The sequence below is a fragment of the Crinia signifera genome, chromosome 6 (genome assembly GCF_055691185.1).
Source record: "Crinia signifera chromosome 6, ASM5569118v1, whole genome shotgun sequence".
NCBI lineage: Eukaryota > Metazoa > Chordata > Amphibia > Anura > Myobatrachidae > Crinia > Crinia signifera.
Genome location: NC_139222.1, coordinates 80530646 through 80587267, shown reverse-complemented (window position 1 = coordinate 80587267; position 56622 = coordinate 80530646). Strand labels below are relative to the sequence as shown.

Below are 56622 nucleotides of genomic sequence, written 5' to 3'. Positions count from 1 at the left end.
TTTTTATTACATTTTCTTGTAAAATTGTTTTTTTTTAAATTGTTTTTTTGCATATTGGAATTTTTTATTGAGTTTTTGTGGAGACAATAAATATCGGAACTATCTTTTATGAAAGAGAGAGTTTGTATATCTGTGCAGAGGAGGATATTTAGGAAAAAAACATAAAACATCTGGTTCACTCTGAAATCCAGTAAAATCCAGCGCTGTGAGGTATCCAGAAAATTTTTCAACATTTTTTCACTTTTTGAAAAGCTTACAGCTGAACTTCTTTTGTCTGGATCAACAGCAGCAGGACTAAAAAGAAATTGCTGGGCGCTCAAGAATATTTTTTATCAGTCTGTGGTGTATACCTTTAAGAAACAGTCTTGATATATTATTTTCTTAGTTTCATATTTTGTAAGGAAGCTATAGTGATCAATGTTTAGAAAATGCTTTGTTTAGCATCTGTTGCAAAAGTAACATCATAATCTTCACCATATTTTTTGAGAATAACTTTTTGCTACTAATTTAGATTTACATTAAATGTGTCAATTCTACCTTTAAAGTCACATTTGGTCTTAATAACCCATTTACTGTATATCCAGTTGCTGTTTTCTTGGAGGTAACTGTAAGTTCTCATGTCTGGAGCTGTTAAAGAGATTCCATCACTTCAACAGCAGGTTTAATAAAGCTGGCAATCTGACTAGCGAAATGCATTGGTGTTACTCTGGATCTGTGCAACCCACTTTTGGACTCCTACCTGCTGATTCATCTGACCATTTGTTCCAACAAATTGGATGTCTTTGGCCTATTAAACCTGGAGGATTTGTTCGTACAACTCGTGAAGTTTGAGATTGGTCCAATACCCATCGACAGGACCGATCCCTCTAGTGAATCCCAGGACTTCCATTGCGATGTGGACTCCATCTCATTGGTACTGCTGCTATTGGTACAATGCATGTCAAAATTCTTAGCAATTGGGTCCAACAGTAGATAGCACACAATCCTGATTTTTTATATGTTTTTAAATTATTTGCATATTAAAATTATTTAGATTATTTGATTCGCTTATTACCATTCATTATTGTGAGCGCTGCATTTTATTTTTTATTTTTCTTATTCTTTCCAGAATGAGCAAGATAACTGTTTGAATGATATACTATTGTTCCACCTGGTAGATCTCCTGACGGGAGCAAAAGGTAATTTTTCCTGTTGAAATATAACTATTATCCAGAGTAACTTTATTTTCCTTTTCTGGTTTCTCTGGAGGTTGTTTATGAATATTTTCCCCAAGCTGTTCTGCTTCATGAAATTATTCACAATTCACATGCTGAGTTTTTACAGTACTTTTTTATTCTTTTCCAGTTTTTTTTTTTCTTTTAGCACACTTCACATTTTAAATTGCACCTTGTTTCTTTAGATTATTTATTCTGTCTTTTGTCTCTGTAGTCTGCTTTTAAGTGACCAAATCTAACTCTCTATATACATTTTCCATCTGCCCCACCTGAAGTGCACAGGGATGCAGTCAATTTCCCGGCGGTCGGAATCCGGGCGTTCAGAATCCCGACCGCCGAAATCCCAAAATTTTCTCCCTCCGTGGGTGTCCACGACACCTATAGAGGGAGAATAAATTAGCGTGCCGAGCGTAGTGAGGCACCGGGCCAGCTGCGTGGAGAGCGCAGCGCTCCCCCCTTGTCGGGATTTTGACAGTCGGGATTCCAGCGTCGGGATTCCATACCGATTCCAGTGCACATGGTTTTGCCCATTTTGAGACCGAATTTGTACTGCGATCAGATCTGAATAAGGGCCAAGGTTTGCAACATCATCTTTTCTAGGATCAAATATTGTTACATGTGTTTTATAGCTGTTTGGGAGACCACCGATAGCAATTTTGCTTTGTAAAAATATTTGTGTCTTCTCATGTGCAGCACAGATGTTCTATGTCAGGTCTTGGGGGTGCTGTGTTCCTGGCTGTGACCAAAGTGGGTCTGTAGACACTGAAGGATAATGGGACTGGGGAGACTTGATATATTGGTGCATATGCAGGAGATGAGTACCGGAACATGGAGGGCACAGGCAAACAGGGAATTGGTGAATACTCTGGCAGATGATACAGGCATTTATCGGACTGGTTACCGATGGTGCTGAGTGGTATCGGACTGGGTACCAATGGTACTGTAGTATCGGGCTGGTTACCGATGGTTGGTCTGGAATCCGATGATACGGGCTTGGCAACGGACTGGTTACCGATTACGGTCTGGAAACCGATGGTGCAGGTAAATATCAGTCTGGTTACCAATGGTCGGTCTAGAACCGTTGAATTGGCTGGTTCTGCGCTGCGGTATCCTGGACTGGGCACAGAGGCTTGCAGATGGAAGCTAGAAATGGTATAGCATGAGTCAATCTGGCAACAGGAGAATAACCGGGAACAAGCAGCAGTCTGGTTAACTGGTAACACTGGAAAAGCCTGGAGCCCTGGGTGCAATCTCAGGAGATCAAATTCAGACAATTGTTCAAGGCACCGGAGGACTCTGGAAGGCCTGCTTATATCCCCCTGAGTGATTGATCATTGGCTACTGACTGCAGCAGCAATTAGAGCAGAACCAGGAAGAGAGTTTACCTGGTTCTATCTGTGTCATGTGATCACACCTGAGCTCACTGGGGTTGCTGGATAGGTGAGCAGTATTCAACTAATCACAGGTGTCATGGCTACTCCCATGGTCAGGACTGTTTGGAAACAATACCGAGTGACATGTAACCACATGAGGAGCAGACACAGGGGCATCATGCCAACCACCTCTGCCGGTAAGTGACACGCATGGACAGTGCGAATACCCTTATTACCGGGATTCATGACATTCTACCATCTCCAAAAGTTTAGTCTGATACAAATTTCTTATTGATGTTCTACATTTTACAACATTTCTTCTATCTTCATTCCTGTGCCCATTACCAATTAACAGATATGGCATTGGTGCATTAGAAACTACTGTATAATAAAACAAGAACTCTTTATATATATTCCAGATAAAAAAACAAAAACATGTTGCAATCATTAGTTAATGCTTTCTTCATGTAGAAAAGGAGTCAGGATAAACACACAACCTACTGTAGCTACAATTTTTCTTTTAATCTAAAGTTATCAGCAGCTGAACATTAATCACATTTTAATGTACAATAAATACCGTTAAGAACAGTGGTGACATTTTGTCAAAACTCCAAAAAGAACGTGTACAGATGTAGCCGGCCTCATCCAGCGGGTGCTGGCGGCTGTATTTCCAACCCCCGCTAACCGCAGGAAGGGGATGCTCGCACGTTCCCCTTCCTACGGAGACCACCGTCACCCTCCGCCGCATCCACGCCACTCCCCTGTCGGTGCCCGCAGCCTCTCACACCCCCCTAACCCTGCTCATCTCCCGGGCTGGGATTCCGTCCCCCACAGCCAAAAACGCGTGTGAGACGCCAGCACGTCCCAGTCAGATGGAGCACCTATCCGCCGGCGATAGCTAGAGGGGGCATTCTGGCTATACCCAGCGCTGAATGAGAGGTGCTCCATCTGTTTGCATTAACCAACAGTTTCCACAATACAGATTTCTCCAATTATATCTTTGCCGGCAACATCATAAATGTGCATGTGCATTGTTTAAGGCTAATTGCCATATACAGTATGTGGACTTAGTATGCCACATTGCAGCACAATTTGCACTACACTATGTTATTATATAGGATAGAGGGTGAAAGTGTGCCACAAACTGCCACCTGTGGGCACTCTCTAATAGCATGACCCATCGTCAGCAAAAACATCTGTATTTCTGAACTTATTTCTTGATATCAATGTATTTATAATGCTAACATGTGGCAAAGCAGTTAAAATTATATGGGACATTCTGCTAGTCGTGTTTGTCAATATGAATGGAAATCAAATTACATTTTGTCATTAGACTATAGTACATTGCCATAAACTAAGTGCAACATATACCCCTTTCACATCAGCCAAAATTCCTGGGTTGGGCCTGGGAACAACCCGGCACTAGCGCTGGTGTGAAAGGTTCCCGGGCCAAAATCCCGGCACCATTGTGCTGGGATTTCAACTCTTCTAGCTAGCAGGTTTGCCGCCGGGTTCTTCACGGTTTACTGGCTGGTGTGAAAGCTACTCACATGGCTTCCCGGCTTTAAGTCGCTGGCTGGGTGGGAAGCTGCCAGGTAACTGCTGGGTGTCCCTCCCACCACTAAGGCAACTGAAGCCACTGGGGACTGCTGGGGAGGAAGCTGCCAGGTGACCCCCTCTCCAGCAGCAGCCTGCCGCTGGGGGATGCTGCTAGGGTGACTGCTGGGGACAGAGCTGCCAGGTGACGCGCCCTACAGCCTCAGCCCCAGCTGCCATCTCTGGGGAAAGCCGATAGGGGACTGCTGGGGACGGAGCTGCCTGGTCCCCCCTCCCTTCCTGCCAGTGGTCAGAGACATGGTTTAGGTAAGGACATGGAGCGGGCGGGCAGGGTTTCTATCCCCCCTCACACAAGAAAATGCAGGGACAAGGCTGGTGTGAAAGGGGCCAACCCGGGAATGTCCCAGTATGATTACAGGACCGTATTCCCGGGTATGTCCCTGCATTTTCTGGCGTGAAAGGGGTATAAAAGAGCAGGCCTATGAATCCAGATGTTTTAAAACTACAAAATATAAGCATGCTTTATTCATTTCACAGGTAAAGTCCAAAGGACAATAATGTGAGAGAAAACAAATATTTAAGCAGGGTCCAAAGTGATATTTGGAGAACATTGAACTTTACTTTCACTCTGTAACAATTATTTTCACTTACTGTGAGTTCCATGTGCAACACACAACCTACACAAGCTGTATCTGGAACATCATGTAAGCAAGTATTTAAATATCAATCCATCTGTGCGCCCATTGAAAAAACAATTACAACATTACCAATCATCATGCCTACCTACTATCCAAGAAGTTGCTGATGCATGTTTGGTGTTATTCTGGTATTCATGATAACAGGGTGATCTGGAAACTCAGAAATTACCTCACATCAAATGTCACCTAAAAAGCACATTCCAGGGAACTAAATATTCTCCTTGATGCAGTAATAAAGTGTAAATCACATTCAACAGACTCATTACAGCACCGATACAGTAACTAAAGGCAACAAGAGAGCTTGCATGTTGCTGAAAATTACTATATTGAACCTGTTTTTCTCAAAATGGTTCCTATAGCTGATGAACATGCATTAATATCTACGCAATCAGTTTGCTATTCACAGGAACAGGAAGTCTAATGTAGACACCCAAGGGCTTTGCCACAATAAAGAAGGTAAGCCAGTAATTTCAACATCTCAGTTACAGTACCTGTCCTAATGGATCCCTATGTAGTGCATCCAACATGGCTGCCTCACCTGGTACCTTTTGTGGGTGGAATCGATGACCTGTGAAATTTATTATCTAAAATCACTGATCCAATCCTGCATTGTTTATGCTGTGCTCTAATGGTTTTAACATTTTAAGTGCTTTTTTTGATGTATTTAAAATGAATTTGAGTCTTGTTGCTACCACAGGATTGCATGTACAGTAGCTGGATTTTGGAATGGAATATTATCTCATCTACTTCAGTCTCCACCTCTATGTCATGCTGCTCTACTAACTGGTTACAGAAGAAAGTGGTGAATAATACCATACAAGCTGCTTCTGTGGGGGGCAATCCAAATGTTTTTTACTTTGGCATCTATTTGTATCACTCTCTCAGTATGTTGGCAATCTTGCCTTTTCTCAAAATGGTCATGTGCGATATTTAACTCTTTTAATGCATTTTCTATTTGGCCACTTCAAGAGGGGGAGGAGCACTTATTGTGCATTTTTTCTTGCCACCTCATTTGCCCGCATCACAGCTGCCTGGCTTCCACTTCTCATCTCACTGCTCCCCGTGCCTGCATCGCTGCTCCCCACTGCCTGGCCCCCGCTTCCCCTCACCCAACATCAATTCCCACATAGCTGTCCGGATCACTACTCCCTGCCTCCCATTTCTCCTCACCTTGCTGCTCCCAGCTGCTTGCATTAGGGATGGTCATCGTCATTGCCATCAATGGTTGCCATCGATGGCAATAGTGCAACTGGCCATTGATAGAGTTAAACTATGCAATGGATGATCATCGATATCATCCAATTTGTTTGATTGATTGGCATGTTGGCCAAGCAAGACACGGGAGCGTGGCTTCATTGGTGTCTGGGTACTTTGAGAAAAAAACAAACAAAAGCAAAACATTGGATTTGCTGTGCCATCGATGGAGGGAACCCATCTGGTTCTCCCCCATCGATGGCAATAGTATTCAACATCGGCGACAAACCATTGATGATTTCAAATCATCGATGGCCAATGGTCAACCCTAGCCCACATCATTGCTCCCTGCTGCCCAGCTCCCTCTTATCCTCACCTCACTTCTTCCCACTTTACTTCTCCCCACTACCCAACTACCCAGATCCCTCTTCTCCTCACCTCACTGCTCGCCTATGCCTGAATTGCTGCCCCCCACTGCCCGGCTCTGGTTTCTCCTCACCTCACTGCTCCCCACATTGCTGCTCCACGCTGCAGAATCTGATGGCAGGGCACAGTTAACCCGAACACATGCAGTCTAACCGGCAGGTCTGAATCGGCCCAACAGTGCCATGTGTCATGTCCATGCTGTCTGTAATCAAGATGGTGCGCAAATATGCTATGCCCAGCTTAATTTGTTTAATTGCAATATGGAATAGTCAGTAAATTTACTTAACAATGACCATACAATGTACAGTATGCAACAGCTATGTTTGTGTGATTGGAAAGTCTCTGAGCAAAAATGAATTCATAATGATTGCAATGACATATGTTTCCTAATAAATAACATGCAATACTCCTACTCTGCAATATGTGTCCATCCACTAATGTTGCAGCTGATATTACCTCCTTTTTATGGTGTTGCCTATTGGACCAGAGGCTCTGTCCTCTCTTACACCAGCATCCAATGAAATGGCTTGGCATAGACACTTCCTGGATAGAGAGTCTTCCCCAGTCTGAGGAGAGGATGTTGTTGGCTCTGGCTCCTGGGAACGGGCCACCAGACAACCACACCTCTAATGGAGACTCCAAAAACAAACTTCCTAATGCTGCTCACTCCGTCTCCTTGCCAGCTCCCATCTTCATCTGTTGTCCTCCAATGTCTCGGTGCTGTATGCTGCTCTCACAGAATCTTTCACTCCTGTCTTGAACAAACCACTTCCCTATGCAGTACCTACCTTACTTCTGCTCTTGACTCTGTAGCTCCAGCAACCACCAAATTCACCAGATACTGTATTTGCAAAAATGTTCACGTACCACTGGCAGTGGAGGAAATCAACGCAGACTAACTTAATTTGAATTGAATTTATGTTCTCATCATACAGTCCCTTTGTCTCTCCAAACAGTCATACTTCTCTGCCCACCCGCACATTGTCTCCCTTCCTCACTATCTGCCCTTGACTTTGACACCTATGTAACATCCAAAATGGACTCCATACAGCATTACATCAAAATCCAACAGACTCTCAACAACCTGCCCTCTCCTTCCTCTAATGACCAACCCCACCCATTTCACCAACTCACTCTACTCCTGTATCTAAAGATAAAGCAATAGCCCTCACCCGCTCCTCTCCTCCAAGCACCTCTCCATAAGACCCTATTCCCTCATGCCTCCTCAGCTACCTTTCTCCTGTTCACACCATTAGCTCATGACTTCCAATATTAACTCTATGCTGATTATTCTTAAATCTACCTCTCCTCTCCTGATCGCTCTACCTTTCTCATCACTTGTATTTCCAACTGTCTCTCTGCTATCTCTTCTTGGATGTTGCAGCACTTTCTTAAACTTAACATGTCTAAGCTGGTTATCTTCCCATCCTCCTGCATAACCTCACCTCCCACAATTTCACTATCTATTGATGGAACATCTATCTCCTCTAGCACCCAATTACACTGCCTTGGCATTATTCTTGACTCCTCTCTCTAATTTAAACCACACATTCAACCCCTCTCTCTGACCTGTTTCCACCTCATACATATTTCCAGGATCAGACCGTTTCTCACCAAGGATGCTACATAGACCCATCATCCATTCACTATTAATCTACAGATTGGACTACTGTATTCTCCTACTTTCTGGACTTCCTGTAAAACACCTCTCTCCACTCCAATCTATCCTTAATGCTGCTGCATGGCTTGTCTTCCTCTCCAAATGTACTATGTCCACCTTCCCGCTCTTACAAGCTCTACACCGGCTCTTCTCTTCAGAATATAATTCAAGCTCCTTACACTCCCTTACAAAGCCATCACCCAATCCACCCCCCACCTACATATCTGACCATATCTCTCATTACACTTCCTACCACTCTCTTCGCTTTACAAATTCACGCATTGTCTCCAGCCAACTGGCTCCTATTCCTGCCTCCAAAATTTTGGCCATTGTGCTCCTTATCTCTGGAATTCTCTATTCCTCTCTATCAGACTCTCCACCTCCCTACAACACTTGAAATGGGTTCTCAAGACACACTTCTTCATTAACCCCAGCCATCTCTCATTCTAACCTGTTTATGCTCAAATATACCCCTTCTATGTCACTCCTGTCTGTCTGACCTCCCCTTTAGAATGTAAATTCTCACAAGCAGGGTCCTTTCTCTCGTCATGTGCATTTCTTTAAATACATATATATCTGCCACCCTAATGATTGCTCCTGTGTCCTGTCCTCTAATGCAACTTTCTTTATTTACCATGTACAGTACTTGTCCTAAATTGCCTTTTACTGTAATTCATTGTTTAATCGTATTTTGCTCATTTATGTATTGTTAGGTGCTTTTGAACCAATGTAGCGCCATATAGATAACAGATAATAATAATAATAATAATTATTATTATACTAATAATTATATACTCATATTTAAGTTCTACACACATAACCCTCTGAGGCACTTGAGTATTATATAGCTTCCCTTCTGGACTGACAACTTGGTGGGACATCTATGCTACTACTGGTGCCTGTCCTTCTGTTTCCCTCCTATTTCCCTATAGATTGTAAGCTTGCAGCAGGGCTCTCCTACCTCCAAGTCTTTCTGTTGTTACCCAATTTGTTTTATCACTGTCTACTATTGTAAAGCACAACGGAATCTGCTGCGCTATATAAGAAACTGTAAATAAATAAATAAATAATAAAGGGCTGTATATATAAATAAATAAATAAATAAATAAATAAAATCTGCTCTACTTAGCATAAAGAAGGCCTGGAGTCGTTTACTGTATAACAATATTTTTCTGAGAATAGGATGACTTCTATTTCCACAGTCCCTCCATTGTTATCTGTTATGGGCAGGTGTCCAGCTTGGATAACCACTGGACTGAGCGTGAAAAATTCTGTGCCCAGTTTCCTAATGGCTATAAAACTATGCAACTAGAGCTTTTAGTCAAACATTGCCGTTCTCCTTACTGACCATCCAGTACTAAAAAGACAAAAGGACTGCCAAAATGTAATCTAATCCCTAATTAAAATTGACATTATATTTAATTGAAATTTTTTTTGATTACTAAATCGTTTATTTTATTTTTAAAAAATGTTGTACTTTAGTTCAAATAGGTTTTATTCATTTTTGATCCAGCTGGCAAATACATAACGCAATCTGTGAACTACATTAATAGCACAGGGAAAATATTGTATTTGTTTTGGCTATTATTGGTTCGTTTGTTCATCTAACCATATTTACTCTTTCTATCAATTTTAATTTATATCCCATCTACAAATATGAGGGTTCCATCCAAATTATGCAAATAAGGAAGCACAAGTCTGGTATATATAGATGTGCACTGTGAGCATTTAAATAATTCTACTGCACATTTTCCCAAAATCTACTTATCTCAGTGGTAAGTCTCAGGTAGCTGTTGGTTGATTTTTTTGTCAATGCCCATGTAACATTTCTTTCTGCCTCTACTCTTTCTACCAGTCACAGGATATTATATTCCATCTACACATATAATGGTTCCATCCACACAAATCAATGCTATATTTAAAAAGTGCCACAAGGTTTCCACAATACATGGCAAAGAACTAACTAAACATGCAAAATAGTGCATATAACCACATAAATGACATATACAGTACATACTGGGAGTACATACAGTAATTAAAGTGTACAAATTGCATAGATACTGTAAGTAGGCAATGCAGAATGGAGAGGGACCTGTTTGTAGTGGATGAAAATTTGAATTGCAAGGAAGAAAAAATGAAGGGGGGGGGGGGGGGGGTCTCATAAAAATTAAAATAAACAATTCAAACTTTTAATAACTTTTACCCTAAGGGAACACTCACAGTAAGTGTCTGTTTTAAAGTTAATATTAAATAGTACATCCATATATTTCTATAGAATAGTATTGTGATTGTAAACAAAATGTGGCTTACAGTATGGTGAAAATATAACAATCCCTTGTTAGTGTGTATAATTAATAACTAATAGTATAATAAGTTTACAAGGCACATGATACTAAACCGGAGTACTCAGGTGATTCTCACAATATACCATATTAATAGGTGTTTAACCATGCTGTCAAAATTAGAGATGAGCCATTTAATTTGGTAGAAAACTTAACACACCCAAACTTAAGGTATCCAGGGAGATCTGAGGGGGGGGGGGGGGGGGAGAAGTGGCATGAGCACAAGCTTAAGTTATCTTTTGTAACATTGTATGCTGGACCTTCTAGCAGAATACAAGTTCTAAATGTATTACCTTGAAAACATTCAATTCAAATCACAAAAAGAAAGCCAAAACAGTTAGAAACTAATTGCGGTCGCCATTGTGTTGTTGTCAAAAAGCACCTATCGGGTCGGGTTTCACCTTCAACTGAAACTATGCAGGTGTGCCGATGAACTTAGGAAGAGCAGTGGTCACATTTGGATCCCATTGTGAACCACACAGGTGCTGCTGTACATGTAGCTGCCCCTTCAAGGCTTGGAGCTAGGAGGCAGGTGACTCCATTGCCTCTTGGAGTTACCCCTCTGGTTTTGAAGGACTTAAAATATTATCTTTCACTTCAAATATAATATCAAACAGAAGTTAATAAATTACAGAAAAGCCCAATAACAAAAGCACTGACAAATCAGTATGAGCTAAAAAAAGAAAATGACAATAAAAGAAGCTTGGATTCATTGTCCCCAAATTAATAACCAGCTCCAGACCTCATACTTGAAAATTGGGGGGGGGGGGGGGGGAAACTATTTGGCGGATCCCTCAAAATTCCAATGACCAGCACTGGCCTGAAACAGCTGAGGGTATAATGACATAGAAGAGAGACAGAGCGTAAGTTCCCCTGGCCTTTACTAAGCTACAAACTGTTTAGTTTAGGTCTTGATTTAACAAGTAAGTTAGCTTTCAATTTTCAAATACATAAACATTTGATCCAAAATCGGATCTATTATTATGTAGCATAGCACCATCAAAGCAGAGACGCCTTGGCGTAGCTTGTGGTTTACCATATGTTTGCAAATGTATGTAAATTAGATATTACCTATAATGAAAGATGTTTCCTTTTCATATTCTGTAGACCTTTTCATTTTGGACAATGCAAGCTGTTCAGGCCCTCTTTGTCTTGCTCAGTGTGCCCTCGGTGCTTTGCGGTACCCAGCTATGTAGTGATCCAGACAACAATGCCTATTCCGTCATTACATGTGGTGCCCCTGGAAAAGATGGTTTACCTGGCAGGGATGGTAAAAATGGGCTAAAGGGAGAGAAAGGAGAACGAGGTAAAACATCTTGTTATTCTTCAGTCAGAAAGAGACCATAATGTATTTTTTTATATATATTTTGTATTCTGATAAAAAAAAAAAAAAAAAAAGATTCTATTTGTGAATTAACCTTATAGCAGCATTGTACAGAATGCACATTTGGTGGTAAATGTAATAGTATGCAAACTGTAGACGTAGACAGGTTCTTGGCGACTCTGCCCAATGTTTTAAAGTAGCAGTCGTATCAAAGGAAAAAACCAACCTGGTTTTGCCTTTTAAATGAATGCTACCTTAAATGTTGGGCAGAATCTCCATGATTCCTTCAATGACTGCAGTTTGCAGGCTATTAACATTTATCACTAGCATCTATATATATATATATATATATATATATATATATATATATATATATATATATATATATATATATATATACACAGTACATGTAGCAGCTGATACAGGGTTGAAAGTACTTTAAATTGGCCATAATTGCACAGACATTGGCCCTCATTCAGATTCAGTCGCTCGCATGCACATTCGCAAGCATCCTTACAAGATTAATACACACGCACGCATCCTGTATAATCACGCCTATTGTGGTTGCAAAATCATTCGTTCGCAAATACAACAAAAGGGGAGTGGACTGATTGTGCACGCAGGGTTACATAGTTACATAGTTACATAGTAGATAAGGCTGAATAAAGACTTGCGTCCATCTAGTTCAACCTACGTTTTAATAGCTTATCCCTTGTAAAAGACAGAATATGGTTCTTATTAGTACCCCTGGATATTTTTATCCAATAAATGCTTGTCCAACCTTATTTTGAACGTATTTATTTTATCTGCCAACACCACCTCTCCAGGAAGAGAGTTCCAAAGTTTGACTGCTCTGACCGTAAAGAATTTTTTTCTTTTAAAGGGAACAAAATTTTCTTTCCTCTAATCTAAATTCGTGCCCTTGTGTCCTAGTTTCCTTTCTTGCAGTAAAAAGAGTGCTTGAGAGTTCCTTATATTGGCCCCTGATATATTTGTACATGTTGAGCATGTCCCCCCTTAAACGTCTCTTCTCTAGTGTAAATAGTCCTTGCTTGCTTAATCTCTCCACATAGCTTAAATTCTCCATTCCCCTAATAAGCTTTGTTGCTCTTCTTTGGGTTTTTTCCAATTCCATGATGTCCTTTTTACAGTGTGGGGCCCAGAACTGTACTCCATATTCAAGGTGTGGTCTAACCAATGCCTTGTACAGTGGCATAATTACTTTTGAGTCCCTAGTTTCCATGCCCCTTTTAATACATGCTAGAATTCTGTTGGCCTTTTTTGTTGCAATGTGATATTGAACACTGCACCCCAGCTTATTATCTATATGGACTCCTAGATCCTTTTCAAGTGCTGAAGTACCTAATGCCTCCCCGCTTAGGTTGTAACTTGCACACTGGTTACGTCTCCCGATATGCATTACCTTGCATTTATCCACATTGAACCTCATCTTCCACTTTTTAGCCCACTCATCTAGTTTGTTAAGATCAAGGGTAAACAGTTCGCACGCACATCCCTACACAAATGTGTTTGCCGTGGGTATGCATTGAGTTGTTGTTGTGAGTTAATTGCCATTTGCCATCAGGTGAGATTGATTTAGCCATTTAGTGCATGTTGATTGGGGTTGGGAATGTTGAGCCGGAAAAAGGATGGGCTGCGAAACTTAAAACCTGCATTTTCCTTGCAAATGTTTTTAAGGTTGAGGCGTACAAGCACTCTTGCACACATGCAAAGCCAAACCGCAGCACTTGTAATCAACGCCCATGTGTATGCCTAGGTATATGCCTAGTTTTGCTCATTATGCTGGACACGCCCATACAAATGCCCACATCACGCTTACTTTCCATACATTCGTTCGCAAGGCTAAAGCTGCTCGGTAGGGTGCTTGCGAATAGGTTGGTGGCACCTTGCGCATGTGCATTGGTTTCATTCTGTAGATAAATGTGAATTCGCATGCGAGCGTGTCCATCTGAATGAGGGCCATTGTGTGAATCTAACAAAATGCATATTGCAAAGTTTGAATGTAACATGTTGGTTCTAAGATTTATTTTATTGTTACTTAAAATATCCTGTTTTCCATTCAGAGGCATAGTAAAAGTATCCTGTGTGGAATCCATTCTTTTTTCACCATGTTTTAATGTATACATAATTGTGAATGGACCACTGCTTTCCACAAGCTTCATTTGATAGCCATTATCATCATAAGTAGACTCTTGCCTAGGCTTATCCTTGGTTCAAAATATCTGAATGTCTAAAAGCAATGTGTATTAACCACTGAAAGCAATACCTCCAGCCAACTCTGCATAGCCCGCACTGTACACTGGTTCGTGAGAATGCTCCATTACTGCTCAAAGCACACCTCCAGTCACAAGTGGAGATCCCACTAAATGTGTATGACTGCTTATCATTTGCTTGGTTTGTGAGGAAATAGGAGTACAGTCAGTTCTCCAGCGGCATAGTGTATGCTTCTTCTGTAAATATTTAAATTTCTTTTCCCAAAAACATTTCAGGACAACCAGGTCCAGCTGGACCTCCTGGACCAAGGGGAGAACAGGGTCCCTCTGGCCCGAAAGGTGAAAAAGGGGATAGTGGAGCATCAGGTAAAAAAAAAAATATTTTATTGAACATTGATGATATTGTTCTTGTTACTTTATGATATAGTTACATTTGACGTAATGTATTAAAACATTAACTTTTTAGATAATAATGATACAAATATTCAAATACATAAATTGAAAGTTTACAACCATGCTCAAAGTTAGCAATGTAAAACTTTGATCCCACATAACGCATTGGGGTTAGAGTAGGTTCCCTAGGATGTAAAGGGCAGAATAACTGGGCCAAGTGGTTCTTATCTGCCGTCAAATTCTATGTTTAAGTGCAGTCAATACTAATTCTACCCCCTATTTATATTTCACTGCAAAAGACAGCAAAAAGTTATATGTTATAAGGTTATGGTCTTGCAATAGTGGTTATGGAAAGAATTTATTTGTAAAGTGATAAATGTAAAGTGGCAGCAAATATGCAGATCACAACCATTTTCCGGGCATGCTTAGCCTGAAACTACGATCTCATAAGCAGAAAACATGGAACCCACATCCATGGGTATTCTTCATGACTATACAGTTACACAGAACTGCGACAATCAAATCATCTGCAACCGATGCTGCATTTTGTATGCATTTGCTTGTATCTGCAAATCCTCCCGTACTCATCTCACTATAAATCCTGGGGCTATGACACTTGCACAAGGGATAACAGCTGTAAATGCATTAGCATGCAATAGGACTTGTGTTATTAAATGTCTAAAATCAGGAGAAAAAAAATTCTTAGGGTCTCCCCCAAATCCATAACCAGCTGTGGACCTCTGAGTCTAGACTGGCACTGTATTACAAAATACTGTACTTTCCAATAACCTAACCAGACAGGATGATGTTGCTATAGTAGCAGGACACACAGTGTGGTATCCCCCTGTCATAATAGCAACCATCGTAAACTGGTAAACCCAAAGATGGTCTCCCTTGGGAATTTGGTATGCCCCAAAAAATTAGGTTTCCCCTCCTCTAGGGTTCTTCCTTACACTCCAGATGATGGTTGTTATGGGGGTAATTATTGTTAAAGTGTTACATAATTTAGTTTTTTTTACAGAAGGTCTACAAATCCCAGCAAGCACTGTACACTCCTCATGTACTTTTTGTCCCATTCTGTCTTGTCATACTACATAATGTAGGAACAGAATAGCAGGTGCACCATACACCATTTACATTTTTGATGCACCTGCTACTCAGCGTGGCCACACCCCTGTAAAAAAAATTTGGGGTTTTATTCCCCAAAAACATTGAAGCAATAAACACCTGTGTTCACTGTCCTGATAGCCTTGGAGTGCCGCCTTATTCCTTTTTCTATGTATTTCACTGACATCTGTTGCATTTATAGTATGCTAACTGTAGCAAATATGAATTAAAATGTAGTTATGGCATGATTATAATACTGTACAGTGCTTTCTGTTCACTATTGGACACTACCTATTAATACTAAGCACTCATTCCTCAGCACTGGAAGCTCTCATGAAACAAGTAACAACTCTGGAAGGACTAGCCACTGGATTGCAGTTAAAGATAACACAGCAGAATAAAGGTGTGTTTACCACAGTGACATTTTTTTTATTTCCGTATATATAATTACCTTCTATTTGTCAAAGAAAATGTGATGGGGTTTATTTACTAAGATGGGAGCTCTATTAAAGATGGGCAACCAATCAGATCTTGGGCCAGATGCACTAAGCTTCAAAAGTGATAAAATGGAGAGTGATAAACAACCAACCAATAAGCTCCTGCCTGAAATTTTTCAAAGACAGTCTGTGACATGGAAGTTTGGAGCTGACAGTTTATCATTCCCCATTTATTACTGTTGAAGCTTAGTGCAACTGGCCCTTAATCTTATCTTCTAGAACAGTAATGGCTAACCTTGACACTCCAGCTGTTGTTGAACTACACATCCCAGCATGCCCTGCATCAGTTTTAGCATGCCCAAATAGTAAAACGCGTCCTCTCGACCTTTTCATACCCCCACTATCCACGTAGGCTTGGAGTTGATTTTCTATAGTGTGGCGAGCTAAGCGAGCCGCCGAGCCCGAAGCGTGGCGAGTGGGCGCGGATTACGTTACATGTATTCCACATCCCCTCGCCACACTTCGGTCTCCATGGCTCGCTGCGCTCGCCACACCAATGTGGATAGTGGTGGTATGAAAAGGTCGGGAGGACGTGTTCCGCTGCTCTCGCCACACTTCGGGGTGGCGTGGATAGTGGACAGGTGCCTAAATCACATTGTATGTCATACAAGTGTATAGTACATTAAATGGCATCGCACCCTATAAATCGCATGCGATTTTAAGTGCGGTGCGATCCGATCTTATCGCACCGTACAAGGACAGAGAGCAGCGAATAAATTACATAGGAAAATCGCATGCGATGCGATTTCCCTACGGTGCCTTACTCATGGTAATTGGGCGCCTTGCTAATACATAAGTACCAAAAATTATGTTAGTGCTTTCTGAAATTTAACTTGCTTACCTAATTATTGTACAAAACAATCTCCCAGCTTTAAACATCATTTATCTTTGTGACAAAACTTAACAAAAATGTCCTAGTTTTAAATTCTTCAATATACTATTAGGAATGTTAAAGCCTGGGGTAAGCCATCAATTCTTTCTTCTTTTATATTCCAGCTTTTGCCTTTTTCAAAGGAAGAGTAACACATGGAGAAAAGTTGTATGTCTCAAACGGTGACGAAGCAAATTATAATGAGGCAAAGGAAGTTTGTGCTAAATCAGGCGGTCAGCTGGCATCACCAAAGAATGCTGCAGAGAACCAGGCTGTGTTTTCTATTCGCAAACAATATGGGGTTAATGCATATCTGGGCATAAATGACATAGAGAAAGAGGGCTCTTTTAGGTTCCTTAATGGTGAAATACCTACCTACAAAAACTGGGCTCTATTTGAACCCAATAATGGCTTTGGACTAATACAAGAGGATTGTGTAGAAATGTATGACAACGGATACTGGAATGATAAGAATTGTGGTGAAAAACGTCTTATCATTTGTGAGTTTCAGTAATTATTAAAGTAAAATTGCAATATTTTAAAAATATCTTTATTGAAGTGTTTCAATGTCTTTCTGGTATACTAAAGGTAACATTAAACATCCTAGCATCTGATGTGTGTAACCTCTAGCATGTATATACATCACATTTCAAGACTTACAAACTAAACCTGAAATAATGACTCGAAGACTTAGGTTTGGCAGAAACTGTTAGCTGATTTATTTTAGCACTTTTAAGCTAGATTAATTTATTAATAATTAATTAATGGTGACCCAGAAAGAACGGCTAATTAACTAAGCTCCACCCACACAATCTGCATACGTATTCAAGCCTACCTTAACAAGCGGTATCCGCTCGACCTACTGCATGGACTACCCACTGATCCGGGTGGGGTCGCTGACCCCTGAGCGGGTGATCGAGCGAAGGCCTAAGCCAATGAGAGGTGAGCGCACCGAAAAGCAAACATATACGTAGCATCATCATCATCATTTAAATAAAAAGTAATTCTATTAACCTGCCATTCTTTCCTGCCTATCAGCCAACGCAATTAACACCCACCCCACCATATTAGACTACTCCCTTTCCTGACCTGATATCCAAGCAAACACTGCCCCTTCCTGAGTCCTTATTGGAACACCGAGTCACATGCTTCCCAAGGTCACACAGCAGCCTTGGATGTTTAACCCACTCCACGCCTATTGCAGGCATTACGTTATTCTACTATAATTATTAATTATTAAACAATAGGATCATTTCTAGTCATAAATTCATGATTTTTGTCCATCTGGATCATACTTTCAAACAAGTTATTACAGAAAAAATAAGGTTGTGATAATTTCATATTGGGTGAAACAATGATTACACAAAACAGTGGCAATATAGGCAAACGCTAGAATAAGTATGTGACAGGACAAATACACCTATGGTGGCTTACCTTACATAAATTAATATACACCACATAATGAAGAGTTAGGATGACTGACTGCTTCTGCAGCTGACTCTCTCCACAACACACAGCAGTGTGTGTGTGTGCTGGGTTAAGGAGAGAGGCTGCTGCAGCAGCAGTCAGTCCTCTCTCCCTGCTCAGTGTGCAGTTGTTAGCAATGGGGGTTCAGCGGGACTGGGACCACTTGTTTCTCCCCACTCTCTCATAACTAGACTTGTAAATCCAAATCCATTCACATTTCTTACAATAAATGCACCATGCATATAATCCATGTACTGTACCTTCTATTTTCTAGTCATTTCAATGCACTCTCTACAAACTCATCCTCATTACAGACTTCTATTATTCCTTTCTCTCTTTGTTTTTCTCCTTCTCTATTTCACTCTTTAGTGTGCAAAAGTATCCTTTAAAGGTGCCCACACATTAGAAAGATATGTGATCTTAAGATTTCTTTTAAGATTTCCCTTGAACTCCCCATCAGTTCTGGAGGAAATAATTTGTGCAAAGAGAACATTTTGACAAAGATTTATCTTAAGATTTCAGGAAAATTTTCCGGGGTGAGCTGCGCTGCCGAGACATGTAGGTGTGCACCATTATCGCTTCCCCCCACACACACGTTGCTCACCCCATCAACGGCACACGGCCCTGCCCTGCTGCTGCTCCCCCTGCTGATTGCCTGGGAGCAGGATCCCTCAGGTGCCAAAATGTGCCTGAGCACACCCAAACCGGCAAGTGCCCAAAACACGAATACCCAAGTGTCCAAACACTAGGGTGCGCCTGGACAGCCAAGTACCCGAATGTGCCCGAGCGCTCAAACATGCTCAAGCACCTGAGTGCCCGAATGGGAGTCATTTTTCAAACAGAGCCTGTAACATGTAAATCAGAAGTTGATTGGTTGGTACTTAATCTCTCACAACTCTATCTCTCTTCAAGCTTTAGTAAATACCCCATATATTACATGCAACACCATAAAAAATTGTGGTACTTATGTAATATCTGGGCTCCCATTTTTCTTATGAGACCGCATCCCCTCGCGGGGTTCGCTGCGCTCACCACGCTTCGGGCACGGTGGCTCGCTACGCTCGCCACACTATATAAAATCAACTCCATGCATAGTTGGATTGTAGGGGTATGAAAAAATGGGGTGCATTTAACATGGGAGCCCAGATAATACATAAGTACCAAAATTGTTTTATCTTCTAGGTCTGTTTCCCATTCAATTACAAAAACAAGGTCTAAACAGAATATTTAAACATGTGTAAAACTCCTTTTCAGGGCCACAGGTACTTAAAACTATAAGGCAAGTGGAAATCATTTGAACCCACTAGGAGCCAATACATAAACTGGTGTAAACAGAAGCAAATAGGATCTTTTACTCCAAACACAAATAATCTCAAACGTTTCTTATTGGTGCTCTATTAAATAAGTTTTACATTGGGATAATCTGTATAAAACATGGAACTTTCCTTTCTCTAATAGTCTATCAATCAAGCACAAAGTTTCCCTCAAATCAAAGTACATATATTTAAAATGATTACATCCTGCACCCCAAGGAAAAAACAGGTAAAGTTCTGAATCCTGAACTACTAATATAAACTGAATTCTTCCTTCTCGTGAACATCTTCCCCCATAGTAATGAACTAACACACAATTAGTGAATATGAGCATATCACTGAATATTTTTTCTCAGTCTTCCTTAAACTGGCAATACACCAAAAATGTATTGTTCAATCTGCCTAGTTGGAACAAAATCTGGTAACAAATAATAGCAAACTACAAATGACCATTTTCTCTGAATCATTCATATAAATTGGTTACATCAAATGGTTTTAACCAATTTGTCTGTCTGTTTTTTAATATTGTGCCCATATATTACCAGATATTGGGGCAGATGTATTAAGCCTTAACAAAAGAGAAATTCAATTGTGATAAGGAGAGATAAACATCCAGCCAATCAGCTCCTTACTGACTTTTTTCAAACACAGCCTGTAACATGGCAGTTGGCAAGTGATTGGCTGGACGTTTATCTCTCCTTAGCACACTTGCATTTATCTCTTGTTAAGGCTTAATACATCTGCCCCATTGTTCCAACTAGCCAGATTGGACAATTAATCTTTAGGTGTATGGCCAGCTTTATTCCATAACTTCTAGATCAGGCATGTCCAACGTTGGCCCTCCAGATGTTGTGAAACTACACATCCCAGCATGCTTTGCCACAGTTTTGCTATTAGAGAATGCTAAAACTATTGCAAAACATGCTGGGATGTGTAGTTTCACAACATCTGGAGGGCCAACGTTGGACATGCCTGTTCTAGTTGAAATCTACACAATATCAAGATGTGTACTCATAAAAAAGAGAACATACAGTAACAGTGTGATGTTGCTAAATTAAAAGTGTACAGTAAATAGTCAACACAGGTGAACATTGAATAACATAACATACATGCGTGTGCAGGTGCACCTGCAAGATCCGCATACCGAGGTGATCCCCCTTTGTGCCCCCCCTCAGCAACACAACTCATCCTATCGCATCCTTACTGCTCTGACCTTTGGGTGTTCTTATTTACACTTCCCTTGGGCTCTCATTATTGGTTCACTCCAGTACTCTCCCTCATGTTCTCTGTCATCTTTTTGTAAATATTCTACATCTCCTCATCCCTTAGGTCATCATTGTTGACAGTCTGTGTTACCTCTCTGCTCTGGATTTTCTAACAGGGTCAAAGTCGTGACTACCAAACTAGTAGACTTGAGGACCTACAGTATTTCTTACGTCAAACCAGTGATGATATCCCCCATAATCTTGGCACACTCAACCAACCATTCAGTGCCTCGGCACACAGCTGGGCAGAAGCTTTCAAGGGGCGCAATTACAGGTTCTGCCAGCTGTACTCATCTCTCCTCTCATTCCAAAAAGAGTATACGTTTCTCTCTCTTTGTTGTTTAACTAATTTTGACTTATGGGAGCACCGCTGACCCAGCAATTAACCAATTTGGCAGAATTGTCACATGTTGACTCCTTAGATACAGAACCAAGAGATATACTATAATGTAGACATACTCAGTAAGGTAACAGTATACTCCTCTTTGATAAGATCCCCACGGTACCAGATATCAGAAATAAACAGTCATGGAACATATATTTAAAGTTCAGTAGAAACATGGGGGTAAATTCACTAAAATGAGAGTTCTATTGAAGATGGATGTTTCTGTTATGATTAGAGGATCCGGAAACACAGTTGTGCTTGCCAATCTCACTGAACTCAGGTATAAGGCAGTAAATGCAACAATGCACAGAATGCAGTACTAATAATACATGCGACAATGCACAAGAAATAATAATAATAATTATTATTGCAACGATGCACAAGGTATTGTGATAACCAGAATGCTGAATGCAATAATGCACAAGATGTAATGAAAACCAAAATGCTTTATGCAACAATGCACAGGTTGTAAGGATAACCAGAATACAGAATGCAACAATACAGAATGTTTAATAATAACCAGAATGCTGAATGCAACAATGCACAGGGTGTAATAATAAAAAGAATACTGAATGCAACTATGCACAGGGTGTAGTAATAAATAAGTAACAAGGTGTAAAGAAGTAGGGTGACATTCTATGCTTGCACATAAATGTGCATGTTTTTTTAGCGCACCACATCGCCGCAAATCGCACTTTTACAAATCGCACTTTTCAGTCATAATTCGCATATTTAATGTGATGCGTTTTGGAGGCTGAAAAGTGCGAATAGGTGCGATTTGCGGCGAAGTGGTGCGCTTTTAAGTAACAAAATAGTGCGAATTCTTCCGCCGGTCATGTGCGATTTTTGGACCAACCGGAGTGCGATATACAAAACTGTCTCCGCATGAGTAAGAACCCCCCAACCTATTGGCCCACCTGTGTCCCCTCCATTATGCATCACACCCCCTATATAATGGGTCATTGGCGCCATTTCACTCTTTGATAGGAAGTAAGGAGCATGGAGAGGAGCAATGGCAGTGTGCGTTCAGGAACAGGTGTTGGTGGCAGAGTGAGGAGTGGCAGAGGGAGCAGTGGCAGAGGGACCAGTGGCAGAGGGACCAGTGGCAGCAGCCAGACAAGTGTGAGAGGCAGCAGTGTGGCAGGCAGCATGGCCACAGCAAGGGCAGCCCCACACCAGGCCCTGGGCGTCCAGCCCCAGCAGGAGGAGGTGGAGGATCCGCTGGCATCCCCATCCTACAGCCAAGACCTTGACCATACCCCACACCAGCTGCAGGAGGGCCACATGTCAGAGGTGGAGGCAGATGGTGGTGAGGAGGAGGAAGACACTGCCATGGAGGAGGAGGGCTACATGGCTGGTGTTGAAAATGAGGAGGAGGAGGAGGAGGAGGTTGAAGCTGGCCGCACCAAAAGTGGCAGAAAGGTGCGTTTTTCCTATGAAGAAAATGCAGCACTTGTCCGGGCTATCCTGCCAGTGTTTGAGCGTTTGCTTGGCAAATCTCACCACAAGACCACTGCACAGCGCAAAAGGGCTATGTGGAAGGACATCACCCAGGCGGTGAACGCTGTGAGTCAGCACAAGCGCCTGGTCCGCAATGTGAAAAAGAGATTCAACGACATCAAAAGGCAGTTGAAGAATAAAATGGCCATGGAGTTGGAGGAGGCCACCAAGACTGGAGGAGGAAGCCCCACCACTGTGTGCTACAATTCGTATGAGGTGAAGCTGAAGCGCATCATCCCCCCTGAGGTCCTGCCTGGCATGCACGTGGCGGATACCGATAGGCCACAAACGCCATCTAGAGCTGGTAAGTGTGACCACATTCAATCCTAAACATACATGCTAATGTATTATAACTATAATGTTCACTTGTATTGTTATGCTAAGTAAAGTGCTGCTGTGGAACTATATAGCCCAGCAAGGTCATGCACAAGAAATTGCCTGCTACTCCTTTAAAATTGCTGATAATGCTGGGCCTTGTAGTTCCACAACTGCTCACATTGATTAACACTGTAACATTCTTTCTAGCAGCCTAACATGTATGTGGACAAAAACCCAGAGGTGTACTGGTGGTTTAGCTGCCATGCCTACATAGCAAAGATTATACAATAGTTGTCATGTGTACAATAGTGTAATTTTATTAATGTCACAGAAAAATCTGTGGGTTCCAAAACAAAATGGTGCCAAAGAAATAAAGCAGTCCTTGTCCAAAGGGTATTGTCCATTATTGTCATCTCAATGCCTGTTTGCACAAAATGCTTCCCCATTGCAAGGTCCATAATGCCTGCCCATCTTTCCTTCTACAGATTGTCAATCCCGAAGTGCTCACGCATCCAAGACCAGAAGGCCCGTTGCTGCAGAATCTGCGGAAGCAGGTAAATGAACAAAAAACACACCATTACACATACAGTACACACACCCATGTCACCTCAACAATATCTCATGCCACATTCAACTCCTGTTGCTACATTGCAACGGAAATGAATGTCATCTGAGCTACGCATGTGACATATTATTAATGTGAATGTTACATGCTGTATCGGGGTACATGTGTAAGTACATAACACCCCTAGGTATTTGCGTCCAGCATCTCAAGCCCTATGTAAAACAGTATAGAGGACAGTGTGGCCTATATATGCATGAGTACTTACCTCTTCTCTGTATCCACAGGTGCTATACAACTAGGGTCAAACCAAACAGATTCTTCAATGATGGTGCTAGACGAAATGGACATCATTCTTGAACCAGTCGACACCTTTGCGGCAGAGGAAGAAATACAGACCTCATCACAGAGTGATCTTCCCCCAAGTGGGGTGTCTCCCAACCCACCCCCACCCACCAACACACCCCATACAGCCGCTTCGGCTTCCCAAGTAGCTAACTCCTTGGTTAATTTCAAGGAAAAACAGATAGAATTCATGGCCTCCCAAAGCCTCCAAATAGGTAATATCCAGGGGTACATGCGTGACACCTTCCTTCAGTTACGGAAAATGGCACGTAGTGTACGGGTAGGTGTAGGCACTCATGTGCGCATTGCTAACAGCATTGACACCCGTCTTGCTGAGCTAACTGCTGCTGTAAGGGAGCAGAATAGGCATATTGGCAGCGTGGCGCAAAGTATTGCTGCACTCACCCAATCATGCACAGAGCAGACTAATGCCTTACTAGCTATGCAGGCCCAAATCCAGCAGCTGGAAGCCAATGTGGGAGGTGGCACAGCATCCACCCTCAGCAGTGTATCCAGCACCCCAATAAGTGGCTCCCCCACTTCCCCACCCCGTCGGAGTCTTAGGACCCGTGGTGGGCTTGGTACAGGGTCTAGAAGTGGTGTAGGGGTGCCTGATGCTGGGAGAAGGTATCTCCTACATATGTTTCATTATTTTTCCCATTCCCAATCATCTTGTAACATGCCCCCAGAGTTGTTATTTTTCACCTGCAAAAATGTTGATTGCGTCTGACAAAGTAGACAGAAGTAAAAATGTCTAGCCGCATATCATTGTGTTTGTGTATTATTTTTTAAGCAATTATTGTGTGCAGTCTAAAATATTGCAATGGTATATGTCAATGGGATTGCACTAAAGTAGTGTGGGGTATCTCCTTGGCTGGCAAAGGTTGTGCATCTACATATTCCAGCAGGCTCTGACACTCCTGGTTTGGACTGTAATGCTGGCACGTGTAGTTCCACAACACCAGTGAGACATGTTTGACTGCATACATCATTCATACAAGTCTGAAAAGTACTTACAAGCTAGATATCAGCAAGGGATAGGTCAGCACCACCATCTGCATCCGTTGGGCTCTGTGTATTAGGCTAAATGTGGGTGGAAGCAGATGGTATTGGTCACACATTAGTTAATGAGTACTCTTACAGCACAGGTACATTTTGCAGTACAGGGCACATGTGCTTACCAGAAAAGTAACGGCTGATGATGTGTGTGCGCACCAGATTCCCCCTCTGCGTACCCCTCACTACCGGAGGTGTGGTAGGTTGGGCTTCCTCAACGACTGCTGCATGCTCCTCCTCCACATAGGCAGGTTGGGACAGGGCTATGTTGTGCAGCATGCAGCAAGCCTGGATAATCATGACTACTTTGCCAGGGTGGTAAAGCAGTGTACCCGACGACCTGTCCAAACACCGGAAGCGACTCTTCAAGACGCCAAATGTGCGCTCCACCACATTGCGGGTTGCAATGTGGGCTTCATTATACCGGTGCTGTGCAGGGCCCTCTGGGGTGCGCAAAGGTGTCATGAGCCAGGAAACACAACCATATCCTGAGTCACCTAAAACACAGATAGGAAGTGATTGCCTTATATGGTAATGTATGTGTTGCTTTCAAACAGGACACAATGGTAGAAGAGCAATATGCTTGTGAAAGAGGAAACACACACATTGCAGCAGGTACAATTAGGGACAGACAGGGTATTATGTTAAAAGGTACTTACCTAGTAGCCAGCCCTCTGGCATTTGGTGGTTGGTAAATCTGTTCCAGAGGGCTGAGTGTCTCAGAATATAGGCGTCATGGCAGTTTCCCGGAAAGCCTGCCACAACACTCAGGATTTTCAAATTTGCATTGGATACAACCTGCACGTTCAGGGAGTGCCGCCCACGCCTATTGACGTAGACGTGTCCCCGCACGTGCGGTGCCCTAATCCCAATGTGTGTGCAGTCTATAGCTCCCAGCACGCGAGGGAATGCTGAGAGTCTATAGAAAGCCAACTTGTGGTCCTGCCACTCCTGCTCAGAACTGGGGAATCTGATGTATGTCCGCCACAACTTCTTTAAAGCAAGTAACACTTGAGTGAAATGCTTAGAGAAAGTGGCCTGTGATACCCCCAAGGCCCATGAGGTCACAGACTGAGTGGAGCCTGTGGCCAAATAGTAGAGGGCACACATTAATTTGTGCAGCCCAGACACTGCATAGTTGCCTTCCCCAAAAGGGTCCAAATCCTCTCTCACCTGCTCATATAAGTCCAACAGGTTAATGCGGTTCAGCCTAAACATCCCCACAACCTGCTGATCCGAGAGGGAGTCCAGGTAGAGCCGAGCACGATACATACGTGGGGTACGCAGTAGTCGGGGGGCTACCTGGATCTGGCGCGCAGCTTCCTCCCTCCTGCGCAGCTCCTCCAAATGGGCCACATCACAAATCATCAACTCCAAACCACTCTGCAAAATCTCCATGTTTCAAACCCTCACAGGTGTCCTAAATGCTGTTGGGGTTTATGTAGGGGTGTTTGTGAGTGAAAATGAGGGCACCTGTGGTGAAATTAACCATGTGTGCACTTGACCAAAATGAGTTCTGTGCAAATTCGCCAAACAGAACCTGGTCTGAAATAAGTGCGATAATTAGACACCTAAAAAGTGCGATTTGCGAAAACGCATTGCATTAAATAAGCGATTTGTATACTTTCCTATACGAAAACATCTGGATGCGATATAAATGCGAAATAATCTCGCACTTTTGGTCCGCATCCCTTAGCGCATACCATTAAATTGGCGATTTCAGGGAAAAATGCGATATCGCCATTTTGTGGTCTAATTAACGCCAAAAAAAGCAGATCTCATCCCATAGAATGTCACCCGTAATTTCCAACTTAGCTGTAGCAAGGCTGGCAACCTTCAGAAAAGCAGACTGACAGTTTTCAGGCAAGGGGACCAGTGGGACTGTAGGCTTCAGCAAGGTAACATGACCAATGCAGGGAATGTAACAAACAGGCAAGGAAAACCTATAACTGGTGCCTGAGCTGGCTACCTAGCTCAGATGCTTGCCCGGGCAGCGTGTCATCTGAGGTACAGCACCATGGCCCCTAACAGTTTCTCATAGCAACCATTCAGATTCTTATTTAACACCTTCTAGAATATAATAGATATAATCAAATAGGTTGCTATGAGCAACATCCCATCTTCAATAGAACACCCATCTTAGTAAATTTACCACATGGATTTCTGTCTAATGCCGTTGTCCTTGATAATTGTAAGCAGCAGATGTTCATCTACACACCTCATGGCTCCAACGCATTTTCAACCTTCAATAGGTCTTTTTCAAGGTGATGGAGGGTGTGTCAATGATTTGGGTTTAAGTACTACATCAGTTCATTCAAGATTTTCCATAATATTTTCTAGATGTCACAGTCCTTCTTTTACCAGCACAATATTAAAACAACAACATAAAATACCACAATAACTTTTACCTTCCACAATGCCTTAATCACTAGTAAATATTTATACACAATTATAGAGAATACTTTGAAAATCCAAAGGCAGCACTTCAACACTATTAGGTGTACATTTACTAAAGTTTGAGTTTTTGGAACTGAAAGATGTTGTCCATGGCAACCAATCAGATTCTACTTAATTATCGAGCACCATCTAGAAGATAATGCAGTAGCTAGAATGTCTTTAGTTGCTTTGGACAAAATCTGACTTCCAAAATCTCACACTAGAGCACTGAAGTGGTACATTTGGATCCTGTAAGTATTCTCCGTTCACTTTAGACAGATCCCGGAAGTAACCTCTAATTTGTACAATAATTACATCAGCAACAATTAATAATCTAAGTGTTTATAGCAGTGCTCCGTAAATAGTGAAATTTAAACAAATACAAAGAACTATAATCAAAAAAATATTTCCCATTGACCCTATTAAACATATGTAACAAAATATGTATAAAATAATAATATGAATATAATTTATAAAAAACAAACATAAAAAAAAACATAATAAAAAAAAAACATTTAGATTCAAATGCGTCATTTACATTTTTAGGACGCAGGATTTTGCAGTTAAAGATCAGTTTAATTTCTCTTCTAGCCAACAGAGTGGCAAAATTCCTCTCCTTCCAGCTGCCTATAAATAATTTTAAACTGACAAGACTGGACAATCAAACTTACAATTTTGGGCCCTTTTTTAACCCCTTCCCGCCCTGAGACGTACCGGTACGTCACTGCAGCGAGGTAGTTCGCGCAACTTGCCGTACCGGTACGTCCCTGCCGTGTCATGTCACCTTGTCAAGTGACAAGGTGACATAGTAAAGATGGCTGCTGTCATCGACAGCAGCCGATCACTGCAGTGCCCCGGCGGACCAATCAGAGCGGTCCCGCCCCGCCGATCGCTGTGATTGGTCAGTCAGTCCTGACTAACCAATCACAGCTTTTCAATTGATACAGGAAGTTTTGCTTCTCTTCCCGGGCTCTAACCGTCTCACTCGTGTTAGAGCCTTGGAAGGAGAAGCAGAGAGAGCTGTGTCAGAGCTGTGTCAGAGCTGTTTTTAGTGTAAAAAAAATAAAATTGCGTCGATCACCACATTACCCCTGCCTATACACATTTGATCACCCACCCTGTGCTGGGATCACCCTCCCTGTGGTCATCTGTGCTGTGATCACCCTCCCTGTGGTCATCTGTGCTGTGATCACCCTCCCTGTGGTCATCTGTGCTGTGATCACCCTCCCTGTGGTCATCTGTGCTGGGATCACCCTCCCTGTGGTCATCTGTGCTGGGATCACCCTCCCTGTGGTCATCTGTGCTGGGATCACCCTCCCTGTGGTCATCTGTGCTGTGATCACCCTCCTTGTGGTCATCTGTGCTGTGATCACCCTCCCTGTGTGTTGTGATCCGTATAATTTTTCTGTACGTTATCCGTACACTATAATTTTTCTGTACTTTATCAGTACACTATAATTTTTCTGTAGGTGATCCGTACACTATATTTCTGTGCGTGATCCGCATACTATATTTCTGTACCTTATCCGTACCCCATAATTTTTCTGTGCATTTGTACCCCATAATTTTTCTGTGCATTTGTACCCCATAATTTTTCTGTGCATTTGTACCCCATAATTTTTCTGTGCATTTGTACCCCATAATTTTTCTGTGCATTTGTACCCCATAATTTTTCTGTGCATTTGTACCCCATAATTTTTCTGTGCATTTGCACACCTTAATTTTTCAGTGCATTTGCACACTATAATTTTTCAGTGCATTCGCACACCATAATTTTTCAGTGCATTTGCACACTATAATTTTTCAGTGCATTCGCACACCATAATTTTTCAGTGCATTTGCACACTATAATTTTTCAGTGCATTCGCACACCATAATTTTTCAGTGCGTTCGCACACCATAATTTTTCTTTACGTGGCTTAATTTTTCTGAAAAATTGTCAGTGCTACAAAACCCCACACGTGTTGAAGCACCTCATAAATACATACACCAATAAAACTATGGCCCACCGAACATATACTGCCGAGGAGGCATACGAGTTTCTGGCCTCTGAAACTGAGTCTGCTAGCGAGGATGAGACAAATTTCCGTTTGTCATCCTCTTCATCATCTAGTGACTCTGATGAACCCCCAAGGAGGTAACGCAGGACTCCCACTGCAGTAGTCGAGTCCTCTGACCCCACATGGACAACCACTGAAAACTACGTACCCCAGGTCCCTGAGTTCACAGGGAATCCAGGAATACAATTCAATTCAGCAGGGTTCAGAGAGCTGGACTTTTTAAAAAAGTTTTTTACTGATGATTTAGTTAATGTAATGGTCACCCAGACTAATGTTTATGCCCAACAATTTATTGAGCAAAACCCCACCACTAATTATGCCCAGCCCCGCAAGTGGACCCCTGTACATAAAAATGAAATGGTTATATTTTGGGGCCTTGTACTGTGCATGGGGCTAGTGAAGAAGCCCACGATTAGGTCCTACTGGAACACAGACATCTTATACAATACACCAATGTTCCATGTGGCTATGTCAAGGACCCGCTTCGAAGCGATCCTTAGGTTTCTCCATTATAGGGATAATGCACAGTGCCCACCCCGGTATGACCCCAATTATGACCGGTTATATAAACTTAGACCCCTAATAGACCATTTTAGTACCAAGTTTGCCCAGGCATACATCCCCGAGAAGCACATTTCAATAGATGAGTTCCTGGTACATTTCAAAGGGAGTCTCCAATTCCGCCAGTACCTGCCAAGTAAGAGGGCAAGGTATGGCGTGAAGATGTACAAGCTGTGTGAGAGTACATCAGGGTACACACACAAATTTAGGATATATGAAGGTAGAGACACAAAAATAGACCCCCCACAATGCCCCCCCTTACTCGGAATTAGTGGGAAGATAGTGTGGGATTTGGTGCACCCACTGCTGGACCAGGGATACCACCTGTACCTGGATAATTTCTATACCACCGTCCCACTATTCAAAAGCCTCGCTTCCAGAAGTACTGTGGCATGCGGCACTGCACGTAAAAATAATAGAAGCCTCCCTAGGTCGCTGCTTGGGCAAACACTTAGAAGGGGCGAGAGCAGGGCATTATGCAGCGACAATGTACTGTGTGTCAAGTATAGGGACAAGAGAGATGTACTTATCTTGACAACAGTGCATGGCCATAGCAGCACCCCTGTCCCAGTGCGGGGCACAAGTACCGTAACCCCAAAACCCAACTTCATTTTGGATTATAATAGGTACATGGGGGGGGGGTCGACCTGTCAGATCAAGTGCTGAAGCCTTACAGTGCCATGAGAAAAACAAGGTTCTGGTATAAAAAATTAGCTATACACATAGTACAAATGGCACTGTACAACGCATTTGTACTACATCGATTTGCAGGCCAAAGGGGGACATTCCTGGAGTACCAAGAGGCAGTAATAAAGGCCCTTATTTTTGGCAACCAGGAACAGGGGGGCCCTAGTACTTCTGGAAGCGAGGCCTCGCGAATTGTACCAGGGCAACATTTTCCGAGTGAAGTCCCCCACACTGGAAAGAAAGGAAGGTCCCAGAAACGATGTAGAGTATGCTACAAAAAGGGGATAAGAAAGGACACAACTTACCAATGTGAAACCTGCCCCACACAACCCGGCTTGTGTAGCAAAGATTGTTTTAAGATATATCACACTTCCCTTGAATTTTAATGTTTTAAAATTTATTTAGATGTACTCCACACAGCTTGTACAAAGAGCCGCATGCCATTACCTTCCCCTCTGAGTCTTGCCATTTGTCCAAACAGAAATTTACAAACACATATATGCTATTGCCATACTCAGGAGAAAAAGCACCCCATAATATGTTACTCAATTTCTCCTATTAACCCTTGTGAAAATGGCACATCTTGATCTAAAGCTACATATAAATGGAAAAAATTAGTTTTTTTTTATTTTCACAGCCCATAACAATTTGACAAAACACCAGTGGGGTCAAAATGCTCACTACGGCCGTAAGTGAGTTCCGTGAGAGGGGCTAGTAACAAAAAGGTATCACTTGCTTGGGATTTCCACTGCACAGGTACAATATGGGCTCTGCAAATGCAAGATGGCGCCCGAAAACCATTCCAGCAAACTCTGTGATAAAATGGCACTCCTTCCCTTCTGAAGCCTGCTATCTGCCCAAATAGCGTTTTACAACCATATATGGGGTATTGCCATACTCAGGAGAAATTGTGTAACAAATTTTGGGGTGCTTTTTCTACTATTGCCCTTTGTGGAAGTATAAAATTATGGGGTGAATCTACAAATTAATGGAAAAAATGACATTTTTCATTTTCACGTATCGATGCCTAACAATTTGACAAAACACCAGTGGGGTCAAAGTACTCGCTATACCCATAGATGAGTTCCTTGAGGGGTGTAGTTTACAAAATGGTATCACTTGTTGGGGTTTTTGACTGCTCTGATACAACAGGGGTTCTGCAAATGCAACATGGCGCATGAAAACCATTCCAGCAAAATCTGTGCCAAAAACGCCAAATGGCGCACCTTCCCTTCTGAAGCCTGCTGTCTGCCCAAATAGCGTTTTACAACCATATATGGGGTATTGCCATACTCAGGAGAAATTGTGTAACACATTTTGGGGTGCTTTTTCTACTATTGCCCTTTGTGGAAGTATAAAATTATGGGGTGAATCTACAAATTAATGGAAAAAATGACATTTTTCATTTTCACGTATCGATGCCTAACAATTTGACAAAACACCAGTGGGGTCAAAGTACTCACTATACCCATAGATGAGTTCCTTGAGGGGTGTAGTTTACAAAATAGTATCACTTGTTGGGGTTTTTGACTGCTCTGATACAACAGGGGTTCTGCAAATGCAACATGGCTCATGAAAACCATTCCAGCAAAATCTGTGCCAAAAACGCCAAATGGCGCACCTTCCCTTCTGAAGCCTGCTGTCTGCCCAAATAGCGTTTTACAACCATATATGGGGTATTGCCATACTCAGGAGAAATTGTGTAACAAATTTCGGGGTGCTTTTTCTACTATTGCCCTTTGTGGAAGTATAAAATTATGGGGTGAATCTACAAATTAATGGAAAAAATGACATTTTTCATTTTCACGTATTGATGCCTAACAATTTGACAAAACACCAGTGGGGTCAAAGTACTCGCTATACCCATAGATGAGTTCCTTGAGGGGTGTAGTTTACAAAATGGTATCACTTGTTGGGGTTTTTGACTGCTCTGATACAACAGGGGTTCTGCAAATGCAACATGGCTCATGAAAACCATTCCAGCAAAATCTGTGCCAAAAACGCCAAATGGCGCACCTTCCCTTCTGAAGCCTGCTGTCTGCCCAAATAGCGTTTTACAACCATATATGGGGTATTGCCATACTCAGGAGAAATTGTGTAACAAATTTCGGGGTGCTTTTTCTACTATTGCCCTTTGTGGAAGTATAAAATTATGGGGTGAATCTACAAATTAATGGAAAAAATGACATTTTTCATTTTCACGTATTGATGCCTAACAATTTGACAAAACACCAGTGGGGTCAAAGTACTCGCTATACCCATAGATGAGTTCCTTGAGGGGTGTAGTTTACAAAATGGTATCACTTGTTGGGGTTTTTGACTGCTCTGATACAACAGGGGTTCTGCAAATGCAACATGGCGCATGAAAACCATTCCAGCAAAATCTGTGCCAAAAACGCCAAATGGCGCACCTTCCCTTCTGAAGCCTGCTGTCTGCCCAAATAGCGTTTTACAACCATATATGGGGTATTGCCATACTCAGGAGAAATTGTGTAACACATTTTGGGGTGCTTTTTTTACTATTGGCCTTTGTGGAAGTATAAAATTATGGGGTGAATCTACAAATTAATGGAAAAAATGACATTTTTCATTTTCACGTATTGATGCCTAACAATTTGACAAAACACCAGTGGGGTCAAAGTACTCGCTATACCCATAGATGAGTTCCTTGAGGGGTGTAGTTTACAAAATGGTATCACTTGTTGGGGTTTTTGACTGCTCTGATACAACAGGGGTTCTGCAAATGCAACATGGCGCATGAAAACCATTCCAGCAAAATCTGTGCCAAAAACGCCAAATGGCGCACCTTCCCTTCTGAAGCCTGCTGTCTGCCCAAATAGCGTTTTACAACCATATATGGGGTATTGCCATACTCAGGAGAAATTGTGTAACACATTTTGGGGTGCTTTTTCTACTATTGCCCTTTGTGGAAGTATAAAATTATGGGGTGAATCTACAAATTAATGGAAAAAATGACATTTTTCATTTTCACGTATTGATGCCTAACAATTTGACAAAACACCAGTGGGGTCAAAGTACTCGCTATACCCATAGATGAGTTCCTTGAGGGGTGTAGTTTACAAAATGGTATCACTTGTTGGGGTTTTTGACTGCTCTGATACAACAGGGGTTCTGCAAATGCAACATGGCGCATGAAAACCATTCCAGCAAAATCTGTGCCAAAAACGCCAAATGGCGCACCTTCCCTTCTGAAGCCTGCTGTCTGCCCAAATAGCGTTTTACAACCATATATGGGGTATTGCCATACTCAGGAGAAATTGTGTAACACATTTTGGGGTGCTTTTTCTACTATTGCCCTTTGTGGAAGTATAAAATTATGGGGTGAATCTACAAATTAATGGAAAAAATGACATTTTTCATTTTCACGTATCGATGCCTAACAATTTGACAAAACACCAGTGGGGTCAAAGTACTCGCTATACCCATAGATGAGTTCCTTGAGGGGTGTAGTTTACAAAATGGTATCACTTGTTGGGGTTTTTGACTGCTCTGATACAACAGGGGTTCTGCAAATGCAACATGGCGCATGAAAACCATTCCAGCAAAATCTGCGCCAAAAACGCCAAATGGCGCACCTTCCATTCTGAAGCCTGCTGTCTGCCCAAATAGCGTTTTACAACCATATATGGGGTATTTCTAAAATCTGCAGAATCAGAGGATTATATTTTATATTTTGTCTCCTGGTTAACATATGTTATGTTACAGAATATAACTGATTAAACTTGAAATTCTGCCAAAAAAATGAAATTTTAAAATGTCACCTCCATGTTGCTTTAATTCCTGTGCAAAACCTAAAGGGTTACCACACTTCTAAAATGCTGTTTTGAATACTTTGAGGGGTGCAGCTTTTTAAATGAGGTGATTTATGGGGGTGTCTAACATACAGGCCCCTCAAAGCCACATCCATAGTGAACTGGTCCCTAAAATTTTGACATTTTGAAATTTTCTTGAAAATTTGAAAAATTGCTTCTATGTTTATAAGCCTCCTACCGTCCTAAAAATGTAAAAGGAAGTTTAAAAAATGATGCCAACATAAAGTAGACATATGGTAAATTCTAGTTATTAACAATTTTGTATGGTATGACTATCTATCTTACAAGCAGAATCCTTTATCTTTTGAAAATGGCAAATTTTTTCACATTTTTGCAAAATTTTGGTATTTTTTACAAATAAACACATACTGTATGAACCAAAATTTACCACTAACTTGAAATACAATGTGTCACGAAAAAACAATCTCAAAATCATTTGGATAAGTAAAAGCATTAGAAAGTTATTCCCACATAAATTGACACGTCTGATTTGAAAAATAGGGCTGCGTCCTTAAGGGGTTAAGGAGTGTCCACTATTTACATAAAGTTCTATTAGTTTGTACTGCACATTAAAACCTTTAAAATTCTTCTGTCACTATCAAATTTCACTCAAATTCCAAGGAATCTCTGGGCTTAGAGAAAATGGATCCTGTGGAAACTTAATTTTCTTCTCCTGATCAGGAAAAGGATATATATTGGAACTTCTTATGGCCAAAGCTCTCTCAAGCTAAACTCCAATGTCACAAGGAGTTTCAACTCTGCCTTTACTGTGATTGGATTTCCAATAATTTTATTCAGAATGGTCTCCAACGCAAGTCCAGAAATGGTGATCTTTCTAAACATTGTACATTCATGTCTCCAAATAATCATGATATGATCTGTCTCTGTTTCCATTCCTCCAGTTAGGGTTGTCAGGAGAGTTGGTCAAAAAGCAGCTTCCAATATTTATAGCCGGGTAGGTATCTGATTGTACAGCCCCATAAGAGTGGATAGGAGGGATAATTTTTACCCAAACTTGATAATTCAGCATAGGTCAGTAATCAGCCTGTCTCAGTTAGTAGAACCCTCAGAACTACTCAGATATGCACAGACTGTCAAATCCTTTTGATGGTTCGGGAGATGCATACGGATATGCAAGGTGGCTAGTGATCTGCAAAAGCCGTGCAATCCATTTGAAGATTTGCATGGGGGGGGGGGGGGTAGGCCCCCAGGTTTGTAAAGGCATTTACTCCATTTGTAAGGCCACCACAGTTAGTAGTAGTAGGGACATTATCCATCTAGTCACCTCCTCCATGTTATATCATCATCAACCTACTCATTAGTGAACAGCAATAGTTTTTTCAACTAATGAGTTGGTTTTTCAGGGGTCAAAATGAACCAAGCACTTCAGCCACAAAAGTGGCAGACCCTGTTGCTGAAATAGAAGAAAAGTGGGGGGGTTTGCTGCGCTTATTGAAGACAATATATATTTTTTTATATTAACTAAATTAGTTTATTATAATCGAATGAATTTAAATAAGCATGCTTATTTGTTTAAAAAACATGACATACAGGTATAACGTAAAAATTACATATAATAAAAAATTCCTAAAAAAGGTGCATACATTTTTGTATAGTCACCCTTGACCTCAGTCCTTTAATGTCCAATGGGTATCAGTCCTGGTACTGTAGAAAGGCCTTTTTAGATGGATGAAATTTAAATAGGTGGGTTGCCAAAGAAATGCTGGCGAGGTGGCTTGCCTCTTGGTAAGATGGTAGTTTGCTGTATGGTGGCAGCAGGCTGGATATACCGATCTTCCTTACCCAGTTGATGAAGGGGTACAGGTCATCAAAAATAGACTTTTCACTTTGCTGTCATTTTTTTATTCGTGGGACTTTTGACAATCCATGTTTCCAATATTATTTTATAATTCTGGCTTGTATGCAGAGCTACTTGCAGTAATTCTCACGTATGTCTCCCAACATGATACATGCCAAGAAGGATAAAATGATTTTTTTTGTGTGAGTCCACTCACAAGAACCATAAAGCATGCCGTGTAATGCACAGTGTTTGTATAGTGCTTTCTCCCAGCAAGATTGACTGAATCAGCCTCTTCCCTTGCATTCTCTATGAAAAGTCCTTCTAGGAAGGGGGAAGGGAGGCGGGGGTTGGGGTGGGCTTAACACAATACCTTCAACACTAAACCAAAATGGGAGTGTCTAAGATGCTGTATTGACTCGGACATGTCTGAGTTAACGGGTCCATTCAAGTCAATTGGGAAAATTGTGTCTACTTTGCACCCTGATATCTCCGGTTCTATGTGTCCTAGAGACTTGAGACTGGTACCATATGAAAGAGGAGACTCTTGGCTTACATAGTAGACTAAGTAGTATGACATCAGTAAGGGAAACGGCAAGCATCCATAGTTAGGGTCCCCTCCAATTGTCCACCTACTGTAGCTCATTACTACTGAGTACCGCAAATAGGAAATACTTTATAGAGAGGCTAAAGACAGTGTTTTTTTATCCAAGAACTGAGGGAGGAGCTTTATCTCTCCCAATTATACTTATAAAGATATCACTTATAGCTGTAACTGTTACAGCAGAGTAAAATAAAAGCTGTTTGTTCTATTGAGTAAACAAAGTGCTATTGAGTACGCAAGTGCTACTTATTACTCAAATAGCACCTCCATAGAGTTGTTTTTGCTAAGCACAGTGTTTTGGCATCCAGGAACTTAAGGGGCTTTAATATCCCCCCATTATACTTATATGGCTATCATTTATAGCTGTAACTGTTACAGCAGATTACAAAAAATAGCTGTTCGTGCTACTGAGTACACAAAGTGCTATTGAGAATGCAAGTGCTACTTCTTACTCAAATAGGAAAAACTCTATGGAGGTGCTAGGAACAATGTTTTTTATTGTTATTATAATTATTTTTTTAATTGAAACATTTACAAACCTTATATTTAAAAAAACTAGACAAACATAGAAAAAAATTGTTTTCATAAGAGCTTTTTTTGTGTGAGTCCATGCACAAGAACCATAGAGCATGCCGTGTAATGCACAGTGTTTGTATAGTGCCTTTCCCCAGCAAGATTGACTGAATCAGCCATTGCATTCTCTGTGAAAAGTCCTTCTAGGAAGGGGGAAGGGATGCGGGGGTTGGGGTGGGCTGAACACAATACCTTCAACACTAAACCACAATGGGAGTGTCTAAGATGCTGTAGCAACTCATGTTTGACATCGGAGTGTCTGAATTAACGGGTCCATTCTAGTCAAGTGTGAAAAATGTATCTACTTTGTACCCTGATATCTATGTGTCCTAGAAACTTGCGACTGGTACCTTATGAAAGAGGAGACTCTTGGCTTTCAGACACAGTGTTTTGGTATCCAGGAACTTAGGGAGGAGCTTTTATCTCTCCCCATTGTACTTATATGGCTATCACTTATAGCTGTAACCATTACAGTGCAATGCAATAAAAGCTGTAAAAAGCTGTAGTCACTTCATGCACACGCTGCAGCACACATTTCACGCATACGCAGTGAAGATTTCAAAAAGTGACACCTGGTGGATGATCACTGGTATTGCACTCATCCAGCAATCGCAAAGCTATTAAAATGTATTGTGAAGCCTTGCACCGTGGGCCGCCATGGCATGCTGGCGGTAGAACCGCCATGGGTAGTCTAAATGAGCGGCGCTACATCTGCACCTTGCTGAGATTTTTAGCTACAGTATATGCAGAACAGAATTACCCCAAGAACACTGACATTTATAAAGCATTAGGACTTACTTGAAATTATGCCTTGAGCTTATGCATATAGCTAAAAATCTCAGCAAGGTAGCACCTCTTGCTTAGGAAGTACCTCTTGCTAAGGTTAAAGTGCTACCTGGTGTGTGGGGAACCATCTTCAACTTAATACGAGGAAAACTAGGGAGCTGGTAGTTGATTTCAGGAAACATCAGCATACCCCCCCAACTCCTGTGAGTATTCAGGGAATGGATATTGAGATCGTAAGAACTTACAAGTATCTGGGTTTTCACCTTAACAATAAACTGGACTGGTCTGATAATTCTGCTGCTCTGTATAGGAAGGGGCAGAGTAGAATTTATCTGCTGAGGAGACTGAGATCCTTTGGAGTGCAGGGAGCGCTCCTGAAGACCTTCTTCAACTGTGTAGTGGCATCGGCCATATTCTATGGAGTGGTCTGCTGGGGCAGCAGTGTTTCAACAGCCGACAGTAAGAGACTAAACAGACTGGTAAGGAAGGCCAGTTCTGTACTAGGAATGCCTTTGGATTCTGTAGAGGTTGTGGGTGAGAGGAGAATGATCAACAAGATGACATCATTATTGGATAATGCTTCACACCCGTTTAAAAACGTTTTGACAGATCTGTGTAGCACTTTCAGTGAAAGGTTGCTTCACCCTCGATGCTCAACGGAGAGATATCGCAGATCGTTCCTTCCGGCTGCAATTAGAATGTACAACTGTCATGGGCTGAAGAAGACCTGCATGGTCCTAGATTCTTGAGTTATATTGTTTGGATCTTATCTTATTATGTGTGTTCTTATTATTATGCTACTACTCTTATCTGTACTTGAACCTTGCTGTAACACTGAAATTTCTCCATTGTGAGACGAATAAAGGGATTCTATCTATCTAAGTGATGTCCCCTGGGACCGGAGATGCCACTGAAGATAATCCTGAAGGCTGCTGTGGATGTCGGGGGACACTGTGGACATCAGGGGACCATTGAGGCACCACCAGGGGACCAGGTAAGTATGAAAAAAAAAATATTCGAAAAACCGAAAAAAATCCCTTATCAAAAATGATTGTGGTCCTGAGCATTTCGGATAAGGGATAAGCGGTGTACACAAACTTCAATTTTTCCCTGTATTTGCTTATAGAAGCAAAATCGAATCAAAACCTAATCGAAATCGAATGGTTTTTAAGACACACTCAACTACTGTAGCATTTGATTCAATTTATGCTCCCGTATTCTCTATATCGGAAAAAAAACTAGACTGTGCAGCCAAGGATATATCGAATTCTATCCAGTAAATCGAATGTGTACACTGTGCCTTGAATGCAAATCTAATTCGCTATCAAAATTGAATGCAAAAGTGCAGATCGAATGTGAAATCGAAAGGTGGTGGAGATGGGACATGAATCGAAAGCAAAAGCAAAATCGATGCGTCTGTACATACCTATACTATACTAAGATTTATGGATTGAAACATATTGGTGGTTGCTTCATCTGGGTTATTTACAAATATAACAAAGGGACTGCAGGAGATCCAATATACAGTAGGTTGAACTTGATGGAACAGTGTCTATTTTTAACCTCAACAACTATGTAACTAGTATTTTTTTATTGGTTAATCTAATTGACTAATATATTCTTTTTCCAGGATTCTGTGTTTCCTTTAAGAGCTCTCTAAATCGTAGAAAACTGTGACCTAATATGAGAGGATAGGGGAGCTTAGGACCAAATGCAGTGACCAACTCACCCCCTAATGGTAAGGTTTACTCACACCTGGGAGAAGTTTTTTGTGGCACCAAGCACACAGAGTACTCCCGCTAACTCTGGCACCTTTTTCCACTGGCCTGGACAGGAAAGCCTCTGAGTGTAAAATAGCTAGGAGCTCCCGGCCATTTCCCACATTAACGAGGGTCTAGAATCCAGGGATAGCATCATTTAAAAAGTGGGGTATGTAAGGTAAGAGTGAGTAGTGAGTGTGTGTCTTGCATGTGAACTTCTGTGTGTATTTTTGAACTAGTGTGTGTTTGTGTGTGTCAAGAGACCTTAGGGGAAGGTTAGGGGTAGGCTATGGGAGTGGAGGGTTAGGTGGTGGGGTATGGGGGTTAGGGTTAGGAGTGTGTCAGTGTGATAGAACACAGGCAGCAGGGTAAGGGAGTGCATCAGTGATATAGAACACAGACCGCAAGGTGAGTGACCACATCAGTGTGCTAAAGCGCAGGTTGCAAGGTGAGGGAGTGCAAGGGAATGTGAGGGAGCACAGGCCGCGAGGTGAATAGCGGACACTGTGGTGTCATGTAAATTGGTACTATTATGTGCCCACGCTTCAGTGAGCCACAGTGGAAATCCAGTTTAGAAAAATCATGGAGCAGCTCCACCAATCTAATAACCTTAAAAACCCATTTTAAGGTTATTTCTCATTCGTATCGCTGGCCATCCATGCTTTCTAGAATGTATCCAGGCAACTTGCTGGAGATGTGGCTCAGAATTTGGCTCCACAATACATATTTGGTTGACATTTTTGACTTTATGACCCTTTTGGAACAATGTGATAGCGAATTTTCCTGACTGTCCAGAATTTGGGTTACTGAACCTACACCCCTCACCCTTATAAAATTTAAAAACACTGTACTGAAATATTTTAATAGCGTGACAAAAGAAGTCATATGGTCCACTGGAAATCCACCTCCCCTTTCGGAATGGTGCCGAAGAATAGAATTGTATAGAACAATGGACGACATTGGACGTCCTGGCTAGAATTTTGTGAAAAGGATACATACAAAAATATTGCTAAGAAACATCAACTCCCATCCTGAGCTCAAACACATATACAACAGGAAACAGCACAACTCTCTTCAGATCTCCCAAAGATGGTTCCCCCACCCGACTTAACTTTCCTTTCACTCTCCCCCCTTTCTCTTTCTCTCTATTATTTAGAATATGCTGCTGATATTTTTTTTATGTTTGATAAATATTTATACACCAAGTTTACAACCAAAATGTTTATTGAGAATAATATCTCAATATACTGCTGACGGATCTTTTAAGTGACGGATGTACTTGTATAAGGATGTAAAATGTTCCAATCACAAAATGGAATGTGTTTACTCTGTTCATTTGTAAAATTTGTCTAACTCACAAAAAAAAAACGCTGTCTATGCGATAACTATTCGATTTTTACTATGTAGTCAAAATTGATTGGTAAATCTTACCGTGTGTACACACCATAAGTTTCGTACCAAGGGAAGGAAGGGTTTCATCACAGTAAATTTGCAGGGTAATATTTACACAGAAGGAACATCATCCAGTATTATAATCAAATCCAAATTATCCCGTTGCCAACAGAACAATTCTAACATCGGCAGTTGACATTTGGAATAAATGATAAATAATAATATACATAAAAATGAGGGATTAATACATTACCAAATAATATTGGAGCAGATAAATTAATCCCATTGGAGGATAGATCTGTCACTCATTAATTTGATAAATCATGATACCCAATTGGAGAGAATATACACTCTGATACCCATTCAGCCATCTATTGGATACTCAACACGTCACTCTCAGCAGAAATTTTTCTGATAGGCTACGAGCCTTGTTATAAACCGACAGCCGGGTTGGATCTATGATTAAGCTTAACAGCGAAACGTACATCAGATCACCTGGAGGATTCGGTGCACAAAGTTAATGTGACTGCTCCTACCATCTGGAGACTGACCGCGTTGAGCGTGCACATGTATTGGGCATTGAATGTAAAAATTGCAATGTATGTAGAATTGATTTAAACAAACTGTTGGGCACTATATCTCCCACTTCATATTCTGTGAAGGTCGGGAGCTTAGAGTGCAGCAATTAGCGTACCCTGTCACCATTTAAATACGCTGCCACAACGCTGGCATTTCCTACAGGCACGGCGAGTCTCGCAGCAGATCAGTGCTTTACAACAGTCGGGTGATACAGACTTTGCACTGAATACCCGCTTGTACTTGCACCCTGTGATAATTCAGCAGCTGGGTGCCACACTCTTCACCCTACAGTGAATGAGTTACGGCGGTACTAGAAGCCGACTAACACACAGTTCATAATAATATCTGCCGAGACATCGCCGATACCCCTACATACAGGGGAGGTTTGATTGCAGTGTCATCTACACTCGGTGACACTGATATAAATGTCCAGCCAATATAATAAATGTTATACTTAACATCACAAATGCATTTGCATTATGCAGGAAGATAACAGTCGGTTTTAACATTTTTCCTACTCACAGTGAATGAGTGACGGGGATTCCAGCTAATTATATTGCTGCCACTTTCATATGCATAGCGGAATATAGCGGATCAGTGTCCCATTACATTAGGCAACACTCTTTTCCAGTAATTACAGTTAAATTGGAGGAGCTTACCCATTCATACCAAATTATATGTGTCATTGATACACAACATTACACAGGTCTGTCCAAACATCAACCAATAGAGTTATCCTTAACTCATTAGTGATAGGTGCCCCACTGCATTTATCATTCATAATAAATATACAACAGACAGTCTGTGACCATGTTCATACCAATTTATGGGAGCCCCACATGGGAACAATAATTCCCAAAATACATATATAATAAATGTACAGAAGGTATGATAATCGGTATATACTGTAGATTTATCAACTCCCGCCACTGTTTGACCAGACATTGACAGCCTCTAGTGAGGATTGCCATAAAACTCTCTGTCAGCCATTTGAAAAAAGCCCGATTATAGAGAGTAACAAAGTTGCATCAATCAGCTACACATTTAAGCTGCTGGAAAAAAAGGAGAGTATTGCAGCGCTCATGAATTTTAATGAGTCAACCAATTGATATAATAAAATAAATTTATTCTATAAAACACAAAAATACAAAAATACACTAAACATGTAATTAAAAAAACAATAAAAGGCACTTGAAACCAATATTGGACCTGTTAAAATAACCTGCTCTGGTGGATAGGTTATACCGATTGCACCATGTATAGTTTTTTCCAAGTGACATTTGTTTCAGGAATACATTACATGAGGGACTGTGTTGTTCATGACTGGAAGTGACATACATACAATGACGTAGGTCTAAATACGCAATATTGGAGACTTACAACTAACGCTGGGGGATTCCCTAACCAGCACTCGCGGTCCAGTGAGCATGGTCGGGACGCCCAGCGCAGTTCAGTAAACCTTACTGCCGGCACATATACTTCAGTGGACAGAAGTCCATCCTGACACTTCCACCTTTGCGTGTCAAAAGGCGAAAGTGACGTATACGGACACTGCATCCACACCACTTTTAGAAATACGCAAAATAACAGCGGCGATATGCTCTACAATATGGATTTTTGAGGTATGTCACTTGCGGAGTCTGATGACTGGCTCTTAGTATTTTGTTATGTGAGCGTATAAAATATTAAGGCTCAATATAGCCATACATTCTGTATCCTACTGGTTGGAAGCAACCCGGAAGTGATTTATTAACCCTCCGGGTTGAGAGGTCAATCTGGCGTTTTTTCACTTATAGATTATAAGGTTACGGTTTTTAAAATACTTATAAGATATTAGTTATTATGTTTTTAGTCTGTCTCTGAGAATTCTGATGTATATTTATTTGATTTTAAACTGTAATATGTATTATTAGTGCACCATAGGTCAACCATGATTAATTAACAGGGGTATATATATATATATATATATATATATATATATATATATATATATATATATATATATATATATATATATATCAGACCCCAAGTCAGCACCAGTCACCTTGAAAAAGCTGCCCCCTTAGTGACAGCGAAACGCGTTGGTGATCTATTGGACCTGCTGTGGATATTCTACCCACCACCTGCTTATTTCTCTGGGACTGTCTACAACATTCACAAATACCCGGAGCACTTCATTACTGGCACAGTGCACTTTATCAATAGGAGCTATTTACAAGCCTTGGATAGAGACTAACACAGAGGCTCATCTAATAGGAGTATCCACCCCATCATTGCAAAATACACACTTTAGAGAGGATCCCTAAAAGCTTTCAAGTCTAATACGGACCGGAACACCTCCAGCGACACAGTGGGATTACAATTTGGACTCCAGTTGCTCCTCATCTCTCCCCAGGTTGAGATCCACCAGAGCAGGTTATTTTAACAGGACCAATATTGGTTTCAAGAGCCTTTTATTGATTTTTTAATTACATGTTTAGTGTATTTTTGTGTTATAGAATACATTTCTTTTATTATATCAATTTGTTCACTCATTAAAATTCATGAGCGCTGCAATACTCACCTTTTTTTTCATTTGAACCATTCTGGGGCCTGACTAGTCCCTCTCTTGCAGCTGCTCACCTTGAGAAAACCCCCGTTATTAGCGCTCTAAACAGTTTTTCTGTATTTTTTCCACATTTCTGCAGCTGTAACAGTCTAAAAAATCAACAATCCAGCATCTGTCAGCTTTTTTCTGCTATATTTTGGTCTAACAGTGTTACACCATAATACTGTACATAAGTGGACCCAATTAAGGCTAATAATTACATTCTCATACAAATTGCAAGACAGTCATTGAACTGTAATAAACACACGCACACAATGGTCAGCTCCATTTTAATTTACTTTTGTCACTTTATTCACATATTATCACATTGTTTTTAATATATTTCGCTGCTTTTTTAATATGCAATTATTAAAAGTTAAATTTTAGAAACTTTTTCTTGAGACACTATATGTAGTCAACAGATTGGTGCAACCAAAGTATAAATGTCAATCTAGAGTGCCCCTTGTCGGAATTCTTTTTTCTTCTTTTGAAATATGTTTGTACCAATTCCTGGGCAGCACCTCCCTCAAATATACTCATGCCTGAATGCGTGGCACCATACAGTAAATAGGAAATTTTTGACAATTACAAAAATACACATTTTCTAATGTGCGGATTACTCTCTTTCTCTCAATATGAGATATTGCAAGGTATAAGGTATACATATAAACGCGGTTTTCTCCAAAGCGGAATGAGATGGACACCATTTTTCAATTGTATCTTATTCCCCTTGTGCCTACAAGTGTACATCAGCATTATTGACTTTCTAGCTCTTTTCGCTGAGGAGATATTGCAAGGTATAAGGTATACATATAAACGCGGTTTTCTCCAAAACGGAATGAGATGGACACGATTTTTCAACTGTTTCTTGTTCAACTTGTGCCTACAAGTGTACATCAGCATTAGTGACTTTCTAGCTCTTTTCGCTGAGGAGATATTGCAAGGTATAAGGTATACATATAAACGTGGTTTTCTCCAAAGCGGAATGAGATGGACACGATTTTTCAACTGAAACTTATTCCCCTTGTGCCTACAAGTGTACATCAGCATTATTGACTTTCTAACTCTTTTCTCTGAGGAGATATTGCAAGGTATAAGGTATACATATAAATGGAGTTTTCTCCAATGCGGAATGAGATGGACACGATTTTTCAACTGAATCTTATTCCCCTTGTGCCTACAAGTGTACATCAGCATTAGTGACTTTCTAGCTCTTTTCTTTGAGGAGATATGGCAAGGTATAAGGTATACATATAAATGCGGTTTTCTCCAAAGTGGTATGAGATGGACATGATTTTTCAACTGTATCTTATTCCCCTTGTGCCTACAAGTGTACATCAGCATTAGTGACATTCTAGCTCTTTTAGCTGAGGAGATATTGCAAGGTATAAGGTATACATATAAACACGATTTTCTCCAAAGCGGAGTGAGATGGACACGATTTTTCAACGGTAGCAGACGTGTCCAGATCGGCTCCTGTGAGATCCAGACCAGCGGTAGCCCCTCCCCCAGCCTCCCCAGGCTCGGGGTGACCTTGGTGGGGGGAAACCCAAGGCAAGCACCCGGTGCGGGGTGGCTAAGCCGTGTAGTTCTAGCAGCCTACAGACAGCAGTGATTCCTCCTCTGGGCTTCCCCAGGCTAGGGGACCCGGAGGGGGGAGCATGGAAGCGGGCACCCGGTGCGGGGTTGCTTATACTGCTTTACCAAATATGGTAAAAGGAGGAAGCCAGCGGTCGGCAGAGGTGAAGAAAAATGAGCAGACTGACGTGGCTATACTGAGACGCATTGCACCCGCGGGTGTAAGATCGGCTGATATGTCGGCGAAAGTCAAATCTATGGAAGAGAGCAGTGGTGCTGATGGTCCCCCGGAAGACTCCGGAGGCACGAGAGGCACCGCTGTGTGGGGAGACTTGGAAGCCGGAGCGTTCTTGATAAAGCTGAAGATTCCATCAAACCAGCTGGGAACCTACCCAAGGCAGAGCCAGTCATCATTCCCCAATAGTGGATTACAAATACACAGCATCATACAAGCCGCAGAGCAGAGCATAAGTATACCGGTTTGCTTTCTTTCTGCTTGATTCAATATATGTGCTAAATCTGTCACTAACTGTAAACGTATGGCTGACTGACTAACAAATCACCAAGCTGCTGAAAGCAAGGTCTGTGCAGGCAGCACAGCCTAATAACCTGTCAACTAACAGCCCTTTGGCAAAAAGCTTGATTTACATCTAACCCTGCTTAAAAACAAGCAATTAACCCTGCATATGCTTAACCAAGCTGAGATGATTCATTGTTGAACTTTGCCCTTATTTTTATTTTTATTTTATTATTACTTTTTAGTTACCTTGTGTATTATGCTATTCCTATGGTACCATTTATGTATTGTATGACCCCCACCGGCCGGTGACCCTTTTAAAAGTCTGATTATATTTCTAAGAGATTTATACAAAATAAACAGAATTAAATTTTAAACCAATGAGTTACTAAGTGTGTCCAGTCTGCGCTGTCTATTTGTGTGTATTTTTGGCTTTTTGGTAAAGGAAGGGTTGAGTATCCCTTCCAAGACAGCAGCAAGGATAATTATTAGCTTTTTTTGTTTTTTCCTGCGCTTGGTTTATAGTTTTCTCTGTTTTTTTCCACTATGGAAGCTCCTGGAGCCAGCAGCATAAAAGCAGCTATGGGGGATCATCATGAAGCATCATTTTCAGAAGACTCCAGTTTTGATGAAAAAGAAAGTGAGCACCTAGACATGATGTGCCTACAAGATTTAAAACGAGAAATGGTAACAGCCAACAAGAAACTAAATAAAGCCAGAACACAGCATATTGCACATCGCAAATGGGACAAATATGCATTTACAGAGGCAATCGCTACTCATCTATGAACTGTTAATAAGATTGAGAAAAGGAAAGAAAGAAAAGACTGCAGTTTTCAATCTCATCCAGCACCAGAGGGGTTAATGGTAAACTTGGCGAAGGCAATCCAGCCTGCAAAGAAAAAAAAACAGTGACGTCACAATGGAAAATCCCAGCCTCGTGGAGCACAGGAGTGTGGCAGACTCAGAAATGGTAATTGAGAAAACCCAGAGTGTCATGGCGCCCGCAGGAGGAGCAGCAGATGAGTGTCGGATGCAGCAGGGTCCCCAGAACGCGGTAAGTATGGAGATAGAAGTGAAGGCTGTGTCGGAGGATACCTGGGGACCCCTGATGTGTTCAGGACTCAGCCGCGCTCGGTGATGCAGTTACCGGCGGCTGCAGAGAACACAGAGGCGGCTTCAGCAGCAGCGGGTATACGATACGGCTTTGTGGCTGATAGCCAAAAGCCGGGTCCCAGTAAAAAAGACAATGATACTGTTTTGGATAATAAAAATGTGAATAATGTGAATAGTGGCCAGGTGAAAGAGAAAGAAAAGATTGTGTAAGCACAGGGAAAGAAATGTTTAAACGCGGATGAATTATCTAAAGAAGAGAGAGATGTGTATGATTTTGTAAGATTGTGTAAGCACAGGGAAAGAAATGTTTAAACGTGGATGAATTATCTAAAGAAGAGAGAGATGTGTATGATTTTGTATTTGGTCAAATTGGTGCACCTGAGGGCTCAAAGGGTGCAATAAAAATTATTGCAGAGCAATTAAAAAAGAATGCCAGAAATGTGGATGTGATTGACAAAAATGTTGACTTGTCAACCAAAAATGTGTCGACTGGAGATAAAGCCCCTATCTCATATGCAAATGCTGTTAAAAGTGATGCTAAACCTAATAATACTGTAGCAGAGATATACCCAACCGTAGCACAAACAGTAATTTTGGAAGACGTAATGTGTTGCAATTTAAATGGATTAACACAACCCCAGTACCAACGCAAACAGTGTTTTTGAATATGATTTTCTCTCTAGATTGCTGTGCAAGGGATTTATCAGCATGTATCCACCCTGAAAGGTCCCCTATCTTTGACCTGAGTTTTCTTTCGCCCCATAAACTCCAAAGAGTACTTGCAGAATGGGAGGTCAAAAAGTATGATGAAAAATATGCAGGTTAGACTGTTTCTGCCATGTCGCAACCTGACAACACCAGAATAAAAATTCTGGTGAGGAATGACATGATACCTGCAGAGGATATCAGATATTGGCTAAGTCACCAATGCAGTTTAAAAAGTGATCTGACCAAAGTAGGTTACAGTCTTAATGTATGGGGAGGTGCAGGGTCTGTCTTGGTGAAGCTGAGTCAATCTGAGGGGAGGACCGTGCATCTTCCATCAGTAGCCTACATTGGCTGGGATAAAATTCAGATCTTCTATCCCGGCCAACCAAGGACTTGTTTTAAATGTGGTTTAGAGGGACATACTAGCAACGAATGTGGAGAAATGAAATGTTCTTTATGTAGTGAATCGGGGCACCCCTCAAGAACCTGCAACAAAGTTACATGTACTCTTTGTGGTCTTGAGGGGCACCCGTATAGTCACTGCCCAAACTCATTAAAAGGTATGGTAAATAGGATGGAAGCTGCGAGGGCAAAACGATTAACTAAAGTAGTAGTGGACAAAGAAGAAGGCATTAAATGGAGCAAAAGTGATGATAAAGTAGAAGAAGAATTTTTTTAAGTGTTAGAAAAAAGGGAATTAAACTTTTAAAGGGAAAGAGAAAGAAAATACCAATATTCATGTAACAAACAGGTTCCTGGCATTTTCAGATGAAGAAGAAGAGGAAGGGATGGAGGAAGAAAAAGATGGAGAGGGAGAGATATGCATACAGGGTGATAAAGGGTGATAAAACATAAACAAAATGAAATGAGAGAAAAAGAAGTAATCAAACACAGAATGAGAACAGTTGATGTGCAGGATAAGGAAGAGAGTTCTGAGGAGGATATGGAAAGCATAGTGAGTGCTGTAGAATCAGATGAGTCTAACAATACCATTGTAAGAAAAGCATCAATTCGCAAGGAAGAGATAAGTGAGACTGATATCTCAATTAAAAGCTGTGAATTATAAAAAAAAAGCCACCTGATCTGGTTGACAAAGGTGGTGATGGTTTGTCTGAGGTATGATGGATGTGGTTGTGAATGTGGTGGGTGATGGAGGATGTAAGGATGTCGGTGGGCAGGGTGAAAGTAAATAATTTGTTATAAGATTCCCTTTTACAAATTTGTTCATGGATCCCAAACTAATTAGATGTGCCACTATTAATGTGGCCTCCATATCATCAAACCAGGCTCAGTTTATGGCTTATGATTTTCTTAAAAGAAAGAATTTTGACATTCTTTTCCTTCAGGAGACCAGAGTGAGAACCCTTGAGGTTCTTCACAGAGCTAAGAAGGAACGGACAAGAGGTCCCTCATTCTGGTCTCTTGCAGCTGAGCCTTATAGTGGAGTGGCAGTCCTTTTCACCGACAAGGTAACCGTGAACAGATTTGTAGAATTGGAAGTTGGAAGATGTATAGTTTTGGATGTCAGCTTCAGAGGGCAGGACCTGAGACTGATTAACATCTATGGCCCCCAGAGTCCCTGGGACAGGAAATGCATTTTGGAGTTGATAAAACCATTTTTATACACAGCTCAGCAGGTCGTTTTTGGGGGTGATTTTAACGCTGTGGTAAGACCAAAGGACAGAGGAGGTCCCAAGAGCAATAAGACCCTGAGCTATGATGCAAATTTCTTAGTTAATATGGTTAGACAGGCAGGTCTGGAGGATGTTCATATTAAACATTCTCCAGACCTCACAGTTTTCACTTATTTTAGTGGTAAGCATAGGTCTAGGTTAGATAGGTTTTTTGTTAAAAGAGGTTCAGAAAGGAAGGGGCCTGTGGAGATTGAACTCTGAACTCCTGAAGGATGAGAACACGATGCAGTCTCTCAGAATCTCCTGATGGACCATGAATCACTGTTGGAGGCTGGTTGGAGAAGATCGGAGTGGTGGGAGGTAATGAAAGAAAAAGTCCAAGCTTTCTTCAAGAGACTGGTAAGGAAAAAGAACTTCAAAAAGAAAAGTACCTACTATGCTCTTAAAAGGGAATTAGACTTCTTGATCTCTGAGGGCGGAGATGGTGGGGATATCTCCCAAGTGAAGTCTCAGATTAGAGAATGTCAGTATGACCGATTAGCATTTTTGACCCTGGAAAGGGATTATGGAGTATACCACTCACCTGATCTCTACCAGGATTGTAAAAAAGTGATCGGGGTGAAGGAGATCAGAGGCATACATGATGGACAGGATGTGCTTCAGGTGGGGAAGGAAGGCATCCTGAAAGTTGTGGAAGACTATTATTCTGATCTCTTGTCTGAGAAGCCACTTATCAGACAAAGGATGGATGTCTTCCTGAAGGAAACACCAAACCTGGTAAATCCAGGTACTACTCTTGATTGTTTGGACAACAAGATAAGTGTAGAGGAAGTTAGGGAAGCAATTAATGGTTTATCATTAAAAAAGTCACCCAGGCCTGATGGCCTAACATCAGAGTTTTAAAAAGAACTCTCTGATGTCATAGCTCCCCATCTCACGGAGGTTTTCAATACCTGTTTGGAGGAGGGTGAACTGTCTCCTTCCATGAGACGGTCGGCCCTTATCTTGTTGTTCAAAGGGAAGGATCATGCCCGTATTGAGAATTGGCGCCCCATCGCTCTTCTGAATATAGACAGAAAGATTCTGGCAAAAGTCTTTTTTAACAGAATCATGCAGTTCTCAAGGGAACTTCTTTCCCCTTTCCAGCACTGCACTGTAAAGGGGCGAAGCACTTTTAGTGAAGTCCTTGGTGTCCGGGAAGCCGTGGAATGGTGTATAGCTGGAAAGATTGGAAAATACATGCTGGCTTTGGATCAATCAAAAGCTTTTGACCGTGTCAACCATAAGTACCTATGGGCACTACTGGAAAGGTATGGCTTTCCGCAGAAGATGGTTAATTGGCTAAAAATCTTGTACAAGAAGGCAGAGGGCTTCCCTCTTGTCACTGGTTGGGTTGGGCCCTCTTTCAGTGTGGACTCTGGTGTAAGTCAGGGTTGCCCCCTGAGCTCCATTCCGTACGTGTTTGTGATCGATCCCTTCGCCAGGAGGATCGAGAACAGCACGTTGGAGGGATTGCAGCTGTCTCCGGAATGCACATTGAAAGTGACAGCCTATGCGGATGATGTCACCGTTGTCCTGTCATCCGTGGCAGAGGCCGGAGTCATTGACCAACTGGTCCAGGACTATTCTGTTGCTTCCGGTTCCAAAGTGAACCAGGACAAGAGTGAAGTTTTCTGGATGAGGAAGGAGGAGAAGAATTTTCTCTCCTGGGCACCTTCCCTGAGGCCAAAGACAATATTAAAATTCTTGGCATCCAATTTGACCATGGAGATTATTCCACTTTAAATTGGGAGCGGAAGTTAGATGATGCAACCTGAAAAGTGTGCTACTGGAAGAGACACAAGTTTTCTCTGAGGGAAAGGGTTGACATTTGCAAAACCTATTTGATACCAATCTTTTTGTATGTCAGCTATGTCTGTTTTTTGCCTCAATCAATGTGGTCCAGGTTGTGTTCCTTGTTTTTCCATATGTTCTGGGGGAACAAGATGAACATTGTCAAGAGGGGTATCACGTACAGATCGAGGGCTGAAAGGGGCCAGGATATGGTCAATCCCATAGTCTTTTTTGTAACAGCCTTTCTAAAGTTAAACATTGGCAGCCTCTTTTTGGGGGAGCCCCCTCGATGGGTATATGGATTTTTGGAATGGTGGAATCCTTATTCTAGAGCAAGGATAGATGGTGGTCGATTGAAGAGGCCTGGGCAGGGTTACCTCCCTATCTATGTGAACTAGGCCATCAGGATGATATCTAAGTGGAGCTTGACAACTGGTTATGTAAGATATCTATTGAGAAAGGAGTTGGGAAAGAGGGTCTTGCAGATCTATTTCCTTGCCCCACTGGCTCTAAGAGACTGCCCAGGGACTGTCTGTTCAGCAGGTTTGAAGTTGCTCAATGAGCAGCGGATTCCTCTGAATCTTTATTCTTAAGTGTTCTTTTAATGTAGAAGTTTACAAATCAGTGTCAATCTCTTTGGGTATCCCTTGTCTTTCGGGGCTCAGTTACCCGGAATGGGCCTACGGAGCTTTCAAAGGATATGGGAAATTTGATTTGTGCACAATTTATATAGTTAGTTTAGTAGTTAGGTTTGACATGTGGAATGCACGGTGTCATATTGGATTAAGGCAAAAAATCCTTCATCCTAGGTCGGTGGTGGGTCTTATCTTACATGATGTGTAGGTGGTGATGGATATTGAAAGGGAGAAACTAGATGCCGTCAGCTGGTCTCGATTATGGGGTCAGTTGAAACCTCCTTGAGTAGGTGGCATTTGGTGGATCCTGGAACATTCTGGGATCCTTTTTCTCTTTCTTACACATATTAGTATGATCAGTTATATATGGGGGAAAATGGTTTATATACATCTTACATGCACATGATATTTGTTTACTTATATTAATGTTGCATGTTTGTATGAAGGTGGGGAGAGTTTGAAAATGAGTGTAGTCCTGTGAGTATTGGTAATAAATGGATATATGTATAATGGTGATGGGTAATATAGGTTGGTGATGGTTCTAGGTGGTATGTACTGTATGATTAATATATTTGGTGTGTGAGTGGAAGGTGGATGGATAAATTAATAAAGTATATATGGTGTTGTTCTCTTCGAGGTAAGAATGTGGAATGTTTTGGGGAGTATGTGTATGAAAGGGTATGAAAGGGAATGAATGGAAATAGAGATTTTTTTTCAATAGTTCATAGGCCTAAGTATAGGCTTATAAGTAAGCCATAAAGGCTTGTATATAAGACTCATATATGCGCGTGTAAATAAGGTATTTAGGTTTAATATATGAGATATTCCGAAATATATGGAAAAATAGTGGTTTATGTTTCAAAGTTATGTTTATTAAATTTTTTGTATATTGATTATTTTATAGGATATATTTTTGTATAAAAGAGTGATGATGAAATTCAGCATTATTGACTTTCTAGCTCTTTTCGCTGAGGAGATATTGCAAGGTATAAGGTATACATATAAACGCGGTTTTCTCCAAAACGGAATGAGATGGACACGATTTTTCAACTGTTTCTTGTTCAACTTGTGCCTACAAGTGAACATCAGCATTATTGACTTTCTAGCTCTTTTCTCTGAGGAGATATTGCAAGGTATAAGGTATACATATAAACGCAGTTTTCTCCAAAGCGGAATGAGATGGACACGTTTTTCAACTGTTTCTTATTCCACTTGTGCCTACAAGTGTACATCAGCATTATTGAGTTTCTAGCTCTTTTCGCTGAGGAGATATTGCAAAGTATAAGGTATACATATAAACGCGTTTTTCTCCAAAGCGGAGTGAGATGGACACAATTTTTCAACTGTTGCAGATGTGTCCAGATCGGCTCCCGTGAGATCCAGACCAGCAGTAGCCCCTCCCCCAGCCTCCCCCCGCTCGGTGGGAACTTGGTGGGGAAAACCTAAGGCAAGCACCCGGTGCGGGGTGGCCTAGCCGTGTAGTTCTAGCAGCCTACAGACAGCAGTGATTCCTCCTCTGGGCTTCCCCAGGCTAGGGGACCCAGAGGGGGGAGCATGGAAGCAGGCACCCGGTGCGGGGTTGCTTATACTGCTTTACCAAATATGGTAAAAGGAGGAAGCCAGCGGTCGGCAGAGGTGAAGAAAAATGAGCAGACTGACATGGCTATACTGAGACGCAGTGCACCCGCAGGTGTTAGATCGGCTGATATGTCGGCGAAAGTCGAATCTATGGAAGAGAGCAGTGGTGCTGATGGTCCCCCGGAAGACTCCGGAGATACCCCTATACCCAGCCTGGTGTGGGGAGAAGATGTGGAGGAACCTGCTATGGAAGCTCCTGGCGGCAGCAGCATAAAAGCAGCTATGGGGGATCATCATGAAGCATCATTTTCAGAAGACTCCAGTTTTGATGAAAAAGAAAGTGAGCACCTAGACATGATGTGCCTACAAGATTTAAAACCAGAAATGGTAACAGCCAACAAAAAAACTAAATAAAGCCAGAACACAGTATATTGCACATCACAAATGGGAAAAAATATGCATTTACAGAGGCAATCGCTACTCATCTAAGAACTGTTAATAAGATTGAGAAAAGGATTGAACTCAAAGAAAGAAAATACTGCAGTTTTAAATCTCATCCAGCACCAGAGGGGTTAATGGTAAACTTGGCGAAGGCAATCCAGCCTGCAAAGAAAAAAAACATTGACGTCACAATGGAAAATCCCAACCTCGTGGAGCACAGGAGTGTGGCAGACTCAGAAATGGTAATTGAGAAAACCCGGATTGTCATGGCGCCCGCAGGAGAAGCAGCAGATGAGTGTCGGATGCAGCAGGGTCCCCAGAACGCGGTAAGTATGGAGATAGAAGTAAAGGCTGTGTCGGAGGATACCTGGGGACCCCTGATGTGTTCAGGACTCAGCCGCGCTCGGTGATGCAGTTACCGGCGACTGCAGAGAACACAGAGGCGGCTTCAGCAGCAGCGGGTATACGATATGGCTTTGTGGCTGATAGCCAAAAGCCGAGTCCCAGTAAAAAAGACAATGATACTGTTTTGGATAATAAAAATGTGAATAATGTGAATAGTGGGGAGGTGAAAAAGAAAGAAAAGATTGTGCTAGCACAGGGAAATAAATGTTTAAACGTGGATGAATTATCTAAAGAAGAGAGAGATGTGTATGAAACTGTATTTGGTCAAATTGGTGCACCTGAGGGCTCAAAAGGTGCAATAAAAATTATTGCAGAGCAATTAAAAAAGAATGCCAGTAATGTGGATGTGATTGACAAAAATGTTGACTTGTCAACAAAAAATGTGTCGACTGGAGATAAAGCCCCTATCTCATATGCAAATGCTGTTAAAGATGATGCCAAACCTAATAATAGCAGAGATATACCCAACCGTAGCACAAACAGTAATTTTGGAAGACGTAATTTGTTGCAATTTAAATGGATTAACACAACCCCAGTACCAACGCAAACAGGTTTTTTTTTATATGATTTTCTCTCTAGATTGCTGTGCAAGGGATTTATCAGCATGTACCCACCGTGAAAGGTCCCCCATCTTTGACCTGAGTTTTCTTTTGCCCCATAAACTCCAAAGAGTACTTGCAGAATGGGAGGTCAAAAAGTATGAGGAAAAATATGCAGGTTAGACTGTTTCTGCCATGTCGCAACCTGACAACACCAGAATAAAAATTCTGGTGAGGAATGACATGATACCTGCAGAGGATATCAGATATTGGCAAAGTCACCAATGCAGTTTAAAAAGTGATCTGACCAAAGTGGGTTACAGTCTTAATGTATGGGGAGGTGCATGGTCTGTCTTGGTGAAGCTGAGTCAATCTGAGGGGAGGACCGTGCATCTTCCATCAGTAGCCTACATTGGCAGGGATAGAATTCAGATCTTCTATCCCGGCCAACCAAGGACTTGTTTTAAATGTGGTTTAGAGGGACATACTAGCAACGAATGTGGAGAAATGAAATGTTCTTTATGTGGTGAATCGGGGCACCCCTCAAGAACCTGCAACAAAGTTACATGTAATCTTTGTGGTCTTGAGGGGCACCCGTATAGTCGCTGCCCAGACTCATTAAAAGGTATGGTAAATAGGATGGAAGCTGCGAGGGCAAAACAATTAACTAAAGTAGTAATGGACAAAGAAGAAGGCATTAAATGGAGCAAAAGTGATGATAAAGTTGAAGAAGAATTTTTTTAAGTGTTAGAAAAAAGGGAATTCAACTTTTAAAGGGAAAGAGAAAGAAAATACCAATATTAATTTAAAAAACAGGTTCCTGGCATATTCAGATGAAGAAGAAGAGGAAGGGATGGAGGAAGAAAAAGATGGAGAGGGAG

General features: G+C 41.5%; 2 protein-coding genes across 2 annotated transcripts; both read left to right on the top strand.

The window, feature by feature from the left end:
* Positions 1–4922: 4922 nt before the first annotated feature.
* On the top strand, positions 4923–17404 carry LOC146009611 (pulmonary surfactant-associated protein D-like). The gene is made up of 5 exons (XM_083150059.1): positions 4923–5298; positions 11572–11770; positions 14299–14388; positions 15842–15925; positions 17016–17404. The coding sequence occupies exons 2-5, from the start codon at positions 11590–11592 to the stop codon at positions 17402–17404; spliced, it is 744 nt and encodes a 247-aa protein (XP_083006185.1). The 5' UTR covers positions 4923–5298; positions 11572–11589.
* A 4915-nt stretch (positions 17405–22319) lies between these two features.
* On the top strand, positions 22320–40116 carry LOC146009610 (uncharacterized). Its single transcript, XM_083150058.1, has 4 exons — positions 22320–23124; positions 23624–23692; positions 23988–24434; positions 40070–40116. Exons 1-4 carry the CDS (start codon positions 22320–22322, stop codon positions 40114–40116), a joined length of 1368 nt encoding a protein of 455 aa, XP_083006184.1.
* Positions 40117–56622: the final 16506 nt, after the last annotated feature.

Bases quoted from the DNA above. Each gene is read 5' to 3' on its own strand.
- LOC146009611 (XM_083150059.1), top strand. From the start codon at position 11,590: ATGCAAGCTGTTCAGGCCCTCTTTGTCTTGCTCAGTGTGCCCTCGGTG. The intron at 11,771-14,298 runs GTAAAACATCTT...AAAACATTTCAG, and splicing joins GGGAGAGAAAGGAGAACGAG to GACAACCAGGTCCAGCTGGA. The intron at 14,389-15,841 runs GTAAAAAAAAAA...CTCATTCCTCAG, and splicing joins AGGGGATAGTGGAGCATCAG to CACTGGAAGCTCTCATGAAA.
- LOC146009610 (XM_083150058.1), top strand. From the start codon at position 22,320: ATGGAGAGGAGCAATGGCAGTGTGCGTTCAGGAACAGGTGTTGGTGGC. The intron at 23,693-23,987 runs GTAAATGAACAA...CTGTATCCACAG, and splicing joins TGCAGAATCTGCGGAAGCAG to GTGCTATACAACTAGGGTCA. The intron at 24,435-40,069 runs GTATTGCTGCAC...TTCTTTTTCCAG, and splicing joins TATTGGCAGCGTGGCGCAAA to GATTCTGTGTTTCCTTTAAG.